The following is a 58,780-nucleotide window of genomic DNA, read 5'->3' as shown; positions in this document are numbered from 1 at the left end:
GTTACTATAATCCTACGTTGCAATTGCATAGATTTATTAGTATGTTTATGATGCTGCAAGCATACAATAGAAAATATTTTAGCAAAGTTAGTAAGACAGGCTAGCAGCTGATTTTGTGATTATTTCTATTAAATTCATATCAGTGACGTCTCTCCTTATTTTCTCTGTACAACAGGATGAAACTGTAGTGCCATTTGCTACATACTAAAAACAAAGATATATGCCCAGCTTGTAACAAGTGTGTACAGTAGAAGCATAACTTGCATTTTGCTTAATTACATAATATAGACACAGAGCTATGTGGGAAAAAAAGGTTGAGGCATGCTAGGTGGCCTCTTCCATTACATAAAAACCTGAAGAAAGTAACCAAACCACTCCTTCACCTAAACACCTTAATATTTCTTTTTAAGCCTTCAGGATAGAATTTAAGATCTAAGATAGCTCTTTCTCATTGACTAGTTTTGTTGGGGAAAACGAAGTCCTTCTTGAGATTAAAGGAGAGGAAAGGTGGAATAAACTGCGTAAGTAGAGTGGTTGGGGGATGTAACAGCTTGCTCTTGAGTATTGACGCTGTTGCAGAGTCCTGTGTTTGCTTTAAAAGGGCAACTCGATGTGTGTGATTTTGATTAAAAACTTGTCCAGAACAGTGTCAAAGAGTCACTGTTCTGGGAAACATTCAGACTATTTTTCTGTCATTCCAAAGGGGAAGATATTTTCTGAAAGTTTCGTATACGCATTTTCATGTCACTAGCACAAAGTTTCTTTTTAAAATTTCTTAAGCTAAGCTGAGCCAGGGATTTCACACTGTGAAGTTCCTTCCTTGGCCACAACCCCTTGGACATCTAAGCTGCTTAGCATACAGTCCAAAATTTATCTACGATCATATATCATAGGTTTTGTTCATGGGGTTGCATTAAGGCAGAAAGAAAAAACTCCAATGGATGCTTCATCACAAAAACTAAAATTAAATTTAAATCTAGTTTTGTTTAAAGTAGAGCACACCTCAAAAAAAAAAAAAAAATCCACTCCTGTCAACCAGGCTGTGCCTAGATCATTGGTAAAAATGTTGGATGGCAGCAACTTCCTGTGCAGATTGTAACTAGTTTGTCAGGGAGACTGGAGAATGTTAAGTGCATTGACACAGTTGGCAAATAAGGATTAATTGGGATGCTTTACACCAAAGAAACCACACCCCAAAACAAAACAAACCCAGAAACTAACTCCAAATTTTTTCACACATATTTTTATGAGAAACGCCCTTTTCTCTGCACTTCTCCCTGCACTCAGCACAGAGCTAGAAGTATTAACTTCATTCAACACCAGAAACAGTTTACCTACAAGATAAAGTGGTCACCAAGTTAAAGGGCACAGTTCCCAAAATACATTCTTCAAACACCACACAGTGAGGTTCAAGCCAGTGGGAAGCCTATCTTGTGATGGCACGGACACAGGTCTTCTGAGGGCTGGGAAAGGAAGTGATAGGAGAAGGGAAGTTAGGAGAGAAGGCAAAATTCTCTAAGGCAGCTATCCAGGGTAAATTAACCAATTATGAGCAAAATAAAATAGTGGACTTCTACAAAGTATGCTAATTTGTTGCGTTATTGTCATATGCAGAAAGCATTACTCTAGGAGGTTAGCATGCACTGTACAGTTATCGTATGAAAAGTGTGCCATCTTGTGGGAAAATGCAGAAAATATCAAACTATGCCTTCATATATTTTTTTGCATACATTATTATGCAAAATGAAAGGCAGGTGCCTCCATGAACAAATGTTTGAGGGAATATTCAGGACTTTGTTATCTGAAGAAAAGTCTCCAGACTGAATACTGGGAGACCAGCGCCTTCAATGGACAAGTTCAACTTTCTCATCCAAAGACTTACATAGGCTTCGTAGTGTTAAGATTGAGAAGACAAACTCAACCCGGAGATTTGTTACTGAAAAATACCAGACTGGCAGACTTCTCCCTGCCAGCTGTGGATTTCCACAGCAGGCTAACTCTTAGCCAAAATAAATCAGCATAGCCCAGCTAACTCATACCATCCTAACATGAGAGCTTTTTAAGGAAATATGCAGGTAGATCAGAAGAGTTGGAAATGAAACTTCAGGAAGGGAAAATGAGAAACTCAGAACTTGCAGAACAAAACTTGTATCACCAGGGCCTCAGTCTCTGTGATTCTTGGCAAAGAGTAAACCAGCAAGCCTTCACGTCCAAGAAGATTCTGTTATGTTAGCAGTTCAAAATGAAAACTAGACAATAGCAACAAATGTCTTGATCAGAGATCAAATGCTCTTCAGCCAATCCTTGGATTATGTATATAGTTTGGAAAAGTGATGTTTTTCAAACAGACATTTGGACATGAGTATTACTGGGCTGCTGTTGCTTGGGAGTCCTGCTGTGAGAGGCATAATGAGGCAGAGAAGATGAGAGAAGAACAACACGCATCTGTGGATTCAGGCCATAGAGGCAGGGAAGAAAGTTGGGGGAAGTTGTTCTCTACCAAAGACAAGAATAGACTGTATAAGTTTGTGAGAGAAAAGGGCTGTGCTGCACCTTTCCCCACCCCAGCAGCTGGAAAGAGTGCTATGTCCTCTGGCAGAGTCCACCCATGGCCCTGCTGGTGTGGACTGAGCTCAAAGCCACCACGTAGCCCCTTGGTTCACGGCTGGTTCAATAGCTGTGGCACACAGCTTCTAAAGTATGAGGTTAATGAGCTCTTTACAGCTCAAGATTCTCAAGCTTCAGATCTGAATTTACCCTTTGACAGGAAAAAGTGTCAGATGTGCCCATTAACTGCTCTGCTTTCCCATACTAATTTAAATAAATAAATATTATGGAAGAAAATTCTACTGACTTGTATACAGAAGAAAAGAAAAAAAAAAAAAAACACAACAAAAACACAGGTTGGGACAAGATGGATTGTCGTAAAATCATATTTAGGACACACATGCTTTAAATTTAAAAATGACAGAGATGCTAGACAGTGGAAGAAAAAAGGATATTAAAAAAAATAATAAAAGCTGTCGGAAGTCTTAATATGCAACAAAAAAGGAAGTCTAAAAGTTTTCTGCTGCTTGAAAAGTTTCCTTCATTATTAACAGTCCCGTCAGATACAACAGTGTCCAACATAGCAGGGAGATAATTTTAGTCTAGTTTGTTATTTTCACATTAAGAATGTTAGTTACAAAATAAGGAGAAGGTCAAGTGTCAAAACAAACAGCAAGCTCATGTGATACATCCAGAGCATTGTCTGAACCTATTTTAAGTGAGGGTAGGTCCACAGAGTAGGGCAAGATTCACACCACTGAACGTTAAGACCAGATGCCTAAGTATGGATCTTGATTCCATTCTGTTATCTGGAAGTCAATAAAGAGAGAAGCCCTCCAGAGAGGAGGACATCTGTTCAATGTTTGAAGTTAGGCAGGCTGAATCAGGTCTTTGTTGTGGCCACATTCACTACAGAGATGCTTGGTTTAGGACACCAGTCTGTACCTAATCCAAAGTAAAGCTGCATGTAGTATAATTGGAGTGGCCCCAGCAATGTGTTCTTCAACTTACTGATCTGCCTTGATTGTGCCAAACTGCTGCTCATGTAGACATTAACGTGTGTTGCAGCAGCACTCAGCAGAGAAAGTCAGCCTGGACAGAGTGCTGAGTAGACACAGTTATACTGTCCCCAGGTAACTCATGCAGAGATAGCTCAGATGATGCTTTTTGTGGATCACTTCCTTTGCCTGGGATTGCTGGGAAGAGCAGGGAATGCCAATCATCAGTCACACTGTCCCCTCATATTAGACAAAGGAATTGTCCAGCACCCTGCCTTGTGACATGCGGACTTACCTGCTGGCTGATGTGCAGGAAAAGCAGGGCCAGTGTTGGCAGCAAGGGTCCCCACAGTCTCTGCCTTAATACTTAAGGCCACCATGAAGGCTGTTGCTTTTGCTGGTGAAGGAGATTGTCAGCCTCTAGCAGCAACAAGACCTTCACAGCAGGACTTTGGTAAAGCAGACAGAAGGGGAAAAGAGCCACAGAGGTGGGACCTGGCCTTGCTGTTGAGAAGAGAGAGAGAAAATTAACAAGGAACCAACATCAGCACAATGCTCCTGTAGGCTTTTTTGCATGCAAAGATGGGTTATGTAAACATATGCTGATCACATCATCCATGGGTGAGCTTCATTTGGGAAGGCTTTTAGCTCTATTAATTGGGGCTTCCCATGATGACAGCGTCAACTCCAGTGAAGGAAAGGGGATCATATTTGAATAAAAGCCTAATCAGGCCAGTAGCAACTTCGTATTCCCACTGCTGAATGGCCCCTTTGTCAATTCAGCACAGATGTTTGATTGTACCCTAGTTTCCTGGTTTCTTTTTTGTGCATGGACTAACTGGTGTCATAAGAAAAAAATTGCAATAACATTCTTGCATATTTACTCTAAATTCCTCCCAGTTGTTTTTGATCTTTCTAAAAATATAACTTATGTGTGAGTTTTCACTAAGGAACATTTTTAGTTCCTGTAGACCCTGACTAGAACAGGACATGGTGATCATTAATTGTACTTCAGGAGGCTGTGACAGGTTCTGGCAGTGCTGGAAAGCAGATAGAAAGATCTTTGGATAAACAAGGATATTTACAGGATGGGAACCAATTCTTCCTTCCATTAACCTACACTGTTATGGACCAGTAGGTGATGTGCACCAGCTACACCACGTACCTCTTGTTCTTCTTTGTTTCTCCTGGCAACAGACATTCTGCTGGCCCTTTTCCCGGTTCAAGCTATTCAACTTGAGACAGCTCCAAACCACAAGATTGGATCTAATTTTAATTTCCCAAAGCTTGGGGTAGGTTTTTCATCCCATGTCCCATTAGAAGATTCCTTCTCATAGCAAAAGGACTTATTTAAAATATCAAGAATATAAAAAATGTTGCAGAGAGATCCACACAGGACATTATGTTAATGATTTTTCTTTGTTTTTTCAGTCTAGCCCAGACTCCCAAGAAGCACTGACATATAACTCCACTAATGCTTGCCTCTGACTTTCAGTTGGATTTATTTCTTAATTTCCTCAGAAGCCTTGGAGACTCACTTTTAAGGCAGATCATCTCTCCTCCCTGCCCCATCTCTCTAGGAAATCTCCCCTCTGCTCTTTCTAGTGACAAGTTCTCCCTGCATAACGGGTTGCTTAAAAAAATAAAGAAATGCCAGAACAACTCTAGCTGTTTTACATGGAATGTACCATGTTTTCCTCCTTGCACTCCCATACAATTAGGTGGAGGAGAGAGAGTATGGGGCTCTCCTCACAGCCTGGCTCACAGTGCAGGGGAGCCAATAAACATCCCAGAGAGTGGGTAAAGGTGTGTTATCAATGGCCTTGGGCCATTATGAGCCAACAACCACCAGCAGATGAAGAAAGAACTTATTGTATGGTTTAAAACCAGTCCCCAGAGGTTTTAGATCAGAACACCAAAAACCTGGCTGGCAATTTTTAATCATTTTTATAATTTTCCAGAAACAAATGTAGGTGACCTTATTTCAGCTCCTAAAAGTTTTTGCAAGCCACAGCACATTGTGTAAGAAAGCTTTTCCCTGCTCTGCACTGGTGACGACATCTGTTTTCTGAACCTGGATCTAGTTGGTGCTAGGCTCAGTTATGGATGAATTGCACAGGCAGTTTTCTGTCTCTATCCTTAAAACCACATCATTTTTAAGAAGCAGCCCACAGTATTTTTTTTGGATGAAGTCTGCCAGACTGTCTTGAGACTTTAGTCTTTCCAGATATTGCTATCATGATCAGTGAATTTTTTCACTGCATTTATTTCCCTCTGTAAAGAAAGCAAACTCAGGGTCTGTGCATTTCTACAGGCTGAATGTTATGCAGGACTTGTGGTGAAAAATCCATGCTGGATTTATATGTCATTTGGATGCATTTATGATGCCACATATTCACACTTAAACCTTTATGCTGTTTAGTGCTGTTCTGTGCTGTTTCCCAGATCTCCTCAGAAACCATAAATTATAGGATTTCCTTTATTTCTCCTATGAAGAGATACACTCCTTGCCAAATTTGTTACTTGCTTATTAGACATATTTCCTCTGGATCCATGCTTCTTCCACATGTTGGTTCTTTGAGCTATATCCATCTATAGATGAATAGAGGAAGTATGAGTAGAGATGAAGTAGAGGAAAGAAAAAAGACTTCACAGCAGTGCTGCAACTGTTCCCCCACAAGACCTTAAGATGATTAAAGCTAGTGGGAGTGCACTCCCCCTTTTACTCATCACCTCTTTACATTTCCACAGCCTTTGTTAGAGGTTGAGGTTTGGCCAGGAGCTATCATCTCAGGTATGGGTGAGCCCTAAGCATCTTTGAGGGAGCCAGTAAAGAAAGATGCTGGAGGAGCAACTAAGACAAAGCTACAAGAAGCATGGCTTTGAAGCACATGCAGTGAAACTCTTAAGAAACAGTGACACAAACAGGGAAACTCTGTGACCAGACACTTAACAAAGTCACTGGTGGACAACTGTCATTTAAAACCAGGCCAATCCTATTATAACTCCTAATTTGTTACTCTTCCCACGCTTCCTGAGTGTTCATGTCAGCCTGACTGATAAAAATAAATGCATTCAGCTGTGCCTTTAGTACCACATATTCAGGAAAGAGATTATGATCATCATCATCATCATCATCTTAAAATTACAATTATAATATTTCCATTATACAGCAATAATTTAATCACAAAATGATTAATTACTAATTAATTGCTAAATATGGATTAATTATTAATTAAGCAATAATTATTACTTAAGCAATAATGATTATTTTAACTATTATTATTATTATTATTATTATTTTCCTGTTGCTTAGTGACTTGACCTACAATCCCTTTCACCAAAAATTCTATAAGCAGTAATTTATTTTTTTTGTTCACACAGAGATGAAATTGCATCTTTTGCACCCTAAGATACCCCTAAGCAAGTGACCCAATCTTACAAATATTCCTTAATATTTACACATGTGTAATTCCCTAATTTCAGTCACAATGCCAATATGCTTGATGTTCAGTCTGTGGGATCAAAGACTTGGGACAGTCGAGAGCTGTGTGACAAATAAGAAAGTTTACTGTTTATGTGACTTCAGGCTGAACTTGCTAAGTCATTTAGATATGTGAACATGCAGCGGAAGATCAAAGATAATTTTTGAAAGCCCTTCTATCAGTTGGGAACAAGTACTTGTGTTTTTATAAGTCCAAGTCTGCCAAAGGATGTTGACATGTAAGGTACCTAAATCCAAATTGTATCTCCTGGTCATCTGCTACCTGACTGAAGAAGCTCCAGTGGAGTTTCCTGACAAGTAGGTGTTAAGATACATACTGCACAGTAGAATTAGACAGTCCTTTCTGTTGAAGGAGTGATTTTTCTTGGAGTAACTGAACCATCTCTGAACTAGAGAAAGACAACAAACAAGATTCCCTCACAAAGTTACAGGGAAAAGTGAATCCACTGAGAATAAAACAGATTTCCTGCCTAAAAGAGTGAATACTGAGTGCTTTTTATTACTTTATAAAGGAATAACTACCTCATCAAATTTGCCTTAGGACCAGTATGAAAGGATAAATATTCAGCTAGAAAAGAAGATTCTACAGTTCCTAATCCTAGGGTTATTTCTGCTTCTTCCAACATGTTAAAATCATTATGCCCACTCCTTTGCTTTTGGCTGGATGAGTCAAGTCAAAGCTCTTCTGCCTGAAGAAAATGGCACATGCTGTTGGTCTTCCTGTATCACTGGATTGCTGTTGTGCCTGGGCCATGCTGGGGCTTTGCACCCAGGCCCAGAATAGGTGCCTGGCTCATGCACAATAGACTTGGCTCTTCCCAGAAACACTGCTCTTTGACATGCATGTAGTAAATCAGCAATCCTCATTTTGAAGGTTTATTTATTACAATGTTAACAGGCATATTCTATTTGGGTTTAGAGTTAATTATTTACTGGCTTTCAGTTTCGATTTTGGGGAGGTGCAATTGTTTATTTTCTCATGGTTCAGTGTCATTGAGAAATTACTATTGTTCAAAACTCTATTAAAAATCTTTTCATAACCTTCTGTCTTTGTTTATAGCAATGTTAACTGTAGCAGTTAATAAGCTAATACCTATGTAATGTTAAAACCTGCTTTTTATTGTTGCTTTTTAAGCTACAACCAGTTTAGCAATACACATTGAATATTCAGTCTCTATTGTCCTGATCCCAGTAGGCAGATAGAATGAAAAACAACCTCAGAGAATTCAAGTCTTTCACCTTATTTACAGACTTATACAGACTTGGTAATGAGCAGTTGTAACTGCTGTGGAGGAACTGTGGGGTTTTTTTGGTAATTGTCAGTGAGGTGCTATACAGAAAGGAGCAAGGGCTCGTTATCACTGAGCATTCATAAGGTATGCTGCTGAGAAATGTGTGTGGGTTGGGGATTTTTTGCTTGCTTGTTTTTAAGAGGAAGGAGAAGTGAAGTTCATATACTAATTTCCAGCCTAATCCGTAACTGGCAGAGAGGTTTCAGGCTCCTGACATGGTGCATTGCCCTGCCAGATGAAGCCTCACTGTTACTTCTGTTCCTGGGGGAAGGAGGGAGAGCCACCCACCCCACCTCCTCCTCTGACAGGGTGGTGCTGCTCCTCCTTGGTGGACAGCACAGCAACCGGCACCATGTGGCAACTTTGGAACGGGAATTCTTGGGACAGGGGCTCCGTGGAGGTGGCACATTAAATCACGTTAATGTTGTTTCTCGAGGAGAAGCATGAGCGAAGCTCTCCTGTCCTGCTGCAGTTTAGATCAGTAATTGTGTGCTGCAGGTGTGGGGGGGATGCTTTTGTAATTGTGAGAACCCAGCAGTAAGAATGGAAAGTGTGACAAAGAGTAATCCTCTGCTAAGGAGCTTGCAATTTAAATACAAGCACATTGTTTCAGAATTTAACAAGATTAGTGCAGCGTAACAAGGACACTGGGCTGGCTAACTGTAGCCTTCCCAGCTCACCCTTCCTAGCCTCAGTTAAATGACCCTGTGTGGGAGGCAAGCATCACAGTCTTCTCTTGTTCTCTCGCAGGTCTGTGTGTTCCAGTCCATGTATTATCAGTGGCAGTTATCTCAGCAGGTCCAGTAAAGGCTGAGCAAAGCATTTCTCTTCCTTCCAACAGCACTTAAATAGATTTACAGTAGACCAATTTCTTCCCAAAACCAAAATGTTTAGAAGAAACCCTTTTGAATTAGTCTATGTGCTTAGCTGAAACCTAAGGACTTGCAATTTCCTGCTTTTTGGAGAAGGCAGATACTTCAGGCTGCCTCTGGATCACAACAAACTTTTGCAAATCCTGTGTGCTCCTCACCTGGCTCCCAAAAAATCTCCTCAGCTTCACTGCCTTTTTGATGACTGATTACAGTACTGGCAGCACAGATGTCTCACCGTGGTTTGGTACCTGAAAATAGATCATTATCCTGCAGTTATCCACACATACTCCCTCTGCCAAGTTGCTGAGTGAGAGATTTTCCATAACATAACTTTTTTTCAGCTGACACTTTTCCTGTCCTCCATTAAGGCAGAGTAGCATATTTACACAGAAGACTTTCAGTCTTTTTTTAGCTTTATCAATCAAAACTGATGCACAGAACTAAAAACATTCACACTTGGGTTACTCCACAGTAATTCAATTTCTATCACAGCAAAAAAGATACTATAAATAGATCACATCACTCTGATGACTCTAAGTATTGTCCTGCTTAGGGGGTGGCTCTGCTTAGGGAAGAGCTCCAGTCATTCATACTATCCAAACAGCTATTCCTATGTGAAGCATCAAGTACTATTTCTACGTGATACATAGAAATCCTTTCAGGATGTGAAAATGAGAATATATATGTGTTCATTTACCTTTATAACTCTGTGGAAAAAATAAAATCTTGCATGAGTTACTCTGTTCTCCATCTCTCCCCTCAATGCACATGTACATACTGTTATTTTGTATCTTTTTATGTGAAGCAGTTATGGGTTATGTTTTCTGAACTGACTGGCTCAGCCAAAATAAATAATCTCACTAAGTTACTCTTCAAGTGCCTTTCCAGTATTAATTTTCCAGTTACTGGGCTTTCAGAGCTTTTTGCTCCGTAATAGGTGGAGACAGTCCTCTGTAGTTTGTTCTCCATGACACTAGTTAGTCTGAGTCAGAGTGACCAACCAGGAAAATACAGCAATTTTTATTAACAGTGCTTCAACTGAAAGAGTGACTGGGTTCAGTACTTCGTAAGTTTTTGCAACTTAATTGCCAGCATGTGTATCTGCAGCACTTGAATGGCAGCCCACATCCTCAAGCAGGTGAGCAAGTCCTAGGAAGAAGCCCCTCTGAGCTCGGGTCCCCTGAGCACTGAAGTTCAGTGCAAATTGATATTGCAGCAAAGATAAGCTCTTCATGGAACACCAGTCCAATGAAGCTTGTCCAGCCCGTTACTTTAAGTGGATTCTTCTCTGTCAGACAAGGCACTGATTATGGTCTAGTAAATAATTACTACATAATTAAGGACTTTCATGTAATGCAATACATGCATATACATAGCAATATAACAATTTGTATAACAATAAGGTGAATTACTTCTATAAGTACAAAATAAAATACTAAGTACTAAAAGGTAACAACAGAGATTAGGCTTCAGTTCTTCCATACACAGAATGGAGATATTTTACCTGTTTTCAAATAAAAGCCTCATGTTGGACTTCCCACTATAAAAATTTGAAAGGTAATTGCAGACAAGCACTGTGTGTGTGATTGTATAATTATTTGAAATCAAGGACCTGCAAAGAACACAATTATTTCCAGCTTCATACTCTCTTCATTTTCAGTGCTGTTTGAGGAGGACAGACACAACATGTAAACATTTTGATAGGCACTTCAAGATCACAAGAAAGGGTGCCCAATATTGTTATTGCAATGAGGTTTACAGATACTTGAACGCACATATCAAATGCTATATCTTCTTTCATTTCATTGATTCCTTTACTGAAACACAAGTTTTATGAGCATTTGAGACTGTTGTCATTGACCTTTCTTCCTGAAAACATTTACTACCACATTCACCACCACGTTCACCATTACCACTCCTTTCAACGGCATCCATGTATAAGGAAAAATACATATTTTATTTATGCTCTTTATATACTGTTGTGTTTGAGCTGGTTTTTTTCCCCTCATATTTTGACTTAATAAAAAGCTCTTTAAAAGGATCAGTAAATCATACCTGTGAAATGTACCATCTGGGAGCAGAAACAGAGCTGGAATGCAGATGAATCTTACAAAAGGGGTAAAAAGGGAAATATTTTACAAAACAAACCAACCAAAAAAGATACTTTGTTTTGGATAATGTTTTTTTTTTCATTCTACCACATTGAATATGAAAATATCAGGCCTGGGGCAGGAGTAGTTGCTTTCCATTAAATGACAGAAAGGAGGAAAAACTGGAGAAGGCACTACAGTAGTGTAAGACAAATTACCACTTCCCTGACAGAGGAACAGGCTTTCCAGATAATTTGTCATACTGCATCTGTGTTTAGTTTTAAATATGTTGTGAAGTTTGTCAGCAAAATTTTCCCACTAAGATACCTCTTAAAGAGGCATTGTCTGGGGACTTGAATAATTTCAAGAAGCAATAAGACGGTTTTCAACAAATGGTTTACAGGTTAAAATAAGAGTATTTTTGAGGATAAAACTAAACTTCAGGCTTAAACGGATGTAATTACTTGCTACCACTGAGGTGGGAAGCTCTCCCTTTCCCTGTCTCCTAAGATATTCCTCCTAGTGTCAGCAGCTGCATACTGTTGAGTCTAGGCCACATCACGGGAGTTTGCATACCTGCTGGCAACACAGAGGACCAGAGATCTCATTTGGCTCAGCAAAGGGTCCAGTGGACACCAGAACTGGTGGAAGAAGGGGGAGGAAGTTCACTCACTCAGAAGCAGTGGTAGCAGGGGTCAGTTCTCACACCACTTAATCCTGTTGGACTGACACAGCTACTCATACTGTAACTTACGCTCGAGGTTATGATGCAGAAAATACTTAACCCTGCTGAGATTCAAGGTTCATGTGAAAACAAACAAGCTTTCTCATTTAAAAAGAAATAAATCACTTTAACCCCAGGCTATGAACTGTGGCAGTCATAGGCATAATCTCTCTTTGGTTCTGCCTCACTGTAAAAGAAATATTAGGCTATCAACATGATAGTATGTGACACACAACAAAAATAATCTTGGAACACAGAAGGACTATAAAGAAATAATGGCCTCACATGAAATTGTCTATTACATTCTGGATTTCTGTCCAATTCTGTGGCATCTGAGATACCCCTTAAGAGGGTTCACACTTAATACTTTATCATAACCAATTCCCATTACAGCCCGAGAGCTTTGAAAATGCTCTTTACCTCTGTGTGTTCAGCAATTATTGCTATCATTAAAAAGCAGCCATCCCTGACATGAAACACTGAGGCCATTTTATACCATCAAAAAAAAAAAAAAAAGCAAAAAAAAAAAAAAAAAGCAAAAAAAAAAAAAGCATCTGTTAAGTGGTTGGAAGGGATAGTAAATGTTTACTGTCATGTACTAGTCCTATACAGCGCAGTTAGCCTAGGGATGATTGTAATTAAAAGCTATTAATTTACCTTGTGGAAAATTAATGAAAATTTTTTTGTTTGCCAGTGGCCCTATGAGTGTTGTCATGCACTGTCATGAGGATAGTGCCTTTAAATGTCTCGTGAGATTTCCTGTCTTTGTGGCTATGTTTCATAAGCCGTGCTTCACATCTTTCAGAAGGATCCTTCTCAGAAACCTAATCTGAGTCATTAGCTATTCAAGGTGTATCTCAATAAAAGGGGCATTTCCTATGAAGGAAGTATCTGTATAGGAAATGTAGTAATTTGTTCTTCTTTGAGCTCACGCAACTCCCCTGTAAAACAAAAGTGTGTACAATCAAAAGATTTACCAACTGCAACAACAGCAAAAAGTCAGAAAAATGGATGTGTAACTTGGCAGTTTAGACACTCTAAGTTGGGTCTCTCTATACCACTCTCCAAAAAAAATGAAGTTGTAGAATCATGAAAAAATTCAGACTGGAAGGGATCCTGGGACATCATCTACTCCAATATCTTGCTCAAAACATGGATACCATCAAAGTTAACTGCAGGGCCTTGTCTAGTCAAGTTTCAAATATTACCACAGGTGGAGATTCCCTCACTTTAAGCGCACCCCTTTCAGTACTGTACAATCCTTAGGGGACAAACTTTTTCCTCATTCCCTACCAGAATTTCTCTTGCTGCAACTTGTTTCTGTGGCTGCTTTGTGGCCTCTCACAGAGCATCTCTAAGAGATTGGCTCCTTCTTCCCCATATCTTCCCTCTAGTTTGGGGGAAGACCCACTGAGGTTTCTCTAGATGCAGTTTAGGTTTCTCTTCTGCAGGCTGCACAAGTTCAATTTCCCCAGTCTTTCCTCTTGTCTCATGACCTTCAGTCCCTGACCTTCCCCTGGATTCTCTCCAGTTTTCTGTTTTTTCTTGTATTGGTGTGCCCTGAAACCAGATACAGAGTAGATGTGGTTCCACATTAAGAAGGGAATAACCACTTCCTTCTAATTGCTAGCTACTCTTATGTTAATGCAGAACAAAAAATAGTTCAGTGTATTTCTATAGATCATGTTTTTCTTTCAAACCATCTAAATTGGAGATTTCCTATTTGTGTTGAAATCTGGTCTTTCAGCCTTCTTTATGCTGTCATAAAGCTTACATAAATGGTGTGAATTAGTTTAGGTTTATTTTCACATTAAGGGAAGCTGGATTCTTTCAGAAGAACATTAGACTCTGGCAGCTTTTGAATTAGGGGAAGGCATACACATCTCAGATACAACTATTGGAGCTGGCATCAAGAAACACCTGCTGCCATAGACCACATGAAATGGAAAAACAAAAAGTACCTTGGAAAGAAAATGAAGTTATATATGCGGTCTGAAAGGTATTATTCAGCCACTGGGGATGCCATTTGATCCAAAACAATACTCTGCCCTAGGATGCTGCCCAGTCCAGTTGTTTAATGCAGGGGCGAGTGCGTCTCTGGATCCTGACACAAACCCCCTTGATGCGAAATCCAAAACCATGATGACTCCCTAATTGTTAAAATTTCTATTCACCATTCTTTGGCTCATAAGTGATGTTTCCTTTGTTGGGAACTGTATCAAAATGCCAGTACTGTCCAGCAACTCTACTAACTAATGGAAAATGTAACATGAGGCTTGGTCTTCAGCCCAGCATAACAAAATCTCTTCTCATCAATACAATGTCCCTTTTTCCTAACTCAGAAATTAACCATCTCATTTTTTACACAGGCAGGTTGTTTGGTCCAAATGTCCAGCATATAAGTCATGTTTCATGATTGAGAAATAATAGGAATTAAATCAGATTCAGTAATTTCACATTATAATGCTGGTGTTTATTATAAATACTGTTTGTAAATTTTTTCATGTTTTCAGAAAACATGTTTATGCTGGTGTCAAAAAAAAATAAATATTCAAACCTCTTCTCTACTTTGCTCTTTTTTTTTCTTTCCCTATAGTCTCAAACTGGTGTCTTAAGCTCACTTAAACTTTGAAATAGGAAACACAACTTGTCCCTCCTGTTTCAAGAAAAAGCTAGAAAAAATCTTGGTACAAAAAATGAAAGTTTAAGGAAGGCTGGGAGTTTGGCACTATCAGAAGGTTGGAAATGCAGAATTCAAATTATTCTGAACCTCAGCTCTTAACGTTTGTGCTTAAATTCAAAGTCCAATCTCTTTCTTCAGTTTCATCAAGATTTGAAAATTTCAGAAACAAAGTGGACGTGAAAGGACTTTGTAGTGAGGTGGGAGTTGGTCTCTTCTTCCTAGTAACAAGCAACAGGGCAAGAAGAAATGGAGTCAAGTTACAGGAGGGAAGGTTTAGATTAGATTCAAAGAAATTTCTTCACTGAAAGGGTGAACACTGGAATAGGCTGCCCAGGGAAGTGGATGAATTGATGAATCGCCATCCCTGGAGGTGTTTAAAAGATGTATAGATGTGGTGCTTAGGAACATGGTTTAAGCACTGGACTTGGTAGAGTTAGGTTATGGTTGGACTCGATGATCTTAAAGGTTTTTGCAACCAGAATGATTCTGCATTATTTTCTGAAACGTTCATGAGGTTTTTTTCCATTTTTGGGTGATTGGAAGGCAGATGTCTTTCTGGCAGAGCAGAGACTTTGTTGAACAGACCCAGCTGTGCAGTAATCTATGGCCCTCAGCCCTGTGCTGGGTTGGAGCAGACAGGAGCAGGCACAATCCCATGGCCACCGGGCACCCCCAGGGTCAGCTGGGAGGTCTGCCCACCTGTGGACAAGGTCCAGCTCCATGTCCCATATAATTCCTTGGAAAAAGGCAGCACAAACCCTAGGAGAGAGGGGAAGAGGTTGCAAAAGCTGTGGGTTCCTGTGTGGGGTTTCCTTCTCCTGTATTGTCACAAGATCCAGGCCTCTACTGACCAAGGTCAGATCTGAAATTATAGAAGCAGCTACTGAAGGTGGTACTCAGGTAGCAACACCAGCATTTCATCCTTATTTAGTAGCCATCATCCTTCCCAGTGAGCCATACAGGAAACATTTCTCTGTGCAGTGCCTGCTCACTTGGGTTACACTATTTTCTTTCTATCACACAGTTTGAGATTTGCTTTTAAAAATTTTTCACAGTGTACTTAATTTCTTAAGCTTTTTCCTTGGTTCTCCAAACATTGGTCTATACTCAGTAAATAATTTCTTTCTTCTGATTATATGTAGCCCTCACATATTTGCAGACTTTTAGAAGAGCTTTTACCCTAAAGGCAGAATTTCAGTCTTACAAACAACCATAAGTTAACATTTTTCTTCTAGAAAATAAAAAGGAATTATTTGCCCACAACTGTAGGGCAAGGTATTTAAAATACAAGAATAAATATTTATATAAAAAAAATAAATCAATCAATAGCTATCTTACAGATAGAACTCTCAACTATATTATAGAGGTATTTTCCTTGTCATGTCTTTGAAACATGCTTTATAACCATCTGCACAGGAATAGCTCCAGGCTGAGGCTAATGGCTTTAAAGAATATTACATTAATTTTCTCAAGATAATTCAAACCAAGTGCAATTTATATAAAACAGCAACATACCTTCCTATCTAACACAGACACCAAACATCGATGGTCTCATTTTCTCACCACAAAACACTAATTTAAAAAAAAAATAAAAACTTCCATGCCAAGTTTGAGGTCCCAGAAATTTAACTTCTGTGTCAGAGAAAGAAGTGTTGGTTTGTGTTTTTCCTTGCACAAATACAACTGTCTTCATTCTAAAAAAGGGGTCTCCAAACCATGGCAGAACTTCTTGCCGTGGTGTCCCAGATGACCTACCATGGTGATGGCAGGAACATGTGCGGTGTGTTCCCTTTCCAGATATGACAGCAGCTGGAGAGGGCCAGTGCACAGCTAGCTTCTTCACAGAGCTTCTCTTTCTCCAGTACATGCTGTTTCTGCCCCTGCCTCCTTCCACCACTATATACCTCACTTGCACCAGCCAAGATGGGCCACGGTGCTCCAGAACACAGTAAACACTGGTGGGTTTGCTTCAACCTTGGGTGTGAAACTCTGTGTTAGCCTAAAATGGGTGTCAGCACCCCTCAGCAGTGCCTGTTGTCCTAGCTCCATATTTGTCATAGGATGGTGGTCTAGAGCATTTTTTCCAACTGGTTGCAGAAAAGCTATTTTGCTCTTTGTGGAAACAGGAGTGGAAAGAGAACTGTTGGAAAGAGGCCTGAGGGGCTGTAGCTGTCCTGCACTCATACAGGTAGGGCTGTGCCCTCTGAACAGGAGAGGGGATGCCAGCCCAAGTTGAAGGAACTCCCAGGGTATGATCACCAGGCATAGGAATCTTCTAGTCCAGGCCAGAGGCTGCTCCGTAAAGCAGGCTCCAATCTGCTTTAACTATGCAAAGGAGATTCGAGCTAAGACACAGCCAGAAGATAAATATAACAGATTTTTCCTTTCCCTGTCGCAATGGTGAAAACTAATTTTAAAAGTATGTGCTCATGATGAGACTGACCGAGAGCCTGTTGGGCCTCCTCCTAATTAATTCAGTAATATTGGGTGGGGTCTTGGACATTTTGGTTACCTTTTTCTGCCAATGGGGTCAGCTGCTTCCTCTGTGGTGATGTGTGTGCATGTGGGAGAGAGAGCGAGCATTGAGAAGGCATTGGCACCTACGTATCCACTGCCTCTTCTGGAATTCAGTAGTGCCTCAGCAGAATAATTAGCAAGCCACAGGGAAACACAGAAAGTAGGCACGTGTAGATATTATAATTAGGAGTAAATTAATTAGGGCATTTGGACAAGGTGGAAGGCAGAGTAAACAACCACAGGTAAACTGCTCAATACCAGAAGCTACTCATACAGGACTTGGGTCCAGTATCTCTGGCTCTGCCATTCCCCCTACCCCAGGAGCTACCTGGGGGAAGCAAGACACTGGGTGACTATAAGAAGATATTGTGGAACACAGAAGCAGGGAGAGGTAAGAAAACAGGTAGACCAATCACAGATGCTGGAAAAAGTGTAAATTCTTCCTACTTTGTGGTTCTTAGCGTGTCAAAATATTGGAGGAAGCAGTCTCTGCTTCAGCATCTGAATGTCCTATCTCCTTTCCAGCAAACACCAAACATAAAGTTCCTCCCCATTCAGCTATTCACGAAGTGTAAACAGCCCTGTTGCCAATTTTATTCTGTGATTAAAATGTGACTACTGAAATATGTATGGGCCCCTTGCCTGACAGTTTGTTTCAGGACCAAGCCCTAGTTTGCTAGGAGAAATTTAGTATAACGTCAGAGCTATTATCTCTCTGGGACATATGCTAGAACCCATTTAGCTGTTAGGTTTCTGCTTTCCAACTAAGAAAGCAGGACATGCACATCCCCAGACGGGTGGGGTGGAGGCAATAAAAGAGGTTATTGTCACAGAGGCAGTAACCTGCAAAATCTGCAAAGCTGCCTTCATCTTTTCCCTTTGCTGTCCAGTGTTTCAGAAAATTAGCTTGGCTGTTGATGGTTTCCGTGAGGATTACTGTCAAAACAAAAGGGAAGATAGTGGCTGAAAGAGAGAGAGGGAAAAAAATAAGGGATAAACCAGCTTCATTTTATAATTTAAAAAAAAGATTATGTTTGGGTTTTTTTCTGCTTCCCCAGTTTTAATGATCAAGAAGGAAGAAATTCCTCACTGTTTGGGTGGTAAGATTTTTGGAACAGGTTGCCCAGAGAAGCTGTGGATTCCCCCTCCCTGGAAGTGTACAAGACCAGGTTGGATGGGGATTTGAGCAACCTGGTCTAGTGGGTGGTGTCCCTGCCCATGGCAGGGGGTTGCACCTAGATGATATTTAAGGTCCCTTCCAACCCAAACCATTCTATGATTCTATGATTCTATGATTCTAAGTCATATAGGACACAATAGGAGATTGTCTAATATCGACTTTAATAGTGATATTAATGCTACATTCAGAAATTACTGGGGCATGGAAGTGATCTGAAGCAGACTGTGTCTTCCCATTTTTTCCTACTCTTTTTTCAAGTGCTGTTTGGTTCCTAAACAACCTGTTAGCACACACTGTGCTCAACACTGTTGTTATCACTGTAGTTGTGCCTATCTGTTTTCAGATAAAATTTGCTGCACGTTCTTTACACAGCCAACGAGCCCTGCACTGCTTTGTTAGCACAAGACATGAGAACTCTCCTGGAGGGAGCCAGCCCCAGGCCTGTGAGGCCAAGCAGTTCCCAGCTGCACCAGCTCAACCAGCAAAATGGCCAGGAAAAAAGACCCAGTTAGGGCACCAGAGTTATAATTTACTCACTTAAAGAGTAGTCAGGTGCTGGAATGAGCTGTCCAGGCAGGCAGTGGAATCACCATCCCTGGATGTATTTAAAAACCTTGTAGATGAGGTACTTCAGGACATGCTTTAGTGGGCATATTTTATTGTATTTTGTTTTGTTTTATTTTGTTTTATTTTATTTATCTTAGAGGTCTCTTCCAACTGACAATTCTGTCTTTCTGTCATTCTGTTTGATTCTGTAATGTGGCTACAGCAGTGAATGAAGCCATGCTGGCTGGAACAGGGGTGAATGTCCTCATTCCCCAACATGTAGCACAGGCTTTCCCTGGTGTCTAGGATGGATGGGGATGTTGATGGCCCAATAAGCCCCTCAGTAAATCAGCTCTTGTAATAATCAGTGGAAACATCAGGCTAGGAATGCCCATTATCCTGAGGCTATAAAGCTCCTGAGTTATGCTGTAATCAGATCCTCAGAACATTGTGCTAAGATGGATTTTCTGGGTTTTTGTTTGTTTGTTTTATTGTTGTGGGTTTTTTCTTATCTCCAGCCATGCTCTGCAGTTTGGCTCAAACCTTTGCTTCCACACTACAACTGTACATGCATTTGTCAGGATGTTATCACTTCCGCATTTCTTCTCCTGTGCTCTCTTCTCCCTTTCACTGTCTGCCCCACAGCACTGCACCAGTGGGGTTCTTAGTTATCTCCCATCACAACTCTGCGTGCTCGCCTGACCACCTTATTTTTGCATGAGAGGACTGCAAGAGCTTTCCAGCCTCTGCTGCATCAGTTAATCCCACCATGCCAATAGTGTTGCATAGCTGTCTTACTGTATAGGCTCCTACAAGTGGGGACCTAGTACAAGCAGTGGGATGGGTCTGATGTGGTTTTTGCCCAACTCCCATCACACCTTCTTCTGACTCTGTTGATGGCACCTAGCCTCAGCAACCTGTAGGCCAGATGCATTTTTCTTTCCTGCATTCTGGTAGCAATATCGATGGACCCTGTTAATGTTGAGCTCTTTCAGGCAGATCCACATTATTAGAAACATAAATTCTGCTTGATAAAACCTAATATCTGAAGCATGGTTTAAAGACAGGATGTCACAGCTATGTGAACATGAATGTATGAAAGTGAGATAGACAGATGGATATCTTGTTCTGCATTAGACATTTGCACACTTCTCTAAAGAGGATATTTATAAAACCTATATCTGTAGATAAATACCTACCATGGCTTTCTCTGGAGCCTGACATAATTTTTTGGCTCCAAGAGAAGCCAAACTGGAAGCATTTCTTCAACTGTTTGCATAATCCTTTTGAGCTTTTTGAGCTCAACTAAAATAAGCAGTAAATCCAAGCCATTCTTGGTTTGGATTTTAGTACCAAAACCTCATTTAATGAAGTTTATTAAGCCTAGTTCTGCTTATTGTATCTCCTATTACAATGGCACAATTATGCTGAGTGGAAACAAGGCTTCCTGCCCTACAAAAGTTTTTACATTGTAAAGAATGTTTTATCTGTGTTAAGACAAACCCAACACCTTTCAGAGAAAGAGAGAGTTCAGCATTGCTCCTCTTTTGTTAAAGTGGCTTCACTTTGTGTAATTACACTTTAAGAAGAGTGAGTAGCGCATTAACTAGGGTTATAACCTTCTCATGGAATGTGGAGTAGCCAAGCTGAGATCCCTGCCTCACTTAATACTGATTTGCTTGAAGGAAATGGAGTGCTTACTTTGGAGAAAGTTGAAGGACTCTCTCTTCATGGTAGTTAACCAACAGATAAGGCTCTTGTCTCAGAAGTGGGAGTTAGAAGGACTTGAATCCAAATTTTCCATATGTTGTAGCAATACACTGTAAAATTTCATTTATCTGCTGAGGACTTGGTGCTCTTGCAAGTTTGACCAACAGTTCCCTCTGGGATTTAGAAATGTTTCTTCCCCGAATTGATACACACATTTTCATGTATCTCAGAAAATTTCAGTTTCATTTAACTGATACTTTCCTAGATGAAACACACTCACCATACAGTGTCCTACCACCTCTAGATTACCTGAATCTCATTGATTTTACTGCTTAGAAAAGGGAGACAGCACTTTCCACCCTGCATGGCTACCATTGTGTGTAAACACTGACCTTGTTTCAGCCACAGGTGACATACAAAAAATGGAGAGACAGAGTGGTCTCTGTTGCAGTTTTTGCTGTCATGTACTACAGAAACAAGTGGGAACAACAGTAATGGTTCAAGCATCTCTGAACTAAAGTAACTTAGCAATAGGGAATTGTTCATCTTACAGATAGATGGGAGTGAGGTCTCTGTGTGGCAAGTACCATTTGTTCAGTGCAGTTTTGATGCAAGCCTGGAGCTAACTAGAATGTTCTCTTGGTTTCTTGGCACTCCATAGCACAGCCCAAAATACAAAGAGAAGTTGATGCAGCTTCTGACAAATGACAAGTGCAAACATCAGAGAAGCAAAGTTTCTGCAATGTGTATGAGTCTGTATTACCAAGCTTTTCAGGTACGAGAGGCAGCTTTCCCTCACACTGAGGAAGCTGCCCTAGGCTGTTTCCTCTCTCCCTCCATATGCAAACACACATGCATGTATATACACGTATATGTATAGCTCTTGAAGGAGGGAAAAAAAAAAAAAAAAGAGGTGAAAATTTGCTAGTTTTTCCATTACATTTGTTTTCAAGCTTTTGTGCCAAGCTGAGGAAAGAATAAATTGAGAGCACTTTAGAGAGTAACCAGCCCACACCCTTCTTAGCAATGAGAAAGGTAATTTGGTTGTGTTGTCACCTGTGCACTGTGCCGTACACAATCAAGAACTCTTGGCAGATAATAAGAATACTACCCTATTAATTTTGGTGGTTTGTGGGTGCTAGGAAAAAGAAAGGCAGCCTATTCTGGAAGGGATCGGAGAAATGTACCAGGCAGCAGCACCAAAAGCTAGATTTTCCCTGAGGCAACATGTCTGACACAATTGGCAGCTCATTTCTCCTGCCCTTGGATGTGAGCTGCTTCTGAATGCCTCCCTTGTGCTAGGGCTGGTAGTGAGCTAAATGTGGGCCTGGTGCCAATGATTACAGTTCTTATTAGCTGGAATATATATTAACTTGAGAGGTTGTGGACCTCTTCAGCAAGGGAATAGCCTGCTGTATGCATTCATTATTTTTCTGGAGGAGAAGGAACTCCGTTGTGTGCCTATTATTCACTCACACAATCTGTTTGTTTGGTTTTCTTCTGGGTTGTTTTTTTTTGAGGAAACTGGCACTATTGAAAACAGCTTTATAAAGGCCCTCGGCCAGTTTAATCACCCCACTGTACATTTTAGGTTGTCAAACAAGGTTTCAGTGGGCAGCTGCAGCCTGCTGGGGATGAAGACATACCGCAGCAACAGGCAGCTCCTCCAGCCTGGCAGGATGGCCATGGAGTTTCCACTGACCTCTGCCCCACCATAAGGCGAGAGGAGGGCCTGGGAGCCTGAGTAAAAAGAGAGGGAGCACAGCTGAGAAGTCTCTTGAAAGTTGCAATGATTTAAAGCAGCTGTGAGAGTTCTTTTCAACTCAGGGCATTACCCATGGTTTACACTCACCTTTGCTCATTTAGCCTTTTAAGAATCTGCTATTCTGGCCAGATTTTAGTTATATGCATGAGATGTAAATTCAACAATCTGTCTCTTTCATGAAGACTAAGATACAGTCTAGGCCTTTAAGACACTATTCACTTTACAGCTTTTTATCGGGAAAAATCCTGTTTCTCAAGTGGGAAAAATGTGGCTTGAATAATCATCCAACACTTCTTGTGTTCAGGGAATTGTTTGCTACTTTAGCCTGTGCAGCATAGGAAATTTAATTGGTTTTGACCTTCTTTTCCTCTCCAACCTCTGTGTTATTGCTGCCTGTAAAACTGTATGTCTCAGCTCTTATCACTATGATCAAGTTGCAGTTTCACAAAAGGGAGATAAGGAAAAACCTAGAAATTGAGGAGCTGGTATCTGTTGCTGCTCTTGCATGCCCTCACGCTCTCCCACCACTGAAACAGGCATCTTCATTTTTAACTTGGAGGAGTTGGTCATTTTTTAACCTCCTAAGGCTGTTAAACAAATCTGACTGCTAAATATCTCTGTTGGTTAGGTCATTTGTGAATGATTAAGGATGCAACATGTTTGAATAAAAGAAAGTGAAAATTCCTTTCTCCCTTCCTCTGTCTTTGTGGCTCACTACAATCAGAGGCACAGTATGGTGGATTGATTGGACACTTAAAGCACTCCAGGGCCTCAAGAGAGATGAAGGCTCATATGTGCTTGGTATCGCCCATACAGTCTCTGGCCAAATGATTTTACAATCTAAAGAGATAAACACATGAGGACCAGGTGTATTCCCTTTTCTGCAGATGGGCAACCAAGGCAGAGAAAAGTCAATGGTTTCCTCAAAGTTTTCCTTTTGCATGAAGTCTATATCACACAGAGAAAGAAACAGAAGGGTCCCTGAATTCCTCTTGAAAGCCTTTGCCATTAAGTTGTTCTCATATTTGAAAACCTTGTTTCAGAAAATGATGAATTATTTCTCTGCTGGTCTGACAGCCAAGTATACTGATAGCTTGGAAAAGTACTTCTTGCATCTGCGAAGATCCCCACATTCTCAGTGGGACTGGAGTGGCAGGCACATGTCAAGGCTCCCATTTTTTTGAGGATGTTTTTACTCCCAGCACCCTGCCTACCTGCAAACTGGCTTGGGGGGCTTGTTTAGGCAACTAGAAACTAGGAAGGTTTCATTCTGCAGCAGAAATGCAATTGCTTTGTGATTTCCCAAGGTAAAAAACTTGATGGGGTGGGGAATGCTCATTCTGCAGATAGGAATGTTCAATCTACAGACTACAGTATTTTAAGATTCATATTTTGCTTTACAGGTCAGCACTTGAATCTCTCATTGTTTTGCCCACATGGCTGCTCAAGGAGAAAGGAAGAGCTGGATCACTCTTCTGATTCCATCTGGAGGGAATGGCATCTCACTCCTGTTTTAAATCACTCACACTCTTGTGGAGAGCCCCACCAGTGCTACACTGGACTAACAAGTTGTAATATCAGTATTTTAAATGACAGAAGCAGTAGGTGGAAGAAGTACTAGGAGCAGGAAGAGACTAGGATCTAATGTTGCCATTGCACTTCCCATTCACTCATGTTTTCCTCAGGCCTTTGAAAAAAGGGCCCAGCTCTGTTCAGTGCCTGTGCCTGTATGCTGATGCCATAACCTCACCTACATCTGGTACTCATTCTTAATCCCAACCCCCTCCTGTCATCCTCTTCGTATGATCCAACCTCATCTTACTCCCATTTGACTCTTTACATTATGCCACTGCCTCTAACGTTATCATCACATAATCCATCTTTACTGTGTCTCTAATCTCTTAGTTTTACAGTTATTATCAGAGCCTTTGCCTCTCTCTTTAGCCCAGGATGATTTCCATCCACAGTTTCAACAAACTGATAAGTCTAGGGTTATACTCTAAACTAAAAGATAAACTCAGTAGAAAGCTTTGGTCTCTGCATTCCTGGTAATGACTTGTGGTAATGAGCTTATGCTTACCATTTGGTGTTTATTTCTGTTCCAGAGATGGCATCAGTTATTCTTGTTTTGTATTGTCAAGCTCTGTTATTGTTTTGGTTTATATTTAACATTTCATGACCATATTTACTGAAGACTTTCTTCTCTGCTGTTCTAAGGATTTAATTGTAAAATACTGTGAATTTTCGCTGCAGTCATTATTGACTTCCTAGGCTGAAAGGCAGGAAATTCTCTGCATAGCTGACCTTCCTTTATGATATTAGCAGTGATTTGTGACAGAAAATACTTGTCTGCTTCATTTCAGACCTCATCCCACAGTAGCACTGCTAACAGCATTTTTTGTTGCTTAACTGCAAGTCATGGCCTTGGCGTTTGCTTTGGCTTTGTGCCACTGGAGCTTATACTGGCAGGCAACAGGTTGCAAAAGAAGCAGAACTGATGGAATCTTTGAAAATTTTAACCCTTTCTGAAAGGTTTATGCTGCATTACCCAGGCATGAACTACATGCATAAGAGCTGGTAAAAGTCAGCACAGATTCTCTGAGGTGGGTGTAGCTCTACTGATTCACATCAGCAACTGACTAGCAGGCACAAGGAAAATTAAGTCTGTATTTTATAAGGTGAAGCAAGAGAAAGAAGTTGGACAGCCGTCAGTGACTTTCCATGCTAGCTTCTGCTGACTACCCTGTCCCCATGATCCTTCCTCTGTGGGCTAGTGTGAGTAGCACCACCCTGACTGACACTTGAGGAAATGAGCAAAAACCCCTTGCATATTCTCTTGAAAATTTTGGGAGAAAAAAAGGAATCCTTAGCTTTCAGGTAGTGAAGCAAATATTTGACCAAAGCAGCCTTACTATCACATCAGTTTTATGAAGACTTGATTTAGTTGAGACTCTGAATTGCTGGCCTTGACTGTGAGCTTGTTTAACTTCACTCTGAGCTGTATTCACAGCCCCAGTTTCAGTATCTAGACTATCTGAACAGTGCATGGGGAGAGAGTCTGACGTCTGAGAATGATTCACATAATCCAGACTGAAACATAGAGATTATCTAAGTAGTCAAGAGGAAACACCAAGGAGAAAGGGGCATATCAAATTTTGTCTCTTTGGAGCTTCAAGCTACTGGGAGTTGTTTGTCTCTGCTTGGGTTTGTATTGTGAATCATCTCCTGATTTTACATATCTAAACCAGGAGGTGGATCTCTTCTTAGTGTACTGGACTAGAATGCAAAAAACTGGAGTCAAATACCTCTTTTTCCTCAGGCAGCTTGATCTTTCATCTTCTATGTGACTCTGGGGAATATTTTTCTGTTAGAATAATATTATTCTATCAATGGAATTAATCCTACTTCCAAATAAAAAAGATGGGGTATCAGAGCAGGTAGTAACACCTGCATCTCCTGTGTGAGTGCCGTGATCATGGCAAAAACCATCCTGGCATTCCTTCTCCCTACCACAACAAATATATAATTACTACCTGCAGACAGTAACCGATTCAGCAAGAGAATTGAAAAGCTCCATTCCAGAAGACACTGTAATTTAGGATTTAAGAGTAATCTCCTATAGTATGTATACACATCTCCTCAGGCAGAGAAAGGATCTAAGCCAGGGCACCTTATACAGCAGACAGCTTCTCAAACAATCAAGTCACATAACAAAATATGTCCCGCATCTGCTTCCTGACTATGCAGAAAAAAACTGAAATGGACAACATGGGACTTGAGAAGGCACATTTGCAGTCATACTTTTGTGAATATTAAGGCAAGCCTCAATATTGTGTTTGAAATATGAAATAGGATGTGAGCAGCTCAATGTTTTCAAGACACATACAGTAATACAAACATTTAAGGAGTCTCACAGGGGAAGCTTAGGCACAGAAGGAATTCAGGTATCTGCAAAGCTGCATGGGCAGAATTTAAATTTTGGTTATTTAAGTGTAGATCTATGAAGTATCAGCTCAGCATCTAAGTTCTCTTGTGAATGTGAGCACAGGCAGCTAGATGAAGGTATCAAGGAAGCTCTGGGGCAGAAAGAGAATTAGAAGGCCCCTTCCAACTTACAACTCCATTGCACTGCATGGCTGCATAATGTTCAATCTGGCTGCTGTTGCTCTGAGGTCAAGCGAGATTCTGCTGTCCAAACTGTTTGCAGGAAGCTTTCCTGGGAGATTGTATACAGCTTTTTTTTTTTCTTCTTTTTTTCTTTTTTTCTTTCTTTTTTCTTCTTTTCTTTATGATCCTAATTATGAGGGCACTTTCCTTCGTCTTGTGGAAGCTACTTCCTCTTTTTGGTCGATGGCCCTAGGGCTGTATGAGCTGCTGTAGTGCCACAGTGAGCACTTACATTTTGGGCAGAGGAATAAATCAGCTCATTGATTCAGTGAGTTAGTCACTTTGTGTGTATGTCTCCATTTATCCATCTCTGTGGTAGGAAGGAGACCAATGTCTGTGTTATGCCTCAATATTGTTCCACTGTGCTGACATATTGGCAGGCAGATGCTGCCCTGCCTTTGGTGCAAGGCAGGGCTCTGGCTGCAGAGAAGACTTTCTGATTCAGGAGAACTTCCTCCCCACACACTCTTTTCAAATTGAACCAAGGCAAGTGTAAAAAAAATCTCTGTTTGATAGATTTGCAAAGGACTCTCACAGAGACTGAGACGTCAGGGCAGACTGCAACCCTATCTTGAGTTTGGCAGAAGCTCATTGAAGGCAAAGCCGAACTGACATAATGAGCTGGTGTTCTCCAGTGAAAAAGAGATACTAATTTTTTTTTGAAGACTCACAGGCTGCTGATCTTGCATCACCCATTGCCTTGTTTCCCCTTTTATTGTCTTTTTAGATTATAAGTTATTTGACACTATGAGCTACTAAAGAGGACACTTCACCTGAAGCACTGATCACTCCAGATCATTCCCTGGGAAATACAGGGTTTGTACACTCCCAGCCTGCTGAAATTGTCCTTTCAACATGACAGCATATGTGATGGAAAGGAAGGACAGCTTTGGAGGGCCACTGGCAGCTCTCTTTTGGGCTGCAAAAAGAAAGAAAACAGCTTCCCTGCTCAGTATTCACCCACTCCTTTCTTTCCTCCCTATTTCCATGTTTTTTAAAGAGACTGTGTGAGAATAGCAGTACATACAGACATTCCTGACAGCACTGTGATGGAAGAATCAGATGGAAAGGCTCAAGCAGCCTGCCAGGGGCAGCAGTCAGTCATACTTTTCCTGTGCCTGAAAGGTCTCTCAGAGAGCGTTGAAGGACTTGCAGAACCAACACCTTGATTTATGACAACTGGCAAAACATAAGTATTAACCTTAACATTACTGTGACACTGTCTAGTGTTACTCTGATTTAAGACCTGAAGATCAACCAGCAGGCAGACCAGCCCTCAGTCTCCTGGCTTCAGCAACATGGCACCCTCTCCTACCAGACACATCTTCAGGATGAATTCTTCACGATAAAGCTCCTCTGCTTGATAATTCCAAAGTAATCTAGGAGTATTTAATATTTATAAGTAGTGAGAATTTCTACCCTGCTTCAGCATGCATTATAGTTGCTGTGATTCAAACCTCCAGCATACACAGAAACTGCCTCAAGCTGAAACTGAACAACTATCTAATAAAATACAGTCATGAGAGTAGTAGAAGCTGTATGCCCTGAGCATGCTTGAAATATTTGTTTCCTAGCTTCATCTGGAGGGCTTTTTAATAGGGAGGATATGACTCTGTGTTTATACACACATATGGGAGAGAAAAAGGTATACAGAAAAGGGGCATTTCCCTTTCTTGAGAAGATGCTGCAAGAAAAGAGTTATTTTACATGAATCTGTTATATTTACAACTGCATTCCCTGTAAGAAAACAGATTTGAGTACATCATTCACAGTCTTAAAGTAAAATTTGTCCTCCACTTGTGGTACACACAGAGAGGCAGTCAGAGCTAGAATGCCTGAAGACTGCACTGAGGAGCAGGGCCTTGAACCACAGATGGGGAGAGTTGGTATTTGAGCTCAGATAAGGAAAAGGCGGCTACAGAGGATTGTGTAGCCAGACAGGATTAAGGATTAAGAAGAAATAAATCATAATAATTTAAAAACCCACATATAATGTAGCTTCAAAGCAACATCTCCAGGGTCTGAAAAAGGAGATATTAGTACTCATTTCACACTCTCATATCCCTTTGACCTATATGCCAGTCTTTTCACATATCTCCTCTGTCTCTATCAGCTGATCTGCTGCTGCTGCTCCTAGGGTGCTTGCTTCAGATGCTGGAAGTGGAAGAGAAAATTAGGGGAGGAAATCCCTGGGATTTTTCTCCTCTCCCTTTCTATGTTGGTTATACTAAGCAGTGACAATGAATGAACAGAGGAAGCGTCCTGTCACTGCCCACCAGGAGACAGAAACATCCCGCAGGGCTCTTTCTGCAAAACAGTTCTGATTCTAGCTTAGGGGCAAAGCTTAGTCTGCCTAGTCTCCATCCTCTCTTATTAGCTGCTGCTTCCTTATATGTAAACAATGAGATGACGCATCACTTCAGAATACTTTCTGTCCCTCCTCCCCAAATACCATGGAAAATGTGTTCCTTTGTTACCCCTAGAATTTTAAGTTTTCTTGAGATTTTCTTTTATCTATCAAGCCTTCAATGCACATCCTAAATGCTGCCTCTCCATTGTCTGCCTAACTTTGAAATGTCTTGTTCACAGACCCTGCTTACATTAAGATCATCATGCCAGGGTAGCTAGGCTACCAGTTAAGTTAATGAAGCCATCTATACCCACTGTGTTTGCTTGTTATAGAGCTTTCACTAAAGTGGTTTACTACAGTAAAATGTACTTCCTCAAGCTCTCCTTCCTGAAGTCTTTCCAGTAGGAGTTATACCACAATGTTTTTTTCCTCAGTGATTGACAAATCATTACCCCCTTATTATGATTCAACTTGTCCCTTCTTCATGGAAATCATCTTGATGCACATAATTTCAGATTTGACCATGCTGATGACTGGATCCACCTTCTCTAGAGAGCAACTCATCATGTCTTAAGAGACTTATCCGAGCTAAGTAGGCATAATCATCCTCTTGTGGCTTTTCTCTTTCTCTCTTTTTCTCTCTAGGGAATGTAAAACTAGTCTGCTCCAGCTCCATAATTTCCAGACAGATACATATGAGTGACCCCACTCTTAGCTTTAACCTTGCATTCAGATCCATCCCTAATATGTTATGGTAACAAGAAGAATATATAGCAAGAGCGTTAGTCAACAACCCTCTTCTTGAATTATATCTTTTGTCATCTCCTTGGCATGGAAAACAGTGCCTTACATTCATGTGCTGTTCTTCTGGGAGTAACCTGAGGCAGCCTGTGCATAGGAAAATCTGTACATGTAGGAAAAGAAGTGAAGTCGCCTTGAGCAAGACAACCTTATTTGACCCTCCTCCTTCCTTTACAGCTGGTGTTACTTGAAGCTGGGACAGAGAAGAATGAGGGAACTTAGGCTATGGCCAGACTTTGGCATGTGACAGACAGGAGCTGAACAGGTTTTCTCCATGCCTTCCTGCCAGTGCCCATTAATCCTGAGCCACAGTGCCCTCTGTCATTCCAGCTCTTGGTCCTTTCTCTTAATTCTTTTACGTATACCTTCTGAGCTGGAGTTTTCTCTCTTATGTGTCAGTTCTACATCAGTGTAAATCCATTAACATCTGTAGATTTTTTTCTGGCTTACACACACCTATAAAAGAGAATTAGACTGATCATTCTAGGCACTAAATGGAGTATCCCCTATCTCTTGATTTGCTAAATACACCTTGTGTTCTTATTTTTCATTGGTCTGTTCCAACATGCAGCAACCTGCTGTTATTCCAGTGCTGTATTCCCACAAATGCTGTATTCCCTTGATGCTGCTGCTGAAGCTGTGCCAGGGACAGTACATACCTGCAGCTTCCACTATGCTGTGAACTATGTTTCCAGTGTTGTCTTCCCTGGGGCAAGTGTCAGCAAAGAGATGTCTACCAGTAGACTTTTTGTTGAACATCACCTCTCTTCAATCAGCCTACCTATTGCAGATTGCTTAGTGTTCCCTGTAGTACCACTGAGGAGAGCCAGTTAAGGATTTGGATTTTCCTATTCTCTGCACTGGCCAAAAGGAGGAAAAGGCCAGGACTTGTCTTGCAGAACTGAAGGCTGAGTGTGGTGTTATGTGCTCTTAACAAAGGAGTGATTATATGAATCACAGTAGCAAATTTCTCTTGCAGAGAACTTGCCTCACTCCCTGACTTCAGTGTCCAAGGGCAGCTGTACATCATTCCAGAGGAGGCTTTTGCCTTAGACAGGGGGTAGCATATAGCCCCCTGCCTTACAGAAGAGTAGCTACAGAGCTAGGATTCAAGAGTGTTCCTGAGTGAAGTTACTTGTGGCTGTTTATTGGACAAAAATAAATTCCAACTGGCCCATATAACAAATGAAACTCAACTACAAAAATGTAATGATATTTATTCACACAGCTGCCAGCAAACTCACATGCACCATGAGTCATTCCAGATGTGGATAAAAACAAAGTCTGTCTGTGAAAGTAGGTTTCCTGATCCCGGAGAGACTTGGTTTGGGAAAGGAGCTGCACACTGACTTCAGCTGTACTCAGAAGAACAGACAGGTTCTCCTACAAAGGGGGAGGGGGAGAGGAAAAGTCATTAATTTATTCCTGAAAAGAAAGGAGGTAGGAAATAGAAAAGCTACTATACAGCTAGACATAACATATTTTTAAAAGAACGATGCTTTGGAAGATTTTGCTGCTGCTGCTGTTCTATTACAGTGCTCATGCCACTGTGACTCACAGATGGAGCAGAGGTAAGATTTATACACACAGAAAAAAACCCTATTTAAGCTAAAACTTTGAATTTGTAGTTTTGGGATGAAAATATGCTTCATTATACATATATATATGTATATAAATACATACATATACAAATAGATATATGTATAATTTGTCCCTCCCCTCTGGAATTCTTTTTCTCTATTAAACAGGTTAGCTACATAATTATATAGACAAATAGAAAAATACACGTGCATAAGTGCATAAAGATAAAATTATATATATAATTATATATAATCTATATATTCTAATACAAATACATATATATATATATAATATCACAAGAACCAAAACTACATTCTTTTATTATTTTTTCCTTTCTCTCTCCTTAATCTCCTGTGTTAACAAAAATTTTAGGTGATGAAACCTTGACATGTTGCCTTTGCAGTCACAGGTGGCATAATCTTCTGCTCCACCAGGCAGATACTCAGTAAACACAACAATGCCTGCATTGTGCAAGGTGCCTAGAAATGCTTATGACCTTACCCTGACAGACTAGCACATGCAACATAGAGAAAGTTATCAGGCTTGAGTTGACAAAATGGTAATATAGAATTGTGATATATTTGTATTTGAGTGTGTGACAATAACATACTAAATGGTTTAGGACTGTTGGATTGCACAGGAGATGCTTGCTTAAAAGCTAGGGTTTATGTCCTTTTCCTTTTTTGTTTTATTCTTTTCTGGTATTTGGCATGGGTTTGGGTGGTGCTGGAAGTGGAGAAAGGAGACACCTCTCAGAAGATTTCTTTGGTTTTGACATTTAAATTCACAGATATTTAAAGGAACAGGAGTCTGTTAAAAAATCAAGCATTCAGATGTTCCCTTCTCTACTCGCATCTCTCACATCTTCCTCATTATAGTTGGTTCTTTTCTAGTCTGCTTTTTGGGCTTGGGTTTGATTTTGTAAGGGAAGCAAAGGCTGAATGAAGCAATGAATAGCAGTGCAATTCTGCTAGGGCTGTATAAATGCTTAGTTGTTCCTTACAGTTAATGGGCCTCACTGGCAAGGCATTGACTGAGGACCCAGAATGGCAGGATCTTTCCCCAGCTTTTCCGTCTGCCTCTTGGGTGATACTGGATGAGTCATTAAACCTGCATGTACTTTACTTTTCTTTTAATGTATAGTAGAAGTAATGAAAACAACTTTCATCATAAAATCCCTTAATTCTGTAGATAAGGGTTTGACTTTCCAGGGATGTCACATACAAAGGTGAGGGAATCAGAACTAGATCTGCATATATGGAAAAAACCAACAACCCTATCTTTGGGAAGAATGAGGTCATCTTACCTATGAAATGGAAGAAAAAAAAAAAAAAAAAGATAAAAAAAGAGGTTTCATTTCCATGGAATAATCACTATGCAATTTAATAATGTTCTTCACTTTTGTTGATACACTTATTTTAATTAAATAGCAATAACAGAAGCTTAAAAGGAATCTATGCACTATTGAAGTCCAATTTTAATCACCATGAATATTTTATGCTAAACATCAGAACTCAGTTTTGCCTATTGAGAAACCAGATTGTTTTCAAGCTGGAAGCTCCAGACCTTGTTTTTGTAGACTTCAGAGGGAAGAGAAAATTCATTCCCTGTTGTGATAAGGAGTTCAGTTCTCACAAATATTGTATACAGACATCTGCTGAGGAGGAAACCAGATTTCTTCCCCACAGATGCTGGGACTCTTCAGCTCCAACTATGTTTTACAGATATGACTCCTTCAACAGTGGCTATTCCAGAGAACCTCCACTCCCCTAAACTATGTGTCAGCCCATTCAATACCATCCTAATTTACAGCATCTAGAGGACCAAAGCACTGTCCTGATTTTTTAATTGCTTAGAAACCTAACAGGAAATTTGAGTGCTAAGGCATGACACACCCTTCTGCACACTCAGAGATCTTTCTTCTCTCCAAAAATGACAACTGACTCTTGTCTGGATGAAACATCAGTCACTTAAGTCTTATCCAACTCTTGATCTGAGTTTTGCAATGGAAAAGCTAAGACAGATCAGCATCTGATGCAAATGAAAGACAGATCTGCATACCATCTTCATGTTGACTAGTAGTCCAGATTGTTTACAAAACAGTAGGACAAAGGGTCCTGTTTTAATTACCAACAGTTGTTGTTCGTAATAGAAATTAACTGCCAATATTGGATAAAACAAGGTCTAGTTTTTAGGACTTTTTCACTAAGGGCTACTGGGGCAGCCTCGGATGCACAGCCCTTCTAACCAAGTATTTACGTTTTGGCTCAAAAAAACAGTCAGATGCGGAAAAGGATTAACATGGTTGGGCTGACTGGTGAGTGGGAACTCCAGACTGCCACCTGTCTTTTCCCCTTGCTTTTGTGAGCTTCAGTGAATTTTGGTGGGATAACTGAGCAGCTTTTTATTTTGTTTTTGTTTCACCCATTTGCATTAAAAAACTCACACGCTCCTCAACTTGCCTGTATCCGGCTGTGGACATCAATCCAGAAGACACAAAGCTCAGTCTCTGGGATGGGCATATTCCAAATAATAAAAAGATCCTAAGTGGTGATGAAATTATTTGCTTGTCATCATCTCAGGTTTCCTCTTGTAGGCTTTTCTGTTTGGTACTACCCTCTCAGATTTTATGAATAACCTCTCTAGAGAGAAAGGTAATGTTAGGTCACTACTGAATGATATTCCCTATGCAATGGTAGATGCGAGGTCATATTAATTTCTGAAGGTCCCAAATAAGAATTCCAGGTCTTAAGAGATGTTTTTGCTAGAGAAATCAAAGAGCAAGTCTTGTTCTTTGACCAAAAAATAACTGTACCACTGTGGCAACTGGAGACAGTGTCATTGCTTGCCACCTGGTTTCTTTCATCAAACTGCTTTGATGAGTGCCAATACATTGGAGAGCAGAAATTAGCTTCAGATCTCTGTTGTAAGAATTGACTGTTCCCTGAGAAGAAACCTTAAGGCAATCTTTACTAACATGTTTGATCTCAGCTGGCTGTAGTTTATTTGCTATAAGGGCTTCCTGATTCAAATAAATGGCACAGAAGCAGTAGCATGTTTGCTACGTGGTTGCTCAGAGAGAGAAGATACAGTACAATTTCTTTTGGTTGTGGCTTCTTGGACAGTGGAGAAGTAGCTGCAATACTAAGTTCACCTCTCAGTGGTGGCTGGAAAAGAGGTGTTGAAAGACACAAAATAAGAAGATAAAACTAAAGCATTATTGAGAAAAGGATGTGGTAGCTATATTAGCACCACTGAAGTTTCGTGCTCTTGGGAAATAGCTGTGCTGTGCCTTCCAGACCTCAACAGCAGTATTACGGTCACATCCAGATCTACGTGGTCCACATGCGTTATTTTGTACCTAATCTCAGGGTGAAAGTCAAATGGTTTGTTTGACTCCTTAGAGGCTTTCTGCAGAAGGAATTACTTGGAAGAACACAACAGTGCAAACTTCTAGTATGTACTCTTGTGTTGTGGCAACTGAGTTTGTGAGTGTGATGGAGCAGCTGCTACATGAGCAGCTTTTTCAGGCTGCTTCAGCTTGTATGTTTAGTTACAGCAGGCTGGCAGCTCTCCGGTACCAGGAGGGGGAGGACTATGTAGAAGAGAAAGAGACTGGCTGTTGCTGGAAAGCCAGCCAGTCTTTTTATAAGGCAGCACTGTTTAACATATACTATACTCTGTGATCATTTGCTGCATACTGGGTTGCTCGTGGCCTTGCTGTGTGGCACAGGAAGAGTGGCTGAGAAATTAGGGCGTGCACTGGAACCCCAACCATTTTGATCTTACATGCTTCTCTTTCCCCCATCTCCTATGGCATCCTTACCACCAGCTTTCCCTCCTCAAGCAAATTCTGAGATTCCACCACTGACAATAACATTTTTTTGACATTTTTGACTTGGACAGCACAAGCAAAGGGAACGTGACCTGAACACAGTAGGTAATTACAACACAAATGATCAGACATATATACACACGTATGTCCAGTGGGCCTTGAGTACACCAGGTTGTGGTCTTGGGTTATTTAGGACATGCTGTGGTTTCCAAAAGGTCTGGTCTAAGGGTAAAAAGAAATGATACCAGCAGGAGTGGCTACAAGGACTTTTTAAAATGCAACATTTATTTAACTTCCTTTAATTTCCATAAAGCCATTGTTATCCAATTCTTAAAATATGCAGTGCACATAAAACAGTGAAAGATATTAAATGTTATGAAACAGAGCCAACTCTGTCTAAGCCTGGATGTGTAAAGAATGTTTCTTTTTCTGGAGAAAATGCAATATTTCACTTTTCTCTGGCTCCCATGAGATCACTTGGAAAATTGGCTAAACTGCCCCAACTTCCCCAGTTTGTTGGACCCATTACAGTGACCTCACTGGAGCTACAAAAGGCTTGATTGATCCACTGCAGAGGTTCTTCCCCTTTACCCTGATTCTGTTCCATGAGTTTATATCAGTTCCTGGGAATGTATATTTGTAGGCTGGAGTCTCCTGGTCTGGGGGTTTATTTGACTGATGCAAATTATTACTGCACCAAGTATCACAACTGTACCTGTAAAGAGAGGGAAGCACTGCATGAAAAGCAGTCTGGAATTGAAATTCTGAGGAATTTCAGAGGAATTAGCTTTGCAGGTGGATGACCTGAAGAAGACAATTTATATACCTCTGAATTCTTTTGCAAAGAGCTGTAAAAGAGATGAATATAAATGTATGCCATATAACTAAAAACAGATCCTTAAAAAGCAAATAGTCTTATACTGTAAGTAGAAGTAAGGAGACATTTGAATAATATTGTCTTTCCTTTAAGAAATTAGAAGGAAGCAAACCCAAAAATATTATTTCAAGCAGGTCTGGAAAATATTTGAGAATTAATGAACTAAGGAGGCAACTAAGGTATCTGCATGACACATTGTTGTGTGGAGTAGAGGTCATAGACCCAGCTCTGAGGCAAGCTGCCTGCCCTGAACTTCACAGGCAGAGAACAGACTCTAGCTGGTGTCCCCACAGTGTCATAGTCACGTGCATGGCATGTGCCCAAGGGAACGAGCTCTGCCTTTCAACGGGGATCACCTGGTTGGACCCAGTGCCACACTGATACAGTCATACTGCTTCTGGCACAGAGATCTCTGCCCTATGCTTAGCTTTGATTCTAATCAGTCCTTTCTAGCATTTCCTGATTCCCCAGTTGCTCCTTTAGGTGCAGGCTTAATTAATTTAACCTGCATGGAGGATGAGCCCTGATTTAGAAATCACAGTGGATACCTGAAACTGAAAGACATACAAAGGATGTTATAAAAAAATAAAAGTTTATAATCTCTTCTAGGGCAACGATGCTAAACTGTGATTAGATCAGAGAGAGGACAGATTACAGAAGTTTCCACATTTTAGTTCAGATCACAGATGGATATTGTATTCTACAAAGCAGTCATGCTGTTAGCAAAGAAGGATCTAAGTGATTCTGAGTCTTTTTACACCACAGGAAGCAGCCAAAAAATGGTTAAAGCTTATAGGTTATACAGTCATAATCTGGTTGACAGAATCAAATGTTAAAAAGAGCAAGGAGCTAGGCAACGTTGAGGTTATCTGGGTAAGTAACAAGAGGAAGAAAAGTGAAGTAAAGCTGTTTCCCTTTCACTAAGTGAGAACTATGAGCTGAAAATGGCACCAGCAAAATCTTCTCAGTGATCCCTGTTCCATTCCAGGATTGAGGACTGTGAGGTCTGTAAGATATTTGCTGCCACTTTGCTAACTTTTTAAGGATTCCTGCATGCCATGGCATCCTACCTGTTTCCTCAGTCCTAGGTATAGAACGGTCACGAGATCCAGATCAGTTTACACAAGGGTCCTTACATTCCAACCAAAATCCAACTCAGAAACACCTCCTGCCATTTAAATCCTTCCTTACACTTTCACACGGGAACAACTCCCTTCATGTTACCTTTAACAACTGCCCCACGACATGCTGTTAAATCAATGTTGCCTTCCATAAGTGAAGAAGCTCTGTTATGAATTAAATAATTAAATAACTCATGTACACATGCAGTGACTGTAGAGCACTCTGTGAGTCCCTTCCTGATTATCTTAAACTCAACTGCTAGGCACAGAGACCCCACTGGTATGCATGATATAAACACACAGTTAAAAAAATATATCTTTCCTTCTCCAAAGTACTTCCAGTGAAATTAAGGAGAGGAAATGTTATAATCCCTTTTCATTATGAGGCATAGACTAATTAAATCACTTGCCCCTGACCTTTTCATGATGACTGTGTGTGTGTAGTCCTGTATGTCGTTAATAGTGGTAATTTTTTTATTTACTGTGTTTCTGAAGCATAAAGTGCTTTTCTTTTTTTCTTGGGGTAGGTCATGTCAGATTCAGCAGGAGTGTAATGACTTCACAGGCAGAAAGAAATCCTGTCAGAAGCACTGAATAGTACAGTGTCACTGAAAGGAAAGTCAGCAGGTCTTAATGAACATCATCAGGCTGCAGAGTCTCTGATTACTCAAATAGTCATAGGCAAGATGTAAATTGCTGAAGTAAAGCACTGAGTGATGGAGCAATTAACTTTGCACACAGCACCTATAATTAGGTTTAAGGCAGGGCAGGACCCATAGGGCTGGCCTAGGGTGCTGGAGATGAACACTGGCTTGCACCCAGCTTGAACCGGAGCTCTGCAAAGCCATGCATTCTCCCTCTGCTCCCCTGTGCCTCTGCTGAAAGGAGTGTTTTTCAGCAAAATGGCACTGGTATGGGTGAAGCTCATGCATGTCAGCTCCATAGATAGCTGCTAGTGAGAAGCAGGAGAGGAAATGCATCAAAGTATCACAAAAAGAAATTTTAAAAAAGCTGTGGGTATTTCTCTACCTCTGGAAGGAAACAAGCAGAGGAAGGGATCCTGTATGCCTCTATTGTCTCTGTGTCTCTCATTACGCCAAAATTCTGTTTTATTTGGCTATTGTCAGGGGAGCTTTATGACATATTCCCCACAGCATACTTCTTAATACAGTGACATTAAACTAGCCTGACTCTGCACCACAAGTCTCAGGTCTTTCTTGCCTACTTGAGTGGCTAAGCCTTAGCTGGTAACTCTTTTTATCCCCTCTGAGGTGCTCTGGGCTGCAGTGAATAACTTGGCTCCTCTGGTCTCACTATCATGGTGCTTGTGACAGGGCAAGCTCAGGGCTGGGCTTGAGAATAAGAAGAATGTGAGGAGGAGGGGAGCAGAGTTAAATAAACTCCACTATTCCCAGTTTCCACAAACATTCCTTTCCTCTGGTAAAAACATATGCGGGGCCTTTCCTGGCCCAGTTTGCTGGTTAGGTTTGGCAGCTCCCTAGTTCCCCTGAGATCGGCACACATACCACTCATCCTCTGGAAATTCCTCCCCAGCCACAGGGAAACAGGTCACCAGCCAGGAGCCAGGCTCCAAACTCACTGAGTCTACTCAGGAGAAGCCAGGTGGGTGGCTGAAAAAGAAGTATCTGAGAAAGAGAAAAATAAGTTGTTCAAAGCTCAGAGGTTATTTGGGAAGAAATGGGAAAGTGGAAGGGCAATGTTACACTGCAGTCTCATGTTGGACACCCAAATGCACAAAGTCTTCTCTGATGCCTGTGTGATCCCCTCCCCACCTCCTGGCATGGCACTGGGGGAGCAGAACACTTTGGTTAGGTTTTGTCCAGAGTAAACTGCACTGGACTAGATGTAGATATCTACTATGAGCCAGAATAACAGGATTTTGTCATCTCTATCTATTTGGCATAGGGTGGTATGGCCCAAAAGGAGCTGATGTTTTGAATATCTTCTCTGTCTTGGAAAGAGTACAGATTTTCCAATCTGGCAGGGTTTATTTGAGCCACAAAGAAGAAGTCAAGAGAGGTAAAGTCAAAAAGCTGAGACGCTAAGAAAGAAGAGAGGAAAAGATGGAGGCAAGAATGTGCAAATGGAAGGCAAGTAGTATGACTGAGAGGAAAAGTGGAAGCAAAAGGAAAAGTGTGGAGAGAGAAAAAATGTGATAAATGTGGATGGGAAGCATTAAAGCACACATGTTTCCAATTAGGGTAGCATTCACTCCCTTGTCAGCATGGTATGCATCCCCATTTGAACCTGTCTCTCAGAAGATGTCCATCTGTCATAGCTGGTCTTCATGTTATCCATCTGCTTCTTAGGCTTATGGGATGGTTGCATTTCTCTGGAGCTGGCACTGCCTTTTTCTCACACAAAGAAGGCCTCATGTTTCACTCCGGTCCCCACCAGCCTCTCAGCACACCAGGATATTCAGATACACTACTCTGGGCAATACACTACCAGTCACAGGATAAAAGTTAAAATTACTGCTACCAAATCAGTAATATGTTCAGGTCTCTGCACATCCCTTTTTTTTTTTTTTTTTTTTTTCTTTTTTTTTTTTTTTTTCCTTGCTTTGAGTTTTCTAAACTATGTAGGTATGAAGATACTCTTCCCACTGCCCAAGAAACAACCTAGTTTATTACACAGAAGCTGCAAGTAACTTGTTTGTTTTTTTTTTTTAAAAGGGCTGTGGAGTTACAGAGATTCCCATTAATACCAGTCAAGCTTTCCCATTAACATCAGTCATAGTAACAGTGCCACAGATGCACAGATCCCTGTTTCCTCCTGTCATTTCCTGGAGGAAACGATCAAGTTCTGCAAGTCCTCAGTTTCCTCCCTGGTTTTCATAATGCTCACAGCCATGACATTACTTTTTTGTTTATGCCTGACTCAAGAAACACAACTGCTTATTTATTTTACTTATTAAACACAGATTTTATGTCTGAGGGAACTGTTAATGTCCTAAGCTTCCTCTTAAAATTAAAGACATTTAAGGCATGCCCCATTTTTATTTACTGCAATTGTTCATGGCTTGGCAGTGAACAAATGCCACTTCCAGTTAAATACTACTTGTAGACATCCTAATATAGTACAGAATGTGTTAAGTGAAACTATTCATTTGTCATAGTCACAGCAACTTCTGGTTTTCTGGATTGTCATGCCAATTTGGCAGAAAGTTTTGGAAGGTGTTTAATCTAACGATAGAAATTTATATACTGCTTGTATTGTTGCTTTCTGCTACCAGGGCAGAAGAGCTCAAAGGGACTGACCTACCTCGACTTGTACTTAGCAAATCTAAAGCTCATTTGGGTCCTCACAAAGATACAGGGAGAAAAAAGTACCCAAAGATTTTTCCACACTGGGGTGTCCCATAATAAGAAAGAGTTACAATAAAAAATCAGATACATTCAGGCCCAGTTAGGCTCAAGTGGCAAAGGGCAGCCTATGACTGCGATGTCAGGCTCTCCAGCAGATGGGGGACGGTGATAATGTGGCTCTGCTTCCACACAGGATGCCTGGGAGAAGCCAGGATGAAACGAACAGTCAGCATGGTGCCTGAGTGCACCTCAAAGGGTCCCAGTTTTGATGAATGGGCAACAGACACCAGGTGTCCTCTGTTGAGGACATCAAGAACATCCAAAACCTACTTTCTGACCCAAGCTTGGGTTTTTCAGCTGCATTATCTAAACCTCCTGCCTTCCTGTAACAGGTGTCTTTCTCTCACTGTGGCCCATCTCTCCATAAAACCAGCCCTGCTACACAGAGGGAAGACAGCAGTCACTCGGCTGAGGTCTGGGCAATGCTGCATACGGTGGATGGAGGGAATCCTCCAGAAATGCAGGGAGTTGAGAGGGAGGATTTAGATACTCAGCAATGAGACAGAAAGATGAGGCAGTCACCAGCTGGCGATGACACAGACTGGAGACTCGTCTTGCATAGTGTTGTATTTCTCATGTTCACAGCAGGGAGATGCTGTGGGCTCCAGCTGATGAAGAATAGGGATGCCATAAGAAATTGTATTTCCCTAGAAAGACACTCCTTTTCTAGCCAGAAACTGTATTTAGGGAGCAGGCTGTTGGACATACTCAGGGAAATTCTGGATGCCCTTCAAACCCTGAATGACTAACTGCATGTGCCACGGAACATCAATCCAGCACACATCCAATTGTGTCAGCTCTAATCTCTGTGCATGCTGCTCACAGCCAGCATGGTCCAGCTGAGGTGAGCTCCAAAGCTGAACAACATGTGCACATATATCCTCCAAAGGAACATGAAGGGACTCTTAAATTTCACCAGCAAGGCAAAGAGCTTAGTTTCTACTTGCACAAGTTGGCTCATGAGTTGACAGCAACCAACCTGGCAGGTTTCAAATACTGTATACCCTTCTCTCCTTTCTATTTACATGATGAAAGCTGGAAGTGTGTATAATACCCAGCTGGCTTTTCAGTCTCATCTGTGTCATCTACCAGGTGCTTTTCACTCCTGGTTGAACTCACAGTGCCAAACAATACATAAACTGTCAAAAGTGCAGATGTATCTCCCCTGATGCCTCTGCATAAGAATGCTGCTAAATCTGAGGTTGAACCTCAGCATTCTCTGAATGTCTGCCTGCTGAGGTGGAAAAGACTGCTAGTCTTTCTCACTGCATTTCATCTGGGAGGAGCCAGTTGAACATATCGTGGTTTACTTATCCGTTTTCAGATGCATCCTTATGGATGTTTTGTTGACAAAGTAGCATGCGGATTATTTAAGCAAAGTTATAAATCACCTTCTCAATGACCCTTTCACAACAAATGAATGCTCACATCAGCCTTTCTCTGCAACCCAATGCAACTAATCTACTGTGTCCATGGAGCTCAGCTATGACAGGCTAGTCTGCGTAGTGTTTCATTCTTAATATCAGCACACTGTTCAGAGGTCAAAACAGAACTTAAATATTTGTGAGGCTAGCATTTAAAAGTATAAATAGGGGGACAAGTAGTCCCTGCCTTATTTTGTGGCCACCTTAAATGTCAGTCTACCCCAAAAATGACTAGTTTGTTGTATTAGTGTGCTCCAGTATCTCAGAGAATGACAACCTCTTACCTATACACCGAAGACCAGTAATGAAATTCCCCTACTATGACAAAAGAAAGTCATATGAAGATGAAACAAAATGAATATCAATCACACTTTCAGAACCAGTGATGATTATCACTACCAAGCTGAGGAAGAACTGCCAAACATGATGAAGCCTATTTTTTTGCAAGGAGTGCTTCCCTAGGCACAAGACAATAGATGTGAGATTGACCAAAATATTTTTCATTAGCTGCTTATACTGACAACCCATGGAGCTTATACATGCTGGCAAAAACTTGTCTAAATAAGCACATTTCAATATGTGAGCTTCAGAGTGTTTGCATTAGCAAGAAGAAAGCTCAAATCCAGGAAAAGACAGGTTGAAGTTTACAATGTGACTATCACAGCAGCTTATTTAAAGTACTTCTCGATGGCAATAATGTCTTCTTTACTAGTCCCCATTCACAGAGGAGTTAAATAAAAAATAAATTGCCAGCTGGTTTCAGTCAGCAACATGCTAGAGGTTTTCACTGGAAATCAAGTCTTCCCTTCCCCAGATTTGTTCTTCCTAAACTTAGAGCATGAGGTCATTGACATTTTTTCCTTAAACATTTACTAAGACTACTTTCTTGTATGCCAAAATCTATTTTAGATGTGCAGCTCAAAAGACTCCAGGAGAAGAGAATATATGGTAAACAAGAATAACACTGAGCCAAATACATGGGACAAGCTGGCGAGGTCCTCTTGGGCTGGGAGTCATTGAGACATGGCATCACTAAGGGCAGGAACTGAAGGAGTAAACAATGCTGAGATTTTAATTTCCATCAGTTTCAGAAGCAACTATCAGCATTTTGTGCCACGCGGGTCCCACTCCTCAGAAAACAAGATCTTCGAGTTATTTTGTTGGCTGTAAGTTTTCTGTAAGCCTGAATCTAACCACTTTCTCTTTAACCCTGATCCCAAATGTGCTTTTCACAGCACAGAGCTCTCTGTGACCTGGCTGCCTGCAGAGCAGTGTCACAGGGCTGGTGGTGCCAGCTCAGGTCATCTGAGGACCTCATCCACAGTGTCCAGCTGCCTTTGGCAACTTGAAATGCCCAAGGTTCTGGCAGGGCTTTCTGTATTTAATGGTGAATCCATTTATACATCAGCCTCAGTTTTATTTCAGCAGCTTGTGAAACCTGAAAGATCTAGGAATAGGCAGATTTTAGGAGAGGGTGAAATAACAAGGAATGGTGGAAAAATGACAGCTTTGTAAAATGGAAATCCCCTATGTCTGTTTGTGGAGTGGAGAAGGCAGCTATAAAAATAATCAATTTTGAATTCTTCCTTCATACTTCTTTGCTGTTTCCAGCAATATCTTGGTACACCATTTCATCTGCACACATTGAAATCCACCAGTTAGATTTTGTGGATGATTGTATGTGAGTTCCATTAATTTTAAAATATTATATTAATGTAGATGTAGAAAATAACATAATGGAGCCCAGACATTCATGCAGCTGTGAACTTGACAAAGTAGATGCCTTCTCACAGTGAGCATCTCACAGTGATCCAGGAGAGACATGCAGCTCCCCTACCTCTCACCCAGAGATACAGCACAGTGTTTCACCCTTTATGTTCTGCTCAGGTGGCAAAACACCTGTACCAGTTCATTACCTGAATCCATCTTCAGCTCTGATGTACTTTCTCAGAATTCTTGTCTTCAACATCACTGGTAAAAAAACATATGCTAATTTGAAAAAGCATTGCCTCCAGAAATAACTGATTTCCTCACAGAAAGGACCCAGTATCCCCCTGTTGTGGTTTTCATTGGGCAAGGATAACTGAGGTACTTTCTCTATCCAGCACATATTCATGTCATTAAGAGAACCAGCAGCAGGTGCACTGACATTTGGAGATCAATGAACAGCTGAAAAGGCAGCTGGGGTTTCCTTGTTTTTGAAGAACAAATGAAATCCCAAAGGAAATGAAGCAGGAAGCTGTGACTTATGTATTATCCTCCCAACAATTTATTTCAACTCAGACATGATTTGAAGGAAAGGGTAAGACAATTCTGGTTCTTTATGATATGAGAAGGAAGAAATGGTCAATATAATGTTTATTCCTCCTCAGTTTTGAGCTGCTTCATCAATATGTAGTATGTCTGAGGAACTGTTTGTTGTTGTGCTATTATATGTGGGTGAGCAGTCCATACACAAATGAAATATTAAATAATATTTTATCAGGTTAATAAGTTCCTAGATTCACCATCAGCTTTCTAGTTGAAAACATTCACAGATTACTCAAGTGAATAAATCTAGGGTTCCCAAAATTCTTTTTGTTTTTCTTCATCTCAAGTAACAGCTCCATGATCTCAGTGGGACAGTTCCCATAGGATAATTCAGCACAGGACTGTTCAATTAGCAGTAACAAGTCTGTGGCTCAAACTGGACCTTTGATTCCTTTCTCACCAGCCAGTCTTGGAATAAGTTTTAGGTACCATTTGTGTCAGTTGAATTTACTCTGTTATAAGTTCAGTCAGATGTAAGTGTAGAGAACAAATAAGTGTTCAAACAAAGAGAACAAAACTAGCGGTCCTGCTGCTGATCCTCACGTCTAACAGGAGCAGTGAGTAGTTGAGGTGGACATCCACAGAAAAAGAGCCCATGAGTTTGGTGGTTAGATCAGGGGTGTGTAGGCACGAGGAAAGGCTTTTGCCTTTACTAACCAGAGATGTTGTCCATCCTTATGTCATCTGAGAACTGGAATCATCACTGAATGTCCTGTGAGCAGCTGGACCACAAGTGCACTGGGAGCTTCTCACATGTAGAAGCACTACTGGCATAGCAGCTGTGATGGGGAATGAGCCAGCTAAAATCTACCATTCTTTTTATTTTTTTTGTTGGTTTTTCCCCTTCATTCTTGACCAGATAGATTCCTGGCTTGAGACACTGTGTGGCCAGATAAAGTGATGTCAGCACAAAGGAAAGAAGGGAGAACCTGACTGAAAGGCAGGCATGCCAGACTGCCCCTTGCAGCTGCAGCTGTGATTAGGTCAGCCTCAGCAAAACCCCAGCTGCTCAGTCTCCTATGCCTGCCAGGAAACCAAGGAAGCCTGACTGCAAAAAAAGCACACCAAAATGTAAGAAGGCCATTCTTAATTACTGGACACCTGTTCTCTATGCCCAGTGTCTCAGTTCTGTGTAAATGCATACCTGGGAGGTGGTACAGGACTCGAGGCCACCCCTTTGGGCTCTGTGGTGCTAATATAACAAGGGCAGAGTACAGAGAAAGAGTTTTGGTTTCAAAAGGCTTTCCCTCAGAGCAGCAATAGCACAATGCATAGAGCTCTTGGAGCTGCTGCAGCTCTGCCTTTGCCCATGAAGCAGAGCTCTGATATCCATTGCTCTTTCCCCGTTGTTCAACAGGAGTGTCATCCACTTTTCTTTGCTCCAAGGATCATTTCTCACTGCTCAGCATTGGAACACCAACACCCTGCTCTATCTCTCCCTCCCTCCTTCCATTTTCTGCACCTTCTTGGGAGAAATGGAAGTAGACTGGATCACCTTTATATCCCTTCACATGTTCATTTGTACAAAAGATTTTCAAATGTGTTTAATGAAGATTGCTTTTTATCTTCCCCTGGCATAAGGGCCGTTGTGAGCAACATAGATAGGATAGAAGAGGTGACTCAGCAATACACACAGGGATGTAAAACACCGGTTCATTTCCAAACTCCACCTGCGTTGCCAAATTTTCTAATTGCTTCTGTGTCGAACCTGTGGTACATGGTTGATATTTCCTTTCCTTATTGCTATCCTTCAATCATATAGTGTTCACCATAGCCTGTCCCCAGTTCCTGGTATTATGACAGCAAACTGAAGGATAACAATGTTTTTACCTTACTTCTTTCCTTCAGTTTCTCAGTGTGCATTTTTTCTCTCCACTTATTCTGCAGCAACTTCACTCTAACAAGTCAAACACCTCTCTTGGATGACTGCATCTTTTTTTGTTAACATAAATAATTCTAGGTGGGGCCCCCTCCTTATAACCAAGGGAAGAATAAATAACACATTGCTCCAGGCTAGGAACAAGTGAAAATGCTGCATAATGGAAATTGCATCTGAAGAAATAAGTTTTCAGACCATTTTAGTTCGGTAATGCTGGAAATATCTTTGAAAACAATTTGCTTAAATCATAAAAGAAAAAAAATATCCTCCACCTCTCACAAACACAGGCTCAGATGCAGCATTTCCTTCTCCAGCAATATCCGTTTTTGTAAAGATAGATTGGGGTGGGTTTTTTAGTCTTTCTAAAACAACTTTACATTTCTTACTGATGCCAAGCAGCTAGAAAGGCTATTACCAGTCTAGGTTTTATATAGAAACTCTTTTATATACAATACATCTCAGGACATTTATGAAGTGCAGATATGTACATTGGGAGTGGGTTCTGTTTTAGGGAACTGAGACACCCTTTCAGAATATCCTTGTTTCCTGAAAAGAAGATAAATTAGTAAATGGTAACCTTGAAAAAATACTGATTGTGTGATAAAATAAGGAATTGCATACAATCTGTTACTAATTCTATGTGTTTAAAGCATTTTTTTTTTCCCTATGAAGAGTGTTGCTTGTTGCCAACTTTTGTAGGAGATCTGCTTTCTACATCCTTGTTCATAAAACTTAGACTTTCAGATGGAGCTTTTTTATTTTAACCACTCGACTAAGAAAAAAATGTTGGTTCTCACTTTTACCCAACAGGCAGGAATAAAGAGAGACCATTGCCTCTATCGAGCTGAAAGTAAAGAGGCAAATTCTCTTGGTAGCTGCTTTTAAAAATGTGCAAGTTCTTGTTGGCTTGTAATTAGAAAGTCTTCTCCATCTTGCTGTTTTGTTCTTCTGGGAGGCTTTGAGATTTAACCTCCCAATAATGGAGATTAAAATGCATTAAAGTTGGAATGCTGAAGGCTTTGCATTGCACTTGTTGTCATGGGAGCTACTTATGTGAGTAACTGCAATTCCACATACAAGTTTCAGAAGCTAGTGTATAGCACTGCAGTGTTTTTTTCCTTGTCCTTCTAGGTTTGTGTGTGTGTGTGCTCCCTCATTTTTTTTCCTCTTATTCTTCCTCCAGCTTCCCACTCTTTCCATTTCTGTGCTAGAGCAAAATGTTCCATCATTTCCATCATAGCAGTTTTGATACAGGTAAACAAAAAGTCAGCAAGCATAGAGGAGCTGTTCCTGAGCACAGCTCAGCTGGATTGCACAGCTGGGCAGCCAAAGCTCAGGTTCTGCCAGGGCAGCCATTGCAGGCCCAGAGCAGTACAAACATCTTGCAGATGGTGAACACACATCCTCCTGGGAATGAGGCAAGTGCAGGATAAGAAGTAAAGCATGGGATTACTATGCATAGAAGTTTTTCATCACTTACTAACACTGCAGTTTTTGTGATCTACATTACTGCTTTCACTGTCCACGATACACCTCTTATAGGTCAACACCGCTTCACCCTGGGGGAAGAAATGTTTCTGGTACTAAGATCTGCTGCAGGCACAAAGCAAGGAGCTGCTCAGAGGAGCAAGATATTTAGTGACTCTGAATGACCACGGGATGGTGAAAACAGGTATTTCACAGTTAGCCTGAAGCAGTAAATTGGGGATAGTGGATTGTTACTCCAGCAATGGAGCAACTCAGCATAAGGACACATCAAAGAGTCCTTTGACACAAAGAGAACACTTTACATATAAAATACTCTTCTGGTCTGATTATAAACCCTTAGAAGCAAAGAGAAGTCACTGCTAGTGAGAAAATCAGGTTATCAACAAATATCTTCTCTGAACAGGACCCTCTGAGTATGCTGGGATCCCTTTAGAGCAAATTCCAGGCAGGTTAGCGAAAAATGACGTGACACAAGGAACATTTGAAGCTCACTAGTGAAACCAGCACGAACTCTAGGTAGGCAAACATCAAGCTTAAAAGGGTTATGTATCTGGCCCAGGAGATGGCTTTTTTGATTCTCACAGGAGCTGGCATAAAAAATGAAGGTGAGGGATGGCCACAGCTATTTTTTTATTTGCTTTTCTAGCTATGTGATGTTTAAGCTAGGGAAAAACTCACACCGCTGAAGGGTAATTCAAATGCTCTGTTCCTCTCGGTCTGTTACAGGACAGAATAAAATAACAATAGCCAATGAATTTATAGAAAAATGTTTTACATACTTTAGCATGTGCTGATGAACAATAACTGATAAAGTTTTACATTTTATTTCACTCTAACTTAGGGGCAGTATGCATATTTCTTTCCATGGACAAATGCAATTACAGAACTGAACAGCTCTTTTGTAGTAACAATTTTACTCCCTGTTTTACCAATAAGATAAAGCCAAATAGTGAGAAATTCCTGTCACTATAATTTGGGATGCATTAACTTTTTCTATTTAGATCTAAGATTCCTGACTACAAAAGCTTAGACCAGGAAAGGGAAGCTTCTGCACTGAGGAATCAGGCCATGTGTACTGCTGAGCTTGTAGCAGTTTCTTATTACTATAGGGTGGTTGTGAGCTGGCAGTAAAAAGATGGTTGTGGTGGTCTGTGAGGACATGGTTTTGCAGAGCCCTATTCACCCCTGTTTCAACTGGATTTGTCTGATTGCTGGCCCAGCATTAAACCTTGACACTGGAACACATAAAAGAGTTTCAGAGATCACTTTTCCTATTTAGGTTCATCACGGAAGAGGAACTGCTGCTGCCTGTGCAACAGCTCCCTGCCCTGCATTTCCAGAATCCCAGGAAGCCAATGATGTTGTAAGATTTGATTTTCACGAGTTTCTTTAGAGTCACGCCATAGTAATCTAAGACAGCAGGACACAACTGGCAGCCTGCTGTCTGAATTTGGCTTATAGGGCACCTGCAGCTTCCTTCCCCTGTGCCAACAGGTGACTCTGCTTTGCTTGCAGAGAGTCAGGAGTTCTGGCCAAAAAGTTCTTGTTCCTCTGCTCCTCCTGTCCTTCATGAAAGGGTTCTCACTGAAGTAATGAGACAATCCTTTCCCCTGCTCCTGAAGTCAATCAAAATAATTTCTTTTGAATCATGACCTCAGTTAAATTGTGTTCATGTCCTGGAACCCCAGGGAGCTGTACCTACAGGATCTGATTCATACTCTTGGCTTCATACCTTTTCATAAAGGAATAAAGGGGCATTGATGATGCACAAATAATTGAGTGTTTCTACAGCTATGCTCTGTACTTATTCAGCAAACACATCACAGGCAGCAATTGGGAAATCATCAGCAGGAGTGTGGACTAGAAAGCAAAGCCTAACATCTGTATGCTCACCAGTGAAACTGCATGGAAAATCTGAGAGAGGATCACAGATGTTTATCACCTGGCTGATAAGGTTCAGAAAATTCTGTCACAGTTCTTAAAAAAGATGAAAGTATTTTAAAAATAAAATTATTGCCAGCCTGAGATGTGATATTAAACTATATAGAAATTTCTAAGTTGTCATGAGCTAAATATTTAGAAGCAGACCAACAAGTTGGCAAATACAGCTTCAGCTTTTCTTAAAAAACCTGAGGAGTCCTTCAAGAGAAGTGGGGTTGAGTCAGCTAAGCCATAGGAGAAGAGATGGACTCCTGCAGTGAGAAATGGAGAAAACAGGGAATCCTGCACCAGATTTTAATGGGCACTTGTAGCCACCTTTAGGACTGAACTTGCTGACTGCCCACTGTCTTCAGGCACAAGCAGTAGTGCACTCCAGGGTACAGGATGAGGATGTTCATGGTCAAGCAGGTGGGCTGGGAGTGGGTGGTTGCACTCAGATACACTCGGCCCATCCACTTCCAGGCCTGAGGTCTCAGTGAGCAGCAAGGGAGGTCAGATCAGGGAGCACTCTTATAGCCCTTCTGAAGAATGAATTTGGAAGAGGATGCACCAGTTAGCCACAGGTATATAATAAAAAATTGTTTCAGTAAGGATAATTGAAACCTTGTTTTTCCTAGCTCATCTCTGTCAATCAGAAGCTTTTTTATCATGTGACTGTTCAGCCTTTTAGGACAGAAGCATCCACATCTCCATTGGGCACATCTTGACACATTTGTAAGAGAAGTAAAACCAATAAATTAATAGGAGTCTCTTCACTGACTTCAGAGATCACTGGATTGGGCTTTCTCTATCCATAATGATTAGTGATCTCTGCTCCACCAACATTCACAGTTACTGCCATTGGAATGACTTGGCTGCAACATCAGTATGAATGACTCACGTTGCTCTGCATCTTCCTATGAAATAACTGCTTGATAGCTTTACAGGGAACTGGTAAGTCACAGCAATACTTGCTGTTCTTTGATACTCCCCAGCTGACTCACGTCAGAGATGGAAGTAAATTCATGAAGAAGTAGTCAGCAGAAAGTTTCAAGTGGAATTTGCAATCACTAAATACAGGAATTGGCTGCAAATCCGTATCCCAGCTTTTGTACTCAACTTATACATGTGATAAGTCAGTGTAATGAAACACAGAGAATGCTTGCTGTGAGTGCCCACACTGTTTCAGAGGAACTCGAGATTTCAGGGGGAGAACTGTGTAAGGAGTGATGGTGGAAGGAATTGACTACTGTGCAGGAACAGAGAGAAAGGGAAAGATTGAAACAAGAAGTGGATCAGGAAAATCAGATCACTGTGACAAACACAAATGAGCTCTGAGAGAGTTTCAGAGTAGAGTCTTGAAGAATTGTATCAAAGTTTGATATATTTTGAGAACAGGATAATGAAATCAGGGAATCAGTTCTAGCCTGATGCCTACAAAGGATTAAATGCTTCTGATACACATACAAAGTCCTTTCTCACAATATAGCAGCTCAGGCTCTTGTCCCTTTGAATCTCCTAACATAATTCCTGTCATCCTGGGAATAGCTGTGTAGGATAACCCACCTGCCTTCTGAGGTGATACCTGTGATTCAGCAAGTGGGTCAGTACTAAATGGATAACATGGAATTCTTTCCTGGTTTGAGCCAGCAGAGTAATGGTGTGACCTTGAAGACCCAGCAGTTAGAAAAACATCCCACCGTTATCAGTCTTAATTGAAACACTCTGCTACCAGTTAAAAGAAAGCTTGCTGAAGGGGAAAAAACAAAACAAAACAAAACAAAAAAATCCGTAAAAGGAAAATTGGCTTCATCCTGGCTCAAACCAGGACAAGTTACTTTTTGTGTGAATCCTTCACTGAGGCTTTTCTAGGGGGTTGGCTGTGGTCTAAATCTGATGATTCCTAGCTCGGTGTCATGGTTGGAATCTGCACTTGGCCTGAATGCTAAAAGCAATTTATGTGATGACAATAAGGATGACAGCACTGAAGCAAGACACCTTTTCCATGGCTAAGGGAATATCTGAGATGTAAACCATCTGCATATATAGAGGTACTCAGCAATTAGCTGAGTAATAATTACTCAGCAATTAGCACATGAAGTTTCAAGTGCTTCACATGCACTTATCTGCATTCTTGAAAATGCTCACTTGAAGAATGAAAAGATGGAACAGACTCAGCAGTATGTCTCAGCAAAACTCAGAGCAAGATGGGTGAACATCAGTGATGGAGAAGCAGCATAAGATGGGTATAGCCCTAGCTGCCAGTGGTCAGCCAGGCAAACAACCATGCAGAGCAGAAACTGCAGGCAGCTTCTGACATCCCAAACTCACCACCACCTTAGCTGGGCCAGACAAGGTTCTCTGGTAGTAAAGGTATCATGCTGGGAAAGACTACTGCAGAGACAAAGTCCTTTTCAACACCTCTGTTTTTTTACAAGGTGCATTCTCTCCTTCAGGCTTTTAGTCATATAATCTGCAAATACAATTTGGTTATTTAACCAAGTATTTTATCTAAATTCACACAGATCCAATAAGAATTACCTAGCTCTTTAGGTGTCTTACCAAAATGCCTGAAATCCATCCATGCAAGATGCATTTACAGATATTACTATCTCACTGTAGTATGTTTATTGCAGTTCAACAAACTATTTTACTTATAGTGTATATCCTCACTATTCCAAGGCTGAAATACTCTTTGCTGGGTCAATTACTTCATACCTTCTATTACCCCAATTAACTTACCTTATGTCAGACAGTAAAGGTCCTAATTAACACTATCTCTGAGGGGCTGGTTTCTTTCTCCTTGCATTACTTGAACTTAAATATCATTAACAAGTCAAAATTCAACAAAGTCAACTAGCTGGCAGCAGCCCAGGAAAGAGAGCTGCATTTAGGCTACAGAGTCAATGCCTTTCAAAAGGTGTGGGGTGGGGTTTTATTTTCATTTTTTAGATGAGTTTCCAGATTTATCTATTGGTAACAACAGTTAAAGTTGAGAAATGAAATTTATGAGGAAATCCACTGGTAGTCTTATAAGCAGTTTTAAAAAACACTTCCTGTTCATGAGTATTAGAAAAACGATCCAACAAATGCAAACTATGGTTAACTAAATATGAACATCTAAACCATTTACACATAACATTAAACAAAACAGGGTTTTTCCCTTCACTCTGAAAGGAACACCTTTTAGTGGTAACTAGTTACCTGGTTAATAACCTAGTCAGTAAGATGGTCTGTAATGTAGTATCAGATGTTTTCTACACTCCAGACTGTACACATCGTTGATCCCACAAATGTTTTACCTCACTGGAGTGCTGAGTTCAGAGGCTAATACATATGTTTTCTGTCTCATAACCCTGAAGCTATATCCATAGTACACTTCACAGTGGTGAATAAATACCTGATCGTAGCAGACTTTGTTGTTTCTAGCTATAACACTGTGAAGTATTAATGTCATAATAAATGGGGATTCACCTCACTGCATTTAGCTGTCTCGTCTAAGCTGGCAATGGGCTCAATGAATAGACGTAGGCACCTCCAAAGGATGAGTCACTCCTTCCAGACATATATGCCCAGAACAGATGAGGTGATCTGCTCTCTGGAGTCTCTATCAACTAAGGACACATCAACTTTTAGACAGCTAAAACCAGGGGAAATGAAGGGTCTTAGAAGTGTGTTAGCAAGAAAATGGCCTGAAGAAAGTAGGCTATGTTGAGGTCAGTATTTGATTGCCCATTGCAGAGCCAGGAGAAGAACACGTATTTCAGACAATGTTGATGTCGCAGTTATCATTATTACTCCTTACACTGTGATTGCTCCTCAACGTCTTAGACTTGGATTATAAACTACTCTGTGTTAGACACTCTATAGATACAGTACAAACAGCTAACCTCCATCCCTAGTAGCTTTTAATCAAAGCAGTCCATACCACTAATTTTATTCACTGTGAGAAGTCATATTGTACAGTAAGTCTTTGCAAGAGGCAGTTCTTTTGTTGAATCTACTATTGAAAAGTGCTTCCTCTTTTCTGTGTTTGACACCCTATGGAACCTCTCTTTTCCTGTTATTATTTTCCAGCTATGCTTTTCCCAGCTGCTCAGCGATTCAAGAGGTCCTCAGCTGCCTTCTTTAACCCAGTGCTACAAAACTCGCTGGAAGATGTGGTCCTGCTTTATGAGGTTCGGTATCTGGGAGGAGATGGTACCTTAAGCCCTAACCAAGACTGGGGTTGCTGTCCATACTGGGGTCATCCATTATCTATCTTCAAATCACTTTTACCCATCCTAACAGTAAATGCTTTACTGGCTACATAATAGCTCACCAGAAGGGAGGGAGTGAAGATATATATGACAAACTTGGCTCTTTCAACAGTTAAGCAGGCAACAGTGGGTTGTAGCTCACTGAACAAAAAAGTGAAAACCAGAGCAAATGACTTTCCACTGAAAACAGGTTTCTTCCAAAACAATAACATATTAACAACACAATGTGTTTAAACTCTTTGGCTGAAGTCTCAGTGCAAAATTATTTGTTCCAATCATTAGAGCCATGAGCATCAGTCATTGCAGAGTAATCCCAAGGGCATGACTGTTTCAATTCAAAATTATTCAGGTTTAACAGCAGTGGAGACTGCAGATGTCATGCAGTCTGAAACGGTGCCACATGGTTACCTAAGGGAAAGTGGTCCACCAAAAGCAGGTGCATGGGTCAAATCTATATATCCCACACCTTGGGAAATTGGGATTGGATGTCTAAAGAGGGGAGATGGGCTAAGAAGCCACTGCTGTGCTTTTGCACACAGAGGTAGGCCACCACTGGGAGGGTAAATGCCCTTTCCCAGCTGTGTTGTTGCCTCCACCTCTCTAATACCCATATGGCACCAGCAGCTACCCATGCCCATGTTGGTAACAGAAAACTATCTACTTTCTCCTTTTCCTCTCTCCTTTCCCCATAGCCTGTCTCTAATTTTCACAGGTAGTTAACATAATAGTCCAACATTCACAAAGAGACTTTCTGGTCCTCCCCACTATCAGCCAGTGCGATGACAGTTTTGTCTCCATTTGACCTAAAGTAAAGACCTAAGAACATGTTGTTCACATTTACTCTGCCTAGACTCTCTTGGAGAAGATAAATAGCTTTCTGTGTTCTGATTTTGTACCAGTTTCTTTTAGCTGAGCTTGACATTGACAAAAGTCAGAGGATCTCCATCAAAGATGAGGAGCTTGCTTCACTGAGAAAGGCTGCTGAATTTGACACCATCTGCAATGAGATTATCCCCAAGAGCATCACAGAGATCCGCAGGCTGAGTAGCAGGCTGTCTTCTTACCCAAGGGTTCTCAAGAAAGAAGACTTTGAGAGGACAGTGCTGACTATGGTCTACACAGCCTACAGGGCAGCTCAGTCCCAGGGGCACCAGAAAGACGCTTGGGCTGAATCTTTTGTCAGTCTTTACAAAGCCCTGAAGCACGACTTGATGTTTCCATACAAAGAAGAGCCATCACAATGGGAGACAGTGCAAATGGCAACACAGCCACCTCTTCGGGTTGATAAGGGACACATGTAGCACATACTCCACTTTATTCTGTCATGAGTTTAATAGCCTGCTTCATGAAAGATTATTTGTTTTTGAGCTCCCTCTTGTGGAATCCACTTTATAGTTCCATATTAAAAGGGGAAAAATGTTTTCAGTCCTGGGAATTTGATTTTTGTGCTGGCTTGGAGGCACTTCCTGTGACGGGTGAAGAAGGGAGTCTTGTGTACCTTCCAGACAGACATACCCTTGTTTCATCCTGTGGGTTTCCTATAGGCAATATTTAAGTATATTATGCTTATGCTCACATACCTATGTGTATGTGCTGGAGACTGCTGCTTTCCTAGTTAGGGAAACAAGTTCATATTTTGGCTGGCCAGTAAAAGAATACTATAAAAAGATGCAAAATGCATCTGTAAAAGGAAGAGGTTTCATAACTGTCAGCCTTCAGAAATGATGCCAAATATTATTCATTCCAAATGTTCTTGTAAATAAGCACTGTCTGATTCACTTCATTTGGCTGAGCAAGTTTTTAATTGCAATAACATTTCCAGAAGACAAATGGCATTTTAAATACCAGCAGCAAACAATGCCTGTGAACATATTTCCCACTTCACAGAGGCTCCCTCCCAAATAGTCTGCATGATTCTTTCATTATTTGCACATGATTTGCTTCTGCTCCTAGTTTTTTTGAAAGGAACGTGGATTTGTCCTCAGCAGAATCAAAGGCAAAACAAAGGCCCTATTTAATTAAACTATGACACTTTTTTTCCTGTTTCTATCACTTGAACATGGTCATTTAAACCTGTGCTTCAGAATCCCCCCGATGAAAGGGAGGAAGGTGCATTAAAAGGTATCTGGTGCTGAATTTAGTAGTGGCTCAGTTTTGATGGTGAATTATATATTCACTTGTGTATATGTGTGTGTGTATGTTAATGCATGTTTGTTCATGTAAGAGCTGAGTACGTGGAGGAATCCTAAATTGTTCAGTCAGGGAAAAATTGCATCTGACCACTTAGCAGAAAAGACCATTCACCAGTCCAGTGGTGGGAATTATGAATTGTGGAAAAGCAATACTCGTTTACAGCTAAAATTGTCTGTAGAAATAGTGCAACTGATTATTAAAAGCTGCAAATAATAATGAACAGAAAACAGAGAAATATCTTGTCAGTCAGATGACTAGCAATGAAAAATACACTCTCCTAAAGCAAATCACCTAATTTTTGTGAACATGTTATATGAAATCTCTTTCTCTATTGATATTAGAGGTGCTTTTACTCCCAGAGCATGGGAAAACAGCTGAACATTTATTTCATCTTCTCATACCAGCACTCTCTATTTGCATAGTATCTTAAAGAGACAACCCAAATCACAAATCCCTGAGGCTGTAAAAGAGAGCTGAGCATCCCAGTCCCAGCCGGGATCATGTTTAACTGCTTTGCACCGCTTGAGCAAAAGCAATTAACTCTTCTGTGTCCCTTAACAGGGTTACTCCAAAGACTGGAGTTGAAAAAATCCATCCAGCACAACCTTGTTGCAGCAAGCAGCAAATCGTGCAAGCAGTCAGAGCACACTGGGTTTGGCAATCACCCCTGGGAAAGTGGAACCACAGCAGCCTTAGAGGCAGGCTGGCAACAGACATAAGCACCTGGACAAAGGGCTTGTAAAAGACAGTCAGTTTGGTTCCTTCCAGAAGTTTCTGTAGGGTTATGCATGAGTGTGCATGTCTGCACTTAGATACACATATGTGTAGGTGCCCTTTTACAGATGAAAATCTTTGTTGGCCATCTTCAAAGCCTGGCTGGCATGTGGCGAAGGAAACTGAAAACCTCAACCACAAAGCTATGAGCCACAAGTATGTCCATCTCCTCTACTTGTACACAAAGCACAGAGCCCACAAAGCAGCCTTGCAGCACAGCCCACATGCCCTTTAAGCCTTCAGCATAAACATTGATGATGTTTGTGTTTTCTTCCTGCACCATACTTTATAAACACACAGAGGGGAAATGCCATGGAGCCCTCTCCTGCCCCTCCCCCTCTGCTTCTTGGCTCCCTGAAGCACCAGTTGCTGGAACAGTCTGGAACCAGGGCAATGGATAAATCCCTTACAGCCAGTGACTCCAAGTTAGTGATGATAACAAGAGCAAACACCACGGCAAGTATTAATTGCTAGCAGACACCATCCAGAGAAATATCTCCCAGACACTGTTCTCTCCCCACAACAGGACTGTCAAGCAGTCAGAGTTTACTCATCAGTAAGTATCCCATAGAAAAGAATCACAGATGATTTTTAATATCCAATCATTTCCTATGGCATACATACCTTACTGTACTTTACACATTGGTAACTGAAACTTGTATCTCCTCAACATAAAATATCGTTTTTTCTGAGTTTGTTTCACCCTTCAAATTATTGTGTGTAGTGTAGGAAAAAGTTCTGTTCCTTGAGAATGTGCTTGGACTGCCCAGGTTAATTTAACAGAGACTGTCAATATAATAATAAAAATATTCTACATAAAACTAACTGGGTTTGCATTGTATTGATTTCAGCAACAGATTTACTGTTTAGCAATGTCTAGCTTCAGTAACTGGTTATCTCAGACTGCAAAACTCCTCCTGGCAGCAAAATTACAGGGGTGAAGAGAGAACAACCCTTCCCTCTGCAGGGTGGCAGAGGAGGTAACAAATAGGAAGGGGAGTGCCTCCTTTTTACAGAGTTCGAGTCGGGGGGAGCACTCTGCCTCTGGGCGACAGTTTGGGCTTACTGGCAACCTCCCTCCATCAGTATTGCTTAAGACGCAGGCATAGGCTGCCTGCTTCCTAGCTCAGTTTAGATCCCATCACTTGAGACTGAGTCATGTTTATAGACAGTCCTCTCACAGAGTGAAGAGCCATTGTCTCTAACTGGCATCTTTTATCCACCCTTTGATCTTACAGATCATAAAAAAGTGAAACTAAAAGTTCTTTTTTTTTTTTTAATAAAGCCCTTAATTTTTTTTAATTTATTGTTGTTTTTGTTTGGGGTTTGTTGTTTGTTTTTTATTTTATTTTAGGCATTGTTTTAATTTCCCTGAAACAACTGAAAGAACAGGTATAATTTCCCCAGCTGTATTGGCCAACCCAGTCTCCACATTAACTATATTTTTGCTTCCAGAATGAATTGTTAAATTTTCCTGAAGGGTCTCAAAGTTTTGTTGCTTGATGGAAGTTTCAAGGTATAGAAAAGTTACACAGTCTTAGATACAGTTGCTAATTTTAGAAGAATTCACCCTGCACATCAAACTCCTCTGCAGGTCTGCCTTTGCCAGTTCTCCAGAGCTCAGTGTCACAGAGGCATCCCAGCTCAGTGTGGGGAGTTCAGTATGTGTCTGACTAATGGAGTGTGGGAGGCAAGAGACAAGAAAGGTTTGGGAGCATAGAAAATCCTAGGTGTGTGGCTTCCTGTGAAATACAGGGCAAATGGATGTCTGACTACAGGTTGTGGATGCAACCAGCCAATGGATTCTGTTCTAAATCTCCAGTACTTTCTGCCCCACAAAAAGCATTAATAATGGCAGAGTTGTAGAAACATTGTAGAAGACTAGAGTAGAAAGCCTAAAAATTCTCAGTCTGAATCTGAATCCTACAGTCACTGAGGGCACACGGAACAGTACAAAGATCAGCCCATGCCTTATGAATAGGT

At 40.9% G+C, this 58,780-nt stretch overlaps 1 protein-coding gene across 1 annotated transcript; it reads left to right on the top strand.

Annotated features, from left to right (window-relative positions):
* The first annotated feature begins 31,028 nt into the window (after window positions 1-31,028).
* FAM180A (family with sequence similarity 180 member A) lies at window positions 31,029-57,583 on the top strand. The gene is made up of 3 exons (XM_051640803.1): window positions 31,029-31,318; window positions 53,649-53,749; window positions 54,730-57,583. Exons 1-3 carry the CDS (start codon window positions 31,243-31,245, stop codon window positions 55,129-55,131), a joined length of 579 nt encoding a protein of 192 aa, XP_051496763.1. The 5' UTR covers window positions 31,029-31,242; the 3' UTR covers window positions 55,132-57,583.
* The last annotated feature ends 1,197 nt before the right edge of the window (window positions 57,584-58,780 follow it).

The sequence above is a fragment of the Apus apus genome, chromosome 1, assembly GCF_020740795.1.
Source record: "Apus apus isolate bApuApu2 chromosome 1, bApuApu2.pri.cur, whole genome shotgun sequence".
Taxonomy (NCBI): domain Eukaryota; kingdom Metazoa; phylum Chordata; class Aves; order Apodiformes; family Apodidae; genus Apus; species Apus apus.
The sequence above is the reverse complement of the archived record's forward strand: the minus strand, read 5'-3'. Positions and strand labels throughout refer to the sequence as shown.

Coding starts and splice junctions, on each gene's coding strand:
- FAM180A (XM_051640803.1), top strand. CDS start 31,243: ATGCTTTGGAAGATTTTGCTGCTGCTGCTGTTCTATTACAGTGCTCAT. Junction 31,319..53,648: donor GACTCACAGATGGAGCAGAG/GTAAGATTTATA, acceptor ATTATTTTCCAG/CTATGCTTTTCCCAGCTGCT. Junction 53,750..54,729: donor ATGTGGTCCTGCTTTATGAG/GTTCGGTATCTG, acceptor ATTTTGTACCAG/TTTCTTTTAGCTGAGCTTGA.